Source organism: Protopterus annectens, chromosome 7.part0, assembly GCF_019279795.1.
Source record: "Protopterus annectens isolate FY-2018-M chromosome 7.part0, PAN1.0, whole genome shotgun sequence".
NCBI lineage: Eukaryota > Metazoa > Chordata > Ceratodontiformes > Protopteridae > Protopterus > Protopterus annectens.
The window spans coordinates 1,080,351,229-1,080,423,317 of NC_056739.1; positions in this window are offsets into that span (position 1 = coordinate 1,080,351,229).

The following is a 72,089-nucleotide window of genomic DNA, read 5'->3' on the forward strand; positions in this document are numbered from 1 at the left end:
AGTGAAAGTTGCTGAAAATGTAGTTGAAATGGTAGAATCGCTATCAGAAGTTTTTTGATGATGTGGGTGCAAAAAAAAACAGTTACATTGGAGGAAAAGGAGATTGCAGCTGAAACAGAAATGGATTCAGAGGAAAACTTTCAGAGGAGATTGTTTGAGGGAGGGACAGTTGCCTCAGAAAATTGCATAATTACAACCCTAAAATGGGGGGGGGGGTTGCAAAATGATTATTTGGAAGAAATTGTAAACCAAAGTAAGCCAGAAAATGGAGCAGCAGTTTCATGGAGGAACATCATGGAAGAAAATAGAAGAAGAAAAAGGAGAAGATGAGATTGTGCCAGAAAAAGTTCCAGAGACAAAAACTTATGCACAAGCTTTGAGAGAAGGAACAAAAAAGAAAGAAGAAATAAAAGAAACAAAAAAGAAGCATACAGTACATTTGAGCAGAAAAAAAAGAAGAAAGTTTGGGCAGGTATGAGGTTTTGGACTCGTCATAGCACCTCTGGGTGTCAAAGCAAAAGAGGTAAGAGCATTTATTTTAATTAATAAAGAGACTTTTTGTGACTTGATATTTGAGATTGGGCAGGCCAAGGAAAAAGTTTGGGTGCATATGAACAAAAGAAAAATATTTATCCATGGTCAGAATATGTGGTGCAAGCTTTTTACAGACAAACAAACAAAAAAAAAGAATAACGATACAGTTTAAAACTGAAGTTGAAGCAAAAGAACTGAAAGAACATTTCTTAACTATATGTAAAGAAGTAATGGACATTACAAAAATATATAATGAAAGAGGACTATGGAATGGGGGATGGGGATGTGGAGTAATACTGAAAATGGAAAATGATGAAGTTATGCATGTACCTAGTATCATTAATGTTCATGGTAATAGTGGTTTTGTGAAATACAGGGGTCAACCAAAGACTTATTTTTGTGGGAAAAATGATCATTTAATCAATGAATGTGGTAAATAGGGTTGCCATTCCTCCATTTTATTTCCAAACTATCTGGAAATCAAACTGACTCTCCGGTAGTCCAGAAAACACTGTACAAACTCTGGTATTCTGTTTCAAAAAAGGAAACAGACTATCAGAGTTTGTAAATCGCCTAATTTACTATGCTATTTTTACAGAAAAGCATAGTAAATCAGCTGAAAACAGGCAGCAGGAACAGAAAAAGAGGGCATTCCCTGTCATGTGATGCAATCATGACATCACAAAATGGGCATAGTTACTGGTGATATGAGAGGGGTAGCTTTACTCCAGTTTTAGCCACAATGAAAGGTGGCAACCCTAGTGATAAAAAAAAATATTTATGTGGTAAAACAGGGCATAATGCAAAAAAATGTGATTTAAAGTGCAAAAAATATTAAAATAAAAGTAAAATAAAGTACTACACATACACACACACACACACACACACATATATATATATATATATATATATATATATATATATATATAAATAAAGTAGTATAAAGTAAAATAGGTACTCTTTACAGATGTAAAAACTTCCTAACCAGCAACAGTACAGTTACTCTAGCTCATACCCATCTTCTCTCTACCTTACTGTATGCTTCTCCTGTCCTAATTAATCTAAACAAGAGTGATTTAAACAAGCTATCAGTATGCTACAACAAAATAGCAAAAATTTGCCACAAACTCCCCCTTCCGCACCCACTACTATCAAGCCCTAAAACAGCATTCCTGGCTGGAACTCCCTAACACCTTAGCTCTAAACCAACTTCTTCTGGCTCAGCAAATACTGTACCAGCCTGATAAAACTCCAGCCTTACAAGACCAGATCACCCTATAATAGGGTTGCCACCTTTCATCTTGGCTAAAACCAGAGTAAAGCCACACCCCTCGTGTCATCAGTAACCCCGCCCACCCCACCCACTCCCTGCCCACATTCTGCCCATTGTGTGATGTCACAATGACATCACTCGAAGAGGAACGCCCTCTTTTTCCATTTCTGCTGCCTGCTTTAGGCTGATTTACTATGCTTTTCTGTAAAAAAAGCATAGTAAATCAGCTGATTTACAAACTCTGATAGTTTGTTTCCTTTTTGAAACGGAATAACGGAGTTTGTACAGTGTTTTCTGGACTACCAGAGAATCAGTTTGATTTCTGGAAAGTCCGGAAAAAAATGGAGGGGTGGCAACCCTACCCTCCCCTCTACGCCAATAGCCATGAACTTAGATCCACTAGCAAGGCACTAATCGCAATCTCCAAAAGCCATTACAGCTCTGGTGACTCCCTGTATTTTAGCAACATTGCCAAGACTTGGAACTCCCTACGACTACAAATCAGGGTACAACCTAACAAAACCATCTTCAAAAAACAGCTTTTTTCCCACCTAAACAACTTCTGGACATGCAACTGCCTAGCACCTGGCTGACATATTTTAACACCTTTCCCCTACCCACTAACCCACCTGTTCTTTAAAACTCCTACAGATTTTATTATCACACATTACTTACCAACTCACTGCCACTTATTCCTCACTGTCCCATCTATGCTCACTAACTCTCCCCTAGAGTAAGTTAAAAAGCTTTTGCATAAAATGTCAATTAACCTCATATAAACCTGTCTATATTCTCCCCCTTTAACAAACTGGCTAGTATTTTTAGTTTTTTTCTTTCTTCTCTTATCTTTATTACATCTTCAGTATTATCTCTGCTAAACATACTGTATGAACAATAATCACATGTTTACTACCTGATGTACTTTTAATTGTATGTCTAAACCACTATGCTTAGATAAATATCTTATGCAGTCATATGTTATCTGCTATATTTTATAACTGTATGTGTAAACCACAATGCTCATGTAAATATCTTATGTATAGTATGTTAGTAATTGTTTCTGGAGCTTTTCTCATTGGGCCGCCACTGAAAACAGACAGCTCTGTCCAGTCAGACCTCCCCGGTAAACAGATGTAAAATAAATAAATAAAATAAATTTAAAAATCTGGCAATACTGGTCAATCATCACCAGAATGTGAAATGAATGTGCAAGAAAATGAAGTTATACAGGAGGAAGAGATAGAAAAATGTGTTCTACAAGAAAATGTACAAAAAGATATAACTGATAAAGAGGTAGTACATGAAGTTAAAGAAAGTAACAAGGAAAAAGAAACAGAGGAGACAAGTGAGGAAGACCCTGACTGACATACAGTAAGAAATAAAAATAATTTGATATGGAAAAGAGTTAAAGAAAGGAAAAGAAAATTCAAAAATATAATGCATAGAGAAAATAAAGGAAAGGGATAAAACTTTTATTATACTGCTCTTAAAAGCTGAAAATATTAGCTTTAAATGTGAACAGTATGAAAAATCTTAAGAGGAGAATAGGTATATTACAAAGGTGTGCTGCAGTAGATGCACATATTATTGTTTTAGAAGATATCAGATTATTAACAGAAGCAGAAAGAACACAAACTGAAAAACTTTGGAATGTGTGGTAGTTTGGAACATGGAAAAAGAAATGTGCTTGGGTGTATATATATATATATATATATATATATATATATATATATATATATATATATCATCAACAAAGCCTGAAAATATTAGATGTAACCATAGTGGAACTGGGACAAATTACAGCAATAGACTTGAGATGGAAAAAATATGTATATAGGACTATAGATTTATATTGCATATGTAACAAAAAAGAGAGAGAAATGATGGTTAAAAATATTCTTGAATAAGTTTGTGTAAATACGGACATTATAGTGGTGGGTGATTTAAATTTTAATTTAAGAAAAAATAGGAAGAAAAGAAGAAAAGAAAAAGAGAGATATAAGATATTAAGTCAAGAAACATTCAAAGATTTATTAGAGAAGAAAAATAACTTTTATGGAAAAGAAGAGAAAAAAATGAATCAAATTAAAATTAACTACATGTTATATAAACAAAAATATTGTTTACAAGGAAAGACAGAAGAGGTAGCACCATATTTGAGTAAAATAATAAAAGAAGGAAAATTAATGAGTTTTAAAAATAAGGAAGGTAAGCAAATAAGACAACAAGAAGGAATATACAAAATAATTAAAGAATATGTACTGGAGTTATTTGTTAAAAGAGAAGAAACATAGAACAAATTTATAAAGGAGAAAAATTAAATAACTAAGATAATGAGTATTTAGAACAAAAAAACTATGAAAGAATTGAATGAAATTCTAAAAGATATTAACATGAATTCTGCAACAAGACTGTATAAAGAAATGAAAGAGTAGCAAAAGATAATTTTTATAGAAATTATGAATGAATGATTGAAAACTGGAATTAAAGAGAAAGAGATATGTACAGGAGGGGTCTATAGTACATTCTCGAAAGCCAACAATGTCAAATCCAACATTGTTGACACGAGAATAGCGAAACTGCAGAACATCGAACAAATAAATGGAAATCTCCATAAGGGGAGATTTCCGTTTACTTCAATGTAGTGTGGTTTCGGAGTTGGTATATTTAAGTAGTGGGGGGTGGGGGGTGCAGCCCCCCATGTAGTGGGTGCAGGGGGGCTTGTCCCCCTGCCTACACCATTTAGTTTTTTTGTTGTTTTTTCTTTTCTGAACATTCAATGTTTTAACAGTTCAATCACTAAAGGTCGACCTTTAGTGATTCAAACTGTCAAATATTTGATGATCTAATATAGACCCATACAGGAGTTATAAAATGTATATTTAAAAAAGGAAATAAAGAGGAGATAAAAAATTGGAGACCTATAACATTGAATAATACGGATTATAAATTGTTTATGAAAATAATAACAAAATGGTTACAAAAATGGATAGAATATTTGACCAAAACATATTCAGAAGAAAATGAAAAGGAAATTAAGAGTTATTATGGATAATAAAATAAATAATTGATGATATCATAAATAAAAACACAGAAGCGAAGGTTATGATGGGTGATATAAGTGAAACCTATGATAATATTCAATATAAATCATTATGGAGAATTTTGCAGACATACAATGTAAGCAAAAAAATATTACAAGTAATAAAATCTGTCTATGGAAGGAAGTATCTGAAACGAAATGTAAATGGCTGGATTGGGGAAGAAATAAAAATAAAATGAGGAATAAAGCAGGACTGCCCAGCTAGTAGTATAATTTTAGTATTAGTTATGAATGTAATCGTGAAGGAAATTAATAAAATGTCAAGTGCAGTGGATACAAAATGATGAAGAAAGTACAATTGCCATTGAATAAGTATGCAGATAATATTGTACTAATTGTTAAAAATAAAATATGGATGGAAGAAGTAAATAAAAATTAAGTATGAATTAAAAATGTTTTAAGTATAAATAAAGAGATTAGTAAAGGATTTGGTTTTGAGGGTATAATAGGTGGTATCGAGTTCAATGAAAGATATATAGATATATTAGGAATAATCTTTGGAAGAAATTAATACAGACAACAACAATGGGATAATGTACTCAAAGAAGTAAAGGATATGACTATTTTTTGGAAATCATATAGATTTTCATATAGAAAAAAAGCACACTTGTTGAACACCTTGGTAAGAGGAAAACTTGCTTATGTTGCTGACATCTATATGATTCCTATTAAGTATGAAAAGGAACTAATGATGATTATATTTTCTTTGATATGAGGCTCTAGACTGAATCCAGTCAAGAGAGGGAGTCTATATATGAAAGAAGAGCAAGGAGGCTTGGGTTTAATAAACTCAATAGTACATGCAGCATCTTTAATTTTATATAAGATATTAAAAGGAATTATGAAGGAAAATAAGAACTTGATAGAAATTATACTATATTATAAATACAAAGAATGGTGGGAAGGAATGCAAGTTAAAAAAGAAGTAAAAACATTGTGAATGAAAAAATGAAAGACTACCAAAACAAAATTTTGTTATGGAAAATAAAAAAGAATATATGTGGAAAAAATAGAAAAGAATGGTACTTAGATATTATGAAAGCATGATATTGCATTGATCAATGGAAATATTTAGAAATAGAAAAGAAAAAAGTCATAATGATGAGATATAATAACTATAAAAATATTAAATAATTAATGATTTTTTATGGAGATTGTCTGTTAGAAATTGCTGGTTAAGATAAATATGCCATGCAAGGTGTCAAAAAAGGAGATACTGCCAGTCCAGTTATCTGGAATTTTATAAATAATTATGTCATTTCTGAATTTTAATAAGATTTATAAAGTAAAAGGAGCACATAATCACATGTTTTAAATACAAAGCTCGAAATACAATGTGAGTGCATGTGGAAATAAACCAATATTGTACTATATGCTTTTAGCAAGTTTTAAGTGCATGTTTTATAGTACTTGTGAGTTAGATCAGTATGCATATTGGGTTTGTAATTAATCAAGAAATTTGATTTGTTAAAGTGTATTTTGAACTTTGTATTTAAAACCTGTGATTATGTGCTCCTTTTACTCTGAAGAAGCCATCAGTTGACGGTGAAAGCACTTAGTATTTGGGAGCCTTCAGTTCTTCATTAAACAGTGTGGTGCAGTTCATGAATTTTGTGTTTTTATTTTTAACAGTTTTTACCCTGTTGGGTATAGTTTGTTGTACCCACAGTGTACCCTACTGGAACAGAACATAAATGTATATACACTATTGTAACTGTTTAACTGTGTATATTTTAACAAGGGAAACTGGAATACAGAAGGTTAACTTGCAAAAATTCAGAAAAATAGTTGAATTTAATTACTTTATGGCTGTAAAAAAAAGATGTTATCTTTCAGTTTCAGTGCAGTTACAGACACAATGTCTAAAACTAGAAGTTTTCTGTATTGCTTTAAACGTGGAGGAATGTAAATTGTTTTATGACTTCCACCATTTGCCAAAAGATCTGAGGTCTATGTATTTTCACAGGTGGATGCTAAATATTGCTAGCTTTCAGCAGTGGGGGGTTTACCTGGGACAGAGTCAGATGACAAGAAATTATGTCATTCTGCAAGCTATCCCAGCAGTAATATTTGAGATATTAATTTGGGAAATCTATTAGTGACAGACTGTATTCTGTATTTTGTGTTTGAACTAACAAGATCCACTCACCACACATCTGCCTTGCTTGCTCTGAAGTAAGTGCATTAGGGTACAGTATATTTCTCTTAGATACAGTCAGCAATATAGCAAAGCTTAGCTTAGATGTTTTTTCTTTAGTTATTTCACACTGTCCTGCAATGTTATTTTATATATTTCCTGTGATTTTGAATATACTGAGTATTTTCTTGTTCTTTTAATATATATTATTAACTATGTTTAAACCTTTCATTGTGACTAATCTATCTAAATATATTTATGTTCTGAGAGTACTTGCATATTTATTTGGTGACACTGTGTAGGCCACTCCTAATAGCTTTGTTCTTGGTCAAACTACCATTTGTATTGATAGTAACATTACACAGTAAGATTGGACACCCTTTGTTAAGGTCCTTAAAGTAGCTGATAAAGAGTTGGCTGGTGGCAGTAATAACTACCTTATAGTCTGAACAGAAGGCAGCATAGATAGTAAACCTGTGCCAGCCTTTCCCAGGTGTGTGTGTGTGTGTGTGTGTGTGTGTGTGTGTGTGTGTGTGTGTGTGTGTGTGTGTGTGTGTGTGTGTGTGTGTGTGTGTGTTTGTGTGCGTTTGTATAAATCAAACCTCAAAGAGTGTGTGTGTCAGCTACTTGGGCAGGGACATGAAGCACGGACAGAAAGGGTGCTGGAGGGCTTGGCTTGGCCACTCTGCTGAGATCACAACCCTATAGCTGTGCTAGTGGGGAGTCTTACTGGGGATCTGGAGAAGGAGGGAGAAACCAGCCCCAAACTGACTGTGATCTCTGTGTACCCTTAAAGGAAATTGCACTGGATGCAGAGATCTGCATCTGGAAATACTGTGCATGTACCTGTCATCCTCCCAATGTACATCCTCCACTGGTGCTAGTGGTGAGGATTGAGGCTCTTTTATTACTGGGTCAGTGGTGGAGTGTCACATATATTGGTGGCAGTGGTGGGACATCCACATACTGGGATTCAGTGGTTTGGATATTGAACTCCTGTAGCCTGTAAACAGTGGCTGAGATGTGCAAAGACAAAGAATGTTGACCAAGGGCTCTGAGTATGGTTCCTGACCACCTTACTCAATGGTAAAGCTGTAACTACTATTTCTAAATTGCCTGATACTGATTTCTTAAATTATAATGCTGTTAAAAATTGTTTATTAGAGTGTTTTGAGTTAATACCTGAAGCTTATAGAAAAAAGTTTTGTCAGCATAGACGCAAGGCAGATGAAAGTTGGTGTGAATATATTGCTGAGTTAAGCACTTATTTTCATAGATGGGTGAGTGGGTGTCAGGTCACCACTTTTGAAGAGCTGACAGACCTTTTGTTGAGGGAACAAGCCCTTAGCACTTTGCCTGAGGACATGAGAATCTGGTTAGTGGATAGAGAATGTAACACAGCAGATGAGTTGGGGAAAAAGGGAGACCTTTACCTAGCAAACAGAGCATCACTGCACAGGAAATGGACACCCAGTGTTGCTCATGGGTCTAAGAGAACCCATGTGCGGCATCCTAAACCATCCTAACAGAGCTTGCCAGTAGCAGGGGAGGACACTAGTTCATTTACATGGCCAGGACCAAGGCTTAAATGTCTTAAATGCGACCAGTGGAGCAATGTAGCATATAGATGTCCATGGAGGCAATGTGGGGAACAAAAGGTGGGAGAGTCAGTAAGTGGGAATAACACAATGCCAGCAGTAAGTTGTCTGGAGACAACAAGGGTGCCAAACTACCACACGAGATTATATCCTACCTTTGTAGATGGGAAACAGGCTGCTAAGAGAGAGACAGCCTCTGACCTAACCATTGTGAAGCCTGCAATGGTTAAAGAGGAGCACTACTTGCTTGGACAGTCTACTCCAGTCAGAACTTTAGAAGGGACCCCATTCCAAATACCTTTGGCTAGGGTTCACTTTGACTGGGAGGGTGGAAATGGAAGCAAGCAGGTAGGTGTTTTGAGGATATCCCTGCAGATGTCCTGATATGGAATGATTTTGATAATGCAGTACCTTGTGTGCATGCAGTGACATGCAGTCAGGCTTGGAGACAAGCATGTGGGTCTGGTAGCATGGGGCAGACCCAGACAGACTGCAGACTTGAAGACAGGACTGGTGTGGTGGTTACGTCAGGAAGGGAGCTACCCTGTAGCAGTGATACTGAAGTTGACCACAGCTGCTTGTAAGAACTGATGTTCCCTTGGACAGAGTGACTGCAAGGGCAGGGGTGAATGTTAGTACCCAGGCTGACAGTGAGGCACGACTGTGAGAGAATACTAGACTTCCTGTGGAAAGGGAGCTGGGAAGGGTTACAAAGAGAGAGTTGAGATAGGCTCAGCTCTCAGACCCTAATTACAAGGCCTGAAGGAGGTAGCCAGTGAGGTACCTGATTCTCAAGGAAAGAGAGAATATGTATACTAGGACAAAGGGTTACTGTATAGAGAGTGGACCCTTGAGGGAGGGCTAGAGGGTGAGAGAAAACAGCAGTTGGTAGTGCTCAGAAACTACCATCTGGTACTTCTAGCCATAGCCCATAACATTCTCTTTGCAGGTCATATGGGCATAACGTGTATAAAGAGATGTATTATTCAGAACTTTTATTGTCCTGGGATTTCCAGGGATGTAACAGAGTACTGCAGGACCTGTGAGCAGTGCCAAAAGGTAGGCAAGGCAGGAGACAAGATGAAGGCTTTGTGATTGAGGAGTCATTTCAGGGGGTAACTATGGATATTGTGGCAACTTTGAGTACTCCAATTTCCACAGGGAAAAAGTATATTCTAGTGGTAGTAGATTACACTACCAGATACCCTGAGGCAGTGACTCTGTTCTCCATTGAGGCAGAAAAGGTGGAAAATGCTTTCTTGGTGATTTTCAGCAGAGTAGGTTTCTTAAAAGAAATACTGACTAACAGAGGAGCCAATTTCATGTCAGACCTGCTGGCTTGTCTGTGGAAGCACTGCGGAGTTAAGCACTACCATCCCAGACTAACGGTTTGGTTGGGAAGTTAAACTCTATACTAAAGATCATGCTACAGGCATTTGAACACCAGTTTAAGAGGGAGTGGGGCAAATATTTGCCACATCTATTGTTTGCTTACAAGGAGATGCCCCAGGAATCCAAAGGCTTTTTTCCCTTTGAGTTGCTGTATGGGCATAGGGTGAGGGGACCTCTAGATTTGATTCATGATGAGTGTGAATCCCACAAGGAGTCTGTTGTGGTATATATCCTAAACCTCAGGACAAGGCTCAGAGAACTCATGGGCTTGGCCCAGGAGAACCTGGCAGAAGCCCAACAGCAGAGAAAGGTCTGGTATAACAGGAATGCTCGAGCTACAGAGTATGCTGTGGGACAGCAGGTTATGGTTCTCATTCCTGTCAGACACAAAAAGCTGCAGGCAGCCTGGGAGGGACTCTTCAAAGTGGTAAGGATTGTCATTGCTGTTAACTACATGGTACAACTGCTAGGCAAGAGACAGGGGCACAAAATGTACCGTGTTAACACAATGAAACCTTACCATGATAGGAAGGCCCTGGTGCTAAGTATTTGTAGTAAGAGGCAGGAGGAGTCTGAGGGGGATCTATGGCTACAGCAAGCCAGCCAACAAAATCCCAAATTACTATGGTGGAGCCTAGGATTGCAGGCATATGATAGGACAATGCAGCATTGTACTGGGGTCAGCAATGCCAAGGCAGCTGGAATCTCAAAACAGGGAATGGGGTAATGTATTCCCAGATATGGTCATCCCTCTCAAGCAGTGGTTCTCAAGGGTCACTTGAAACACTAGCTTGAGTCTTCGGGGGGGGGGGATGTCATGAAAGGAGATACTGCCAGCCCAGCTATCTGGCAATTTGTAAATAACTATATGTAATTTGTGAATATTAACATGATTTATATAGAAGTGTAACAAAGAGAGATACTACCAGCACAGCTGTCTGGAATTTTGTAAATGTGTCATTTGTGAATGTCACTCATATTAGAATTGTATGTTATGTGCATATCAAACTAGATTTGCACAGACATGTGTGCTGAAGAGGTATTTTACAAAGTACTGAGCTTAAAAATGTATCCATAGTGTACCCTACTGAAACAGAACATAAATGTATATACACTATTGTAACTGTTTAAATGTATATATTTTAACAAGGAGAACTGGAATACAGAAGGTTAACTTGCAAAACTTCAGAAAAATACTTGAAATTATAATACTTTATGGCTGGGCCATAAAAAAAAGATGTTATCTTTCAGCTGGGATTTTATGAGAAGGTCAGTGGAAAGATTTGCATTGCCTTTTAAAAATAATAAGGTTAATTAGATGGTTATATGAGGGATAGGTGGCAAAAATTAAAGTGGGAGTGCTCTTCTCTGACAACTTGTGTCTGAGGAGAGGAACATAGTTATTGGGCTTATATTTAGAGCCATTGGCAAAGAAAATAAGGAAATCAGAAATTTAAGGATATAATTGATATGTTAATCAAGAAAAGTTGGCTGTATTTGCCGAGGACAGGGATGGGGCTTCAACTTGTGGGTGTCTGAAGTGTCCCATACCTGTGCTGGCTGTCCACTCAGACTGCTGGTAGCAGCAATGACTCCCGATTGCATGCAATGCCAGCACTCTGCCTGTCTGCCTTTTCCATTTACATGTGTCCTTTCGGCAATGGCCATAAGGAGTCAAAGGAGGGAGCTAATGTAAAGCCTCTTGCCTTGACCTACATACATTTACTACACTAGAAGGGAGGGAGACTGAGTGGAGAGCTAAACCAAGACAACATGTGAAAAGACTAAGACTGACTCCGGCTTTGTCTTTTTGCATGTGTCCTTTCCAGAAGGGAAACATTGCATCACAGTGGCACCCCTGAGGCCATGCTTACCTAGGAAAGCAGCACTATGGGACTGAGCTAAAGAGTCTCCAAGTTCCCAACTGCCATCCAGGTGGTTGGGTATGACACCCAGTGATGCACCTAGCAGTACAAGGACAGTTGGCACAAATGTCTGAAGAGAAACCTTCCTGGCCTTGGTGTATAAGCGCTTGACCAGTTACTGACAAGGGGGTAGGCAGGAATTGATTGATTTATGTCATGTTTGATTGATGATCGTCATACAAAAAATATATGTGATGTACAATGTTTGTAACTAGGAGCATGTTGCTGTGGTTTGTTTTGTTTTATATAAATGTATGTTTGCCTATGCCTTAAGTAATAAATCAGTAAAGGTGTTTAAAATATATGGAATTGTTTTATACATTTACCATATTAATTTTCATGAAGCACTCAAAACACTCACATGCACAAAGAATGAAGCTTTACACTTTTTTATAAAAGACACTGATGTGTTAGCTGTGAAATGGAAATGTACACAAGTCTGTGTGAATTGTGTCATTTCCATCCTTATCGGCATCTTTTTTAATTATGGTTTACATCCAATTCATTTATATGGTACACATCCTCATACATCATGCAGTATGTGTCAGCAAACATATGCAAATCCAATATGTTTGCTTTCCAAATGTTTATAAAATGACAGCTGGCTGACTGCTTTTGTTCTATGATATGTGAAAGAAATCTGAATTTTTAAAAGGTAACAATGCTTATGCATTTAGTTGCAAGTTTCAGTGATTCATTAGTAAGTCTACACAAATGTGTTAATTAACCAACACAACCACTGCCAGGTTACAATGTTACACAATTTATAGTGCATTGTTTATGCTGTTCTCAATGACAGAGGTCAGCTACAGTACATCTCAATGTGCCACAGCTATAGAAGTATTATGCAATAAAACAGACTAACTACAGGAATGAGACTCTATCGGCCTTTTCAGAGATTTACAGTCTTAAAATGGCATGCATCATCCAATTCCAGCTACGGTAACTGGGTGGGGTCAGAAAATTAGCCACATTGTATGCTGTTCCACTAAAGTGTTTATTGTTCCACTTTAAATACATTCCAGCTTAGCAGGTTCTCTATCTTATCAGGAGACTAAGAATTTAAATGAAGGGAGGGCAAAGTAATGACATATCCAAGCTTTTTTGCTGTTATGAGAATACACAAAAGAACAGACTCACTTCTGATTATTTAAGTAATTTATAAGCTTTAACTGACTAGACAGATACTTAGGAGAAAACAGCTTGTGTTTGAAATGTAGGTGGTTGGTCAATTCTGACCCCTTACACACACACACACACACACACACACACACACACACACACACACACACACACACACACACACACACACACACACACACACACACACACCACCAGCCATAAAACCAGTAGTTAGACAAATTAGTGAAAACATCTCTTGGAATGCAGACAGTGAGTGGCACTTTGAGTTCAATAAACCATCCCAGACTGATATAAAGGCATCCTCACACATGCGATATGAACAAAAGTATAGTTTTAGAAATCATTATTGACATAACTCTTTCTAACTGATTTTGAGACATAACCAGGTAACCAACACGAGAGGTAAGATTGAATAGCAGGACCTGGCATTGCTGGAGCAAGGGTGGCCTAATGGTTAAAGTGTTTGCCTTCCAAACACAAAGTGCAGGGTTTGAGTCTCACAAAGGACAACTGGCTAGGCTTAAAATGGCTCGCAAGGGCAGTCAGTCTAGTACTAATCTATGAAATTATTATGATGTACCTGCAAGGAAGAATAAAGTTCTGAATATGATGAAATCTTGCATTTAGAAAGAGAATCTGACTCAAATGACAGTCAGGTGCCATATTTATAATATTCTCAGTTTGCACAACCTGCCTCTTACCTTGTATCTCAGTTGTTTTGCCCAGGAATGAAAAATTATGATTAGTTTCCCTTACTCTAAACAGTTGCAGAGACTCAAGAGAGGTTTTCTTAGAAATATTCCTTGCCTTGATGCTCATAAACCTATATAGGCTTCAAGTAAGGTGCAGTATGATTTATCCAGACATAAGCAGCAAAGTCTGAATGGTTACTTAATTAGAAAAAAAGTGTTCTGAATAAAATGTTCATATGAATCTGAAGGAAAATAATCACAGCTGTCTGGGGTATCTCAAAGATGTAAGACATAACATAAAAGAGGCACTTCACTGTGTAAATAGTTTGAGTAGGTGTTGACATTTAAAAATGTAAACAGATTTATCAATGAAGCAACACTCTTCTGAATAGCACCATTGTCACACCTTGGACCAACCTAATTTGTTATTTTGAAAGGTGCATGCAAGACGTCACAAGATAGAAGTGATTTCATACATTGCTGTGTGGGACTTTGTTTCTAACAGCCATATGTCCGGCATCTCATTTTTCATTAGAGTCCCATGATGCCTGTTGAAAATTATATGAAAGTTAAATACTATGTAAAGGAAAACAGTCACAAAGGAAAACTAGTTTATTCTAGTTGGAAGCTGGCATGATGCTACAATGGAAATTGTTAAGGGTACAAGAGAAACTAAACAGCACAAAACAGAGATACACATCCTTGAATAAAACAGAAGTCTTCAGAAGCCATAGACGAGGGTAAGATCTCGCCAAGACTTTTGACACCATCCCCCACTATGGAATTATAGATAAACTCACTAAACTAGGTATAGATCCCTATATCACAAGATGGGTTGCCAACTGGTTCACTGACAGAACCCACACTGTGAAAGTAGCAGACTCTAAATCCGACTTCAGACCAGTGACAAGTGGAGTACCACAGGGTTCAGTCCTGCGTCCTCTCCTGTTTGGTATCTACTTTTCTGAAGTACAGGCTAACACAGAAGGTCTTTGGCTAACGAAGTTCGCAGATGACTGCAAACTAGGAGCCATAACTGAAACTCCTAACGATGTGGACATCCTACAAAAGGGCCTAACTGAGACAGATGCCTGGTGTCAAAGCCATAGCCTCAAGCTCAATGCCAAAAAGTGCATTGTCATCCCCTTTGGTAAAAACTCTGTACCCATGAGCTACCACATAGGTGGTAGTCTACTTAACACCGAAAGTGTGATAAGAGACCTTAGGACACAGGTGGACAGTAGTCTCTCCCTTGATAATCACATCACCATAGTAGTCAGGAAATCCTTCTACGTGGCACACCTCATCACAAAAGGTTTCTCATCCAGGAAAAAAGAGGTAATTGTTCACCTCTTCTCATCACTCATTAGACCCATTATAGAGTACAACACCCCTTTTGGTATGTACCTCACAAGACATCTACAACAACTGGAAAGGCTGCAGAAATACCTCACAAAGAGGATTACTGGCCTCAAACAGATGCCCTATGCAAACCGTCTCAAAAAACTCCAGCTTTACTCAGTCGCATATCGCCTACTCAGAGGTGATCTCTGCCTAACATACAAAGCTATATCAAACCCAGAGCTGTTGGACATGCTACACGCTCTAGGGACCTACACCTTGCCACCACAATAAACAGAACATGCTGGGGGGATAGATTCCTGTCCCAGAGACTTCCCATACTCTGGAAAAAACTACTTATCTTTATCAAACAAAGCTCTTCATTAGCACTCTTCAAGAAAAATCTTGATGATTGGATGGGAAATAGGAAATTCACCCCAGGATCACCTCTGTGGCTCTGCTCGACAGGGGCACAGGAAAAAAATTGTCTTGGGTGACGCAAGCCAGGGTACCTTTTTGGCTAGGCTTGTACAGGCCCTAGGGCTGATAGCCTAGTACCTACCTAAGAACCTATGAACCTATATTAAATTTTCTTATAGTAAGTCAGGTTGCATAGGCAGAAACTCACAGAAGCAAATAGTTTCCTGCTAAAACGAGCCAGAAACAGATCCATTAAAAAAGAAAAAGCAGCAAGGTATTAAAGCACTAATACTAACATGTTACCACAACAAGAAGCCTTTCTGTATTTGAAATTAAGAGGGAACAGGTTGTACTAGGTCCAGGTGCACAAATACGTGCAATACTTTCAAAACTATGCAAAGGCAAAAACAATACTGGTGACGAGAGGTTTAAAACCATGAAATAATACATTCATCCATACACAATCCCTTTTTTACATTTTTTACACATGGGGTTGGGGTGTCACTTTAACAGTGACAATCATCTACAGTCCAAGGTTCACACCACCAGGTAGCTAGCATCTCAGCTGATTAAATACACAATACTTAGCACAGCTCAACTGCTGAGATATCTCTCAAGTGTGCCTCATTATGAGGAATGTTCCTCATTTGGGGTCTTAAAACATTCATGTTCCTCAAAGTTCCACATTGAAAGGATCTGTCACACATTCAGTGTTAGCAATTCTTTTACTGATATCCATGATAAATAGAACTGGATCATACTCAGTAATTAAAAGAACTATTATATAATTAATAATATCACATTTTAACCATCCTATGAGCTTCCTAGATGAAGTTGTTAGTAAACTGTTAGTGAGTGTTCCACATTTTGCCCATTTGTTCCACATTTTGAAAGGTAGTGTTCCTCATTTTGGAAATGGGAGGTTGAGAGCTAGATCATATTCATAACACCAGGCTGAGAATGATAGCTAAAAACTGGAGGTTCACTTATATTGATAGTAATTTTAAAGCATAGATAATGTGGCACCTAACAGCTACTAAAGTAAAACTCCGTACTCATTTTCACAGATGATACTACACTAAAACATTTGTCATACTATGGTAGATCACTTGAGATTTGTGAAGAACAAGACAAGAGTACTGCAAGGGCATGTACACAAATTACCCTTCAATGACATAAAACACACACACACACACACACACACACACACACACATATATATATATATATATATATATATATATATATATATATATATATATATATATGGATCTACTTTCAGTGAATGAAAGTACAATCCACCAAATTTCACTCACCCGATATTCATCCACTGAAACTCCATTAAAACAAACCAACAAACTGCCGAATTCCTTTCACAGGTAAAGAAACCACTTGACCACCATGCAAACAAAACACAACAGAAAGTAACTCAGCCCACCCACCCCCCCCCTCACTTAACTATAAACTCTGAGATTGCACTACACGAGGAGAGGGCGCAGTTCACCATGGTGGTCAAGTGGTTCCTTTTCCTGTGAAAGGAATTCAGCAGTTTGTTGCTTCATTTACAGGGGCGGCCCATGCTATTGGACTGCCGGACTGTAGCCCCCCCAGGTGTAAAACATAAAGAAATTACAAAATAAAAGAAAGAAAAAAAAATTCAAATTCGCAGACTTCGCGCATGCGCACTAGTCCGGACTGCTGCTGAGACAGTCTGGAGCATGCGCAGACTGTTTCAGCAGCAGTCTGGACTGGGAAACATGTTAGAGCAAGATCACAGAAGTCTATGCAGTACAACTGCAATAGACTGACCTGGAAACTCGCTGGGAAACCTCATCGGAGGCGGACTGCAACATCAGCAGTCTGGTCGGGAAGATCTCACGATTCGGAGCTGGACAGGCAGGGCCTTGTGTGGATTTATGTGTTTGCAGCTACAGCGGAGACATGGATTTATGTGAACAGAGGAATTTATTTGCTTGCAGCTACGAGATTGGCCTACTACAGGTAAGGGAGGGTGTGTGTGTGTGTGTGTGTGTGTGTGTGTGTGTGTGTGTGTGTGTGTGTGTGTGTGTGTGTGTGTGTAATTGCCCCAGTTGCTATATACTGGTGGCTAGACTCATGGTGGTGTGGTAGGGAATACCTCAGGTTTGAACCCTGTACCTTGCATGCAGGTGTTAAAGACCTGAATTCCCTACCCACCACCATTTGTAAAAAAAATTGCAGATTTTTGTCTCATATTTGATCTGATCTGTTCCTCATAATATCTGTGGTTTCTAAATGATGCAATGCTTGATATTTGATGGTGCAGTGGTAGAATTGTTGTCTCACAGCTGCAGGTTTGATTCTTGGCTGGGGTGCCTTCTTTGTGGGGTCTGCATCTTCTCCCTGTGTTTGTGTGGGTTTGCTTTTGTGTCCTCCCATGTTACAAAGACATGTCTGCATTATTTCTTCCTGGGCCTCTGCTGAAAATTGTTTTTTTGTTGTTAAATAAAATTGACAGGCATTTGAATTTCAGACTTCAGGTTTCTGAATGTTTAATTCCTTACATATTTGATGGTACAGTGGTAGCATTGTTGCTTCACAGCTATAGGTTTTCTGGTTTGATTCTTGGCTGGGGTGCCTTCTATGTGGAGTCTATATCTTATCCCTGTGTTTGTGTGGATTTGCTCTGGTGTCCTGCAATTTTACAAAGACATGTGTCTGCAGTATTTCTCCCTGGGCCTCTGCTGAAAATTGTTTTTGTTCCATCAGAAGTAAAATTGACAGGCATTTGAATTTCAGACTTCATATTCTTCAGAAAATACATAGTAACACAACCTAAGTTTATAAGATGAATATTTGAAATTTGTCCTTATTTTTGGGACTGTATTACCCCATTATTGGCTTTGTCCAGTTTTTTGTGCTAAGGTTGGCAGCTATGGCAAGAACTGAATTCACTGAATATGTTTGAGGGCTGTATTCCCTCATTACTGGGTTTGTCCAGGTGTTTTGTGCTAAGAGGTTGACAGCTATGGTGAGAACTGAATTCATTAAATGATAGCCATTTAAGTTTCAGTCTTCCGCTCTTTCACAAAGTAGCTGATTTGGCGTAGTGGTAGGTTGCTCTGATTGTTTTGCACAGGGACCTTGGCAGTAAAATGTATGGTGGTAACACAGCATTTTTCTTTCACAAAGCAGCTGATTTGGCATAGTGGTATGTTGCTCTGACTCTTTTGCACAGGGACCTTGGCAGTAAAATGTATGGTGGTAACACAGCATTTTATTCTAGCAACTTTCCAAGATTATACAAACAATATTTAATGTGTCCCTGGTTTTTGAGCTTTTGACCACCCCCCCAATAAATTTGGCTTTTTCCAGATTTCTTGTGCTGCGAAGTTGAGATGCAGTTGAGTATTGAGTAGATTTTACAAGGAGCTGAGAGCTGCAGGGGAAGAGAAGTTTAGTGCTGCTTATGCTAAGTCAGCTTGCATGGTTAATAGCACAACAGGTTGCGTACTTGCTTTTGATGCAGAAGGTTGTTGGTTCTACTCCCATAAGGGGTGAATGCTGCCGTTCTGAAAAAGTTAAGATACTAACTATGAGCCTGTTATCAGTTTGCCATCCATTTCCTATTGCAATATTACTAGTTTATCATTTTTAATATAATATAGGCAATTTATTCCTCAGGGGCATCAGACAATTTATTTTTCGATGAAACCATTAAATATAAAGGTGTTTGCTAGCAGCAACCTCTTCATTAGTTACAGATTTATTTAATGTGGAATTATTTAGATTACTCTTTTACTTCTTCAGAGACTGTGCATATTTACTGATAATGGTGGACTGTAGAATTGTGCATATTTACTGATAATGGTGGACTGTAGAATTGTGCATATTTACTGATAATGGTGGACTGTAGAATTGTGCATATTTACTGATAATGGTGGACTGTAGAAGTTTGAGTAGACTTTTATGATGGAAATGTTCTGAACTGGGCAGTTTTGTCATTATGGGTGTATGCATTTTGTTTCTTTGTTTACTGGAAAGATGTTCTGAATTGGGCAGTTTTGTCATTATTGGTGCATGCGTTTTGTTTCATAGTTTACTAGAAAAATTTTCAAAACAATAGGAAGGTGTATCAAAGAGCACATGTATGTTTCATATGCAAGGGGCCTATGATTTGAAAACAGCCCAGAATTAACCTTTATCTGCCACTGGTAAAATGTATTTTCTTTGAATGTGGGTTTCAATGCTGTTTCAATGAATGTGAGTTTCAAGGGCAGAGAAGTTTTAATGCTAAGTTTGTTTAGCAGATGTCTTAGTGTTTGTGCTGTAAAATGCAAAATAAAACTTTCAAATGAAGCCCAAATCATCATAGAAGTAAATCAGTATGCACATTAGTGTTTATGGTAAATGGAGTGAAATAGCCAAGTAATGGATCATTGGAATGGCTGCAGGGGGAGGCTCCATTCGACCATGATTTTGTGAGGGGCAAGGGCGGCAAACTTAAAGACAGCTCCAGCTGAACTATACCTCCCAACTGTCCAGATTTTCAAAGAATTAATAGATTTTTGCTTCTTATTTTTGGTTTGTTCCTCATAAAATTTGTGGTTTTCTGGCAAATCATTTAGGAATTAAGTCACTAAATAATGACACTAGTTTCAGACTTCATAACCTTCAGAAAAATGCATGCTAAAGTAAGACCTGTTGTTCTATCAACTGTGTCAGTTTATACAAGAGCAATTTTTAGTACTGTTTATATGTTCCCCAAATATATTTGGCCTTGTCCAGGTTTATTGCATTAACAGGTTGAGAGGTACATGCAAATACATTGCTTTATAGAATTAGGCATAGCCAAACCTCTCAACTGTCCCTGATTTTGGCTCAAAATGTTGCTCTTCCCCCTAATAATCCCTCCGCAATATAGCAATTTTGGAAGAAAACATGGAGGGTTTACAATTAAGAAATAACTGTAATAATCAGAGTTCTAGATTACTTTTATTTCAGAAATGCATGTAGATTATTTTATTTTGTCAGCTGCTCAAGTTAGCAGTACTAACATTAAAGTGTCCCTTCTTTGACAGGTTCCCAGATGTATTGTGTGGCTATTTTATATTTTTACATCACATTTTTGGTCCATTTTTCATAAAATTGTGGGTTTTTTGGCAAATTAGTGACAAATCATTAAAGACTGAAGTTAGAAAATAATGACAGACATTTGAGTTTCAGATTTCATACCATTCAGAAAATTCATACTAATGCAAAACCTATTCTATTATCTTTCTAAGTTTATAAGAGCAATATTTAAAATTTGTTCTTATTTTTGGGCCTTTATCCCACTTCTTTGTATGGCTTTGTCCAGATTTCTTACTCTGAGGTTGAGAGGTATGACAAATGTGTCAGGGCCATCACAGTCAGCTGGAGACATTTCAAATTGTGACATTGTTAGGAAAATATGTAATAACATATGTGTGTAATGATTATTTTAAATAAGGGAAGATTAACAAGTTTTTATTCTATATGCAGCATTAGTTCTATTTGAAACTGAAAACATGCTTTTCTGAAATTGTGCTTTCTGACACTGCAAGATGCACTCTGACCTAGTTTGCTAGCACAGCAAAATACATGTTTATGCTTTGGAAATGTACTGGAAAGCAGGTGATTTTCTGCTAGTCAGGAAATTAAATAGAGAATAATAATAATTTCTGTAGATCCATTCATTATGAACAATAAGCTCTGTTCGTGCTAGTGAAAAAGTGCACAAGCTGCGAGAAAGTTAGATACTATAAACAATGAACTGCTTCAGAAATCTGTACTTGCATTGTGCTTGAATTAGCCGTAGTACCTAGACTTGTAACATCACATAGCAAGAAAGTTATAACTGACCGGTGGTCATCAAGGCCATCCTGTTTACTGAAAAATCATTTTTAAACTTTGAAGAGTCAGCTAGAAATGTGAGAAACATCTGTAAAGTAACAGAATTGTGAACTGGTGGTCTGCTATGTCAGCCGTAGTGGGCAATGCCTTGAAAGAAAGGTATAATAATTGTGACACTTCCTGATTTTAGTCAGACAAACTCTGTAACTGCATTTTTTGTCTCCTTGCGCAAGAATAAAGATACCTGAACTGAACCTTATGCTTTTGGTCTTTTGAAGTATTTTCTTTGACATTTTTTTTTGGTCCTTTGGAGCCAGAAACCCTCGTTTAGCCTGGGATCACATGAGGCCAGGTGGCATGAAACTGCGCAGGGAAGATACACATCGAATCTTCTTCATTGAAAGACCTCCGACTGAATTGTCATGCAAAAGAGGCCAGCCACTTTTCTGATCTACGACTGAAGGCGGGTTTCGTTTGAACAGTGAGTGATCAATCGCTGAAGCTCAGGTAGGGTGAATCTACTTTTTTCTGTTTTAGATCAGGGACTTGATTGTATTTGTTCTGTGAGAATTTTGTTAAAATTCAGGGACAGAAACATTGCTATCTTGTCATAGATCAGTGAAACAGAATAAGTAGGCAGGTAGTCTGAAGGGACTATAAACACTTGGTGGTACCACATTAAAAATAAAAGGGTTACGTAACATTTAAAAGGTTAGAACAAAATGGGTAATATGTGCACAAAAACAAAAGACCCCAAAGCCCACCGTTAATCGAAGACACAAAATATATGCAATCACAAAGCGCCAACAACGTTAGATATTATACTAAATGGGTTAATAAATATGAGTTTGATGGGAAACTAGAAAGATCCTCGCTTATCAAACTTATTAGACAGCTAAAAACCGATTCTAATGGTCGGGTTAAAAAACAGCGTAAATTAGGAGTTCCTCAGGCACACAGGTGGATTGAGGAAGTAAACCAAAGAGAACAAAAGAATAAAAATTCAAAAGCAATGTTTCTAGACAAAGAGGATAATAACTTAGTTATAGCTTCGGCCCCTCCGCCCCTTCCAGTTTTGGTTCCCTTACCAGTTCCCTTACTGGAATATGAAGCAAAAGAACAAACTGGCCCACCTCCATGATATCCAGTTATTCCTATAAAACCACTATAGTTTGTTAGAGATCCTATTGAGACTAGGTCTCGAACACGTAATTTAAAAGGGGATATTGAATTATATCAAATGAATGGAAATTCACGGGCTATGAGTGAAGAAGACATATGCCCACTCATAGAAGTACCAAATCCACAGGTAGGACAAGAAGGGCAGGATCCAACTCTCTTAGTATATAGACCGTGGACACCAGAAGACATCCGGAAAGCCACAGAGGGAATTCCCCATCCAAAAGTTAATTTTAGAAAGTTCTTAGAAGACTTACAGGGCATGAGATTAAGTTATCACTTAAATGGAGAGGAAGTAGAAAAAGTAGTCAGACAAATAGTAGGTCCAGATTGGCACATGATCAGTGGCAACTGGAATCCCCATGACGCTGCACTTAGGCCCCTCCCACATAGCAGCGCAGAACTAGATAACAGAGTGAAAGGTCTGACAGACCAAATTTCTGAGAAATGGAAGCCTAGGGCAGACTGGACTTGCATTAATCAATGCATCCAACAAGAAAGTGAAACTGTTGATAGATATTTTGCCAGATTATTAGAATGTTTTAACAATCACTGTGGAATGCAGGTGCCTGAAGACCAGACACAAGATTCCCCATATGAGCAGCAGTTAAAGAATGCATTTTTGAAAGGCTGTATTGCACCCATAAGTAGTTTCATTACTAAACATATGCTAGACCATCGTACAAGCAGATTACAATCACTGCTTGAATATGCTAGACATGCCGAAAGGCATTTTAATAACAAAAAGTAAAAGAAAGCCCAAGTATTTGCTGTAGAAGATGGGGAAGTTTATTTAGTATAGTCCGGACAAAAGGGCAAAAAGAATGCCCAGGGAAACAAACAATCTGATCAGTGATCAGAGGACTTTGAAGGGAGAAAGAAAAGAGGTGAGTGCTTCAAATGCGGGAAAAAGGGACGCTTGGCAAGAGATTGCAAGAAAAATAAGAAGGCAGCAATGGAAGACAAAAACGATGAGGGTGAGGACTGACTATATGAAAGTCAGGAATCACTATATAGGAATAATAGAGAAAGGACAAACGAGAATGTGATAGAAGGAGCAGAGAATGTGATAATAGAGGAAGTGCAGGAAGCTACCGATAGTGAAGAAAACAAAATATTAGACCTAGCCTTACTGAGCTTAGAGCTCTATCTAGCTGACACAAAACCAGAAGTGACACTCCTGGTAGAAGGGAGGGAAGTCAAATTTTTGTGTGATTCAGGGGCATCACGAACCCTGGTACACCTCTCCAAACTACCAGAAAATTCAGAATCACATGACTTTATACTAGTAAAAGCAGCTAATGGACAGCTGTATCGGGAGCCTCTCTCCCATAACATTACAATAACAGATCCTGTTTCAGGATTAACCCAGAAAAGCAAAATTGTTGTTTCTGCAAAATGCCCAGTGAACCTTTTGGGCAGAGATGTTATGCAACTATTAGGCATAGCAGTAATTCCAACCATGCAGGGTATGGAAGCACAGTGACAAACTAATACTTTTGCAGCGCAAACGGAAGGAGAGACATTTTACTGGCACAGCCAGGACTTAGTTACGACTGGCCCTGGAGCAATAACTGAAGAGTTAATGAATGTAGCTATCAGTAAGTTCCCCTCCCTTTGTATTGACATACAACACCTGTTGCACTTTACTCTGTATTATTGTAATACACCAGGACCTGACAAAGAATATGAACAAGAATTGTTTAGAAATCATTCAAACATATTAGTACTGTGTAATTTGTACTGGGACATGAAAGGGAACAGTGTTGTTAGCTGTTCATTACCCCAGGAGTTCTTTTCACTTTACAAATCGAATCTAATACCACATGTTAGTTTAACTAAAGAGAAAGATTTAAAATGGGTAAACCTAGGAGAAAAAATGACAAAATGGGAAAAACAGACAGAATCAGAACTGTCAGAACAGGGAATAGAAAGACAGAAACTGAACTGGATAACACAAACACATCCAGCTGTACACTTGCAGTCCAGCAAAGACAGCTGAGAAGCCCTCTTATTAGAAGAGGAAGAAAAAGCTTTGTTAGACATACCAGAAACTCTCTGATCAACAGGAAAGTCAGACGTAGGACTTATTTGCACAGCAGGACCAGTTACTATCACGCCAAAGTCAGCATTTAGGCCACAAAAGAGACAGTACCCCTTAAGAAAAGATGCAGAGGCAGGTATTAAACCAATCATAGCAGCTTTACTTAAGAAGGGAATACTGGTGGAATCTCCTGATTCGCCATGTAACACACCCTTATTCCCAGTTAAAAAAGCAAACGGAAAATGGCGTATGGTCCAAGATTTACAAGCTGTAAATGACGCAGTAATACCAAGAGCACCTACAGTGCCAGATCCACATACCTTGTTGAATGATTTAAAACCTCAACAGAAGTATTCTTCTGTGGTAGATATCAGCAACGCGTTCTTTTCAATACCGATACACCCTGACAGTCAGTATTGGTTTGCATTTACATTTCAAGCAAGGGAATACAAGCAAGGGAATACATATACGCGACTACCACAGGGTTATAGTGAAAGCCCAATGATATTCTCACAAGAGATGGCAAGTAATTTAGCGGGATTTATCCCACCGAGAGGTAGTCAAATTTTACTTTATGTTAATGACATCCTGCTGGCCGCCCCTACCCAGCGAGATTGTAAGGAAGATATTATAGCATTATTAAAATTCCTAGCAGTTGAAGGACACAAAATAAGCAAAAATAAATTGCAGCTTTGGAGAAAACAAGTGAAATACCTTGGATATGTAATATTCAAAGATGGCAGAACATTCAATGAGGACAGAAAAGTAGCGATCTTACAAGCACCAAAACCCGTAACCAAGAAGGGTACGACTAATTTTTGTCGAAGCTGGATCCCAAACTATGCTTTGGAATCTGCACCTTTAACTGACCTGATTTTTAAGAAGCCAATGGCAGCACAAGATTTAATACAGTGGACACCAGAAGCAGAATTAACTTTCTGCAAACTGAAACAATTGATAGCATCATCATTAGTTTTAGGATTACCAAATTATCACAAACGTTTTTTTCAAACTGTAGATTGCAAGCAAGGTTATATGACATCAGTATTGACTCAACAGCATGGGGACAAACAACGCCCCATTGCTTATTATTCATCACAACTGGACCCAGTGGTGCGGTCTCTACCCCACTGTGTACAAGCAGTAGTTGCAGCTGCAATGGCAGTGCAGGCTTCAGCCTCAGTAGTGTTACTCCACCCTCTCACATTGAGAGTGCCTCATGCAGTCGCAATCATTTTACTGCAAGAAAAAGTAGCATATCTTTCCCCTGCTAGGCATCTTTCTTGTATGACTATATTGCTGAGCCAACCTCACATGACAATTGAACGATGTACTACTTTGAATCCATCTACCTTGCTCCCAACTCCTGTGGATGGCACACCCCACAACTGCCTGCAGGTAATTGAGCAAAAGACACTGCCTAGAAAAGACCTCACGGATGTTCCCTTGGATGATGCTGAGGTGACATATTACGTGGATGGCTCATGCAAAAGGAGTCCTACAGGACAGAACCTAACAGGTTATGCAGTAGTTTCTGATACTGAGATTGTAGAAGCGAAACCTCTACCACATAGCTTATCTACGCAAGCAGCATAGTTGATTGCCTTGACACGGGCATGTACCTTAGCAAAGGGTAAAAGCGTAAACATTTTTACAGACAGTCAGTATGCTTTTTCTACTGTACATGTTTTTGCACAATAGTGGAAGAATCGAGGAATGGTGACATCTACTGGCAAACCGATTAACCATGCACAGTTTATTTTAGATTTGTTAGATTCTATTCAGTTGCCTCAGAAAGTAGCTATTTGTAAATGCATAGCTCATACAAAACAACAAGATAGGATTTCAAAAGGCAATGCTAGAGCTGACACAGCTGCAAAGCAAGCAGCATCAGAAGCATTTCTTTTGAATGAGGAATTACAACCTTCTGAGATTTTAGACTTAGAAATGTTGAAAACAATGCAGACACTTACTACACAGGCTGAAAAACAAAAATGGAAAAAATGAGGAGCAATTCTCAAGGAAGGGCTGTACATCTCCAAAGAGGGAAAACCGATATTACCGTCTAATTTATTTAGATATGCAGCTTTGTTGAGCCATGGGCAGAGCCATGTCTCAACAGGGGGGATGGTACAGTTAGTGAATCGGGTATTCGCTACGTACGGGTTTACAAACTACACTAAAAAATTTTGCCTGTCATGTCACACTTGTAATAAACATCATGCACAAGGGGCATTAAAGCCCAAGCAAGGGAGTTTTCCTACACCACCTTATCCGTTTCATACTATCTGTATGGATTTCATAGAATTGAGCAAATGTGAAAATAAAAAGTACTGCCTTGTCATTGTGGATATGTTCTCCAAATGGGTGGAGGCCTTTCCGACTAGTAAACCAGATGCAACCACTGTTGCAAAGACCCTAGTTAAAGAAATTATTCCTAGATTTGGCATACTGGAAAGGATCTACAGTGACAATGGTACACATTTCGTTAACCAAACTATACAACAGCTGAGCCGGTATTTTGGGATTTCTTTAAAACATCACGGTGCATATCACCCTCAATCTGCAGGGTTAGTAGAGAGGCACAATGGAGTTTTAAAGAATAAGCTTAAAAAACTCATGGCTGATACACAGAAGAACTGAGTGTACTGTTTGCCCCTGGCTCTGCTGAGCATGAGAACTGTTCCGAATGCAAAAGGATTGACACCTTTCGAAAAGATTTTCGGAAGAGCTTATTATATACCTCAGTGGAAACCTCTCATGTTTGCAGACCAGGAAGCAGATTGGACACTTGCAGAGTATATGAGGAGTATGCTGAATAACAAACATCTTTTACAGTTTAATTCTGTTTCAGATAAAGACCAAACCACACCATCTGAAGTGGCAGTAGCCCCAGGCACTTGGGTCTTGGTGAAGACAATCAAAAAGAAGAATTGGACGACACCAAAGTGGGAAGGTCTATATCAAGTACTGCTGAGCATGCCCACAGCAGTCAAAATTGCAGGACGTTCATCTTGGATTCATTTGACACACTGTAAACTAGTCAAAAACTTTGAACTTGATAAAACTCTTGCTAACACACAGCAGCAGTAGAATGACAAGACCCAGAGACAATAGAAATGCTGAACGACTTCAGCAGTGTTGCATAATCATCTTAATAACTGCATTAGTGACAATGTTCTTTTTGCTGTGGCCTTTCTTTTCTTCAGCCACACCAGCTAGACTGAACAAACGTGATTCAACACTCATAGACTGGCATCCGAACTTTAACACTTACCAAGCAATCAAATATGTGTATGCTGAGACTTTTAATATTTCAAATTGTTGGATTTGCACAGCTATACCAACAGCATACAGGGGATTATTGATGGCTGCTGTCCCCCTAGGGGTCAATGAGACCTGGGAAAACTTGATTTTTGAGACTACACCTGTAAAATCTAGAGACAAAATTGCATTATTCCTACCTGTTACACAAACAGGAATTGTATGTTTTTTTTAAGAATGACACGATTCAAGTAGGTTGGAGCAAATGTTATGTAACAGTTTCTTATAAATGTTATATTAAACCTAAAAATGCTACAAATACAGAAACAATTTGTGATGCAGATTATGACTCATACTTTGAGTTCTTGCATAAAACTGTCAGTGATATACAACATAATCCTGTTCTTTTAAAGCAACTGTCTATTATAGATAAGAAAATGTTTCATGCAGGGAAGGTGTATATCAATACTAAGGTAGAAAACTGTTATTTCATATGTGGGAAAAAGGCATACAAATGGTTGCCAGAGAATTGGTCTGACAGTTGTTTTTTGGGTTACCTGGTCCCGGCCATACAGCTTTGCCTCATGGGAGAATTCGAAACGTCAAAGATGTCACAAGGAAACCTGAAAATCCAATCAAGAAACCTGAAAATCTGATGGTACAGATCGTAGCAGGCTGGAGAAACCATAACTCCGTGAAAGACAAAAGTAAACTAGCACACATGGACTTGAGTGACACTATCATATCCTGGGCTGGCATAGCCCCTGCATATGGTACAGTTAAATCAATTTGGGAACTGAGAAAGCTATCCAAACTTCTCAAGGTCATGAGCAATGCAACTTTTTCCACTCTTGAATTAATGACTGATGAACTAAATGCAATGAGAACTGTGGTGCTTCAAAACCACATGGCTCTTGACTTCACCCTAGCGGCGAGAGGTGGTACGTGCACTTTAATCACAGATGAGTGTTGTTCGTTCATTCCTGACAATAAACACAAGATCAACGATCATTTGGAAGTGATTCAGCAAGTGTCAGACATGACCAGGCCAGGCCCGAACCCACTGACGGACTTTTTCCAGAATTTGTTTGGGGGGTGGGGTTCCATCCTAATGAACGTCCTGATTGCCATTTGTGTGGGATTACTTTTGTTAGGAGCATGTATTTGCTGAGGTATTCCCTGCATGAAAAAATTAATCAAAGATTTTGTAGACATGTCAGTTTCTGAGACTTTGTATCAAAGTACTGAAATTGAAGAACTGTTGAAAAAGGAAACACTTTCATAAGTTTAAACTGAATGACTCTCTTAGCTGCAAATCCTCAAAGGAAGAGGTTAGGAGAAGAAACAAACTGTTTATGCTTTTGAAATAGAATAAAAAGTATTAACAGGGGGGAAATGTTAGAAAAATATGTAATAACATATGTGTGTAATGCTTATTTTAAATAAGGGAAGATTAACACGTTTTTATTCTATATGCAGCATTAGTTCTATTTGAAACTGAAAACATGCTTTTCTGAAATTGTGCTTTCTGACACTGCAAGATGCACTCTGACCTAGTTTGCTAGCACAGCAAAATACATATTTATGCTTTGGAAATTTACTGGAAAGCAGGTGATTTTCTGCTAGGTCAGGAAATTAAATAGAGAATAATAATAATTTCTGTAGATCCATTCATTATGAACAATAAGCTCTGTTCGTGCTAATGAAAAAGTGCACAAGCTGCAAGAAGGTTAGATACTATAAACAATGAACTGCTTCAGAAATCTGTACTTGCATTGTGCTCGAATTAGCCATAGTACCTAGACTTGTAACATCACATAGCAAGAAAGTTATAACTGACCGGTGGTCATCAAGGCCATCCTGTTTACTGAAAAATCTTTTTTAAACTTTGAAGAGTCAGCTAGAAATGTGAGAAACATCTGTAAAGTAACAGAATTGTGAACTGGTGGTCTGCTACGTCAGCCGTAGTGGGCAATGCCTTGAAAGAAATGTATAATAATTATGACACTTCCTGATTTTAGTCAGACAAACTCTGTAACTGCATTTTTTGTCTCCTTGGGCAAGAATAAAGATACCTGAACTGAACCTTATGCTTTTGGTCTTTTGAAGTATTTTCTTTGACAGACATACTTGTTGCACCCCACTTCCCCATGTAGTGACTCTGGATGTGTCGAAGCAAGGCAAGGAGTAGTTATGCAGTGTAAATGTGCAGAGTATCCCCCCCCCATCCAAGGTAGACACAAGTACTAGAGTGGCTTTTCATCTGTCCTTGATTTTTGCAGAATGGTCTGGTTTCTGTCATATTTTTTGTACTGTTGATTTATGCTTATTACTCAAAGTGCCTGTTGCTCTGTGTTTAAGTAGCAATATTTTAATGACCATCAGGTAAGCTTGGCTGAGATCGTAAAATGCATGTAAGCTTTAATAAGCATACTGTTAAAGAATTGCCAACATTGAAAGCCTTTCTGTTGTTGCCATGTAGAGAATACTTAACTAGATAATGTATAAGCCTTGGGTATTGAAATGCATATAACAGTATTTGTAATAAAGGACAGGATTACATTATTTTAAGAAGCTCATTACACTTGGAGACTTCCAGTCATCTCTGCAGGCTTTACCCATAAACTAAACAGAATGCCAGTCGTGTGGTCCATAACCTGTACAGTAATCCTTTTAAGCAATGTATCTTGAGCTTATTTATTGTTTGCTTTTCATTTTTTACTTTGATCATGATTTCCCCATGAAACAAGTAGATAGTTGTCAGGCAGCAGGTCTTTTTTTGGATAAGAAACATTTTTACAAGTGGGGGCATCAGAGATTTCTACTTTCAGCATGTCACTTGGTACTTTAATAAAGCTGAATATAAATTATAATTAGAACTGCAGTGCAAGAAGTGGTTTGAGTTGAGTGCTGCTTGTTTTTCTTATACTTGATTTTGACTGGCATTCCATTAATGTATTTAAAAAGTAATTTATTTTTTTCATGCCTCACAACCTTTTTGTTTCCATCTAGATATTAAGTAAGCTGTCATGCAGCCAATGCATTGAAATATTGTTATTCGTCTACACTTCATTTTGTCTTGATTGGACTCTCATAATGATGGTTTGGCACCCAGGGCAGTGTATTTAGTTAGTGTTTGTGGTTTTGAGTATAGCTCCTCCCCTTTCCAGATGGCCACACCCCTTCCCATTGACCCCACCCATTCAGCTGTCTCCTGCAGCCCCCTTTGATTTGAAGTCACCAGCTGCCACTGTTCATTTAAGTGGAGTTTTCGTGGATGAAGATTGGGTGAGTGAAATTCAATAGATCGTACTTTCGTTCATTGAAAGTATATCCACACACACACACACACACACACACACACACACACACATATATATATATATATATATATATATATATATATATATATATGGTTCTTCTTGAAAAGGTCGATATGGCAAGACCACAACATCAAAGATTTACAACAGCGAACTCAAGGAACAGCTAATTTTGCCTCCGGGAAACTAACCACTTGGCCAACACTGACTACCGCCCTTTCCTCCACTATAAGTTGGTATATTTAGGCAGGCGGCATGTGGGGGCACAGCCCCCACATGGAGTGATGGGGGGGTGAAGTACCCTCTTCAGTGGGTTTTATTTATGTATTATTTTATTTTTTCCAATATGGTGGGTTTAATTTACAAATTATGTTATTTTCCAGGAAACTAAACACTTGGCCACTGCTAAGGGATATAACATAATTTGTAAATTAAAGTCACTGTATTGGAAAAAATAAAACAATAGATGAATAAAACCCACTGCGCCCCCCCCCCACACCCCCATCTAAATATACCAACTCCAAGATCTCACTATAGTGGAGGAAAGGGCAAAGTTCATCAGTGGTGACCAAGTGGTTAGTTTCCTGTAGGTGAAATTTGCCTTTCCGGGAGTTCGCTGTTGTAAATCATCAATGTTGTGGTCTCACTGTTACAAGAGTCGGCATTCTGGTATGTCAACCTTTTTAAGGGGAACCATATATGTATGTGTACATACATATGTATGTATGTATGTATGTGTGTATACATTTACATGTACTATCATTCACACACTATGGGAAGGCCTGCCTGAAATAATTTTTTACATACAGAACACTCCAATCTTATCTCTGATATACCGACTATCAGCAGGTAACATTCTGAGTAAGTTTCATCCTGCCTTGATTGCTAATTGCAACAGTATGGCAACTTCTACCAATCAACAGAAAATTAAGTAAAAGTTAATGGGAGAGCAAGTAAAATGTGATAACGGGTAGTTTGCAAGAAATATATTCTAAAATAAACAGTCCAGAAAAGTTCACATATGAACCTTGCAAGCAGGCACTTTATGAGACAAAAGGGAAAGAAGAAAAAGAAATGTTAATACCTAGAAAGACCATAAAGTAGGTCCTTATCTTACAATATATGTGACTTACAACCATGTAAAGTTTCATAATGTATTGCAGCTATCCTTTCACAACCCCTTTTTTCCCGTTTTTTGCACATAGGTTTGTGGTATCACTTCAACAGTGACAGTCATATATAGCCAATGTTCACACTGCCAGGTGGCCAGCCCCGCTGTGGTTGTTCTCTCAAACACACACACCTATGGGCACTTTAGACTGTCCAATCAACCTACTGCATGTCTTTGGAATGTGGAAGGAAACTCGAGCACCTGGAAGAAAAACACCACAAACACAGGGAGGACATGCAAACTCCATTCAGAAGGCACCCTAGCCAAGAATCAAATTAAGGAACCTCTTGTTGCACCACTGTGCCGGCCTCATAATGTGGCATTTAGAACCTCTTGTTGCACCACCATGCTGTCCTCATAATGTGGCATTTATGCATGTTAATTATGTATACATTGTTAACAGTTGTGTACTATAGTACAGTACTGATACCAAAACACATACATGACACTGAGATGTTTGACATATGTCAAATTGTACTTAACCCAGAACAAAGCCCCACTGGTATGTCAAAGCAATGTGATACTACCAGAACAGGTACATGACACTGAGATGTTTGACATATGTCAAATTGTACTTAACCCAGAACAAAGCCCATTGGTATTGTCAAAGCAATGTGTAGAACAGATATGCAAATAGTCTAAAATAACTGAAAAATGCATTAATATCAATGTCACATTTTAAATCCAAAACCTCAAACTTTACAAAAGAGACAGGAACAGTAATACTTCACTGCTTCAACAGGTTAAGGAACTGGATATGTTCTGGTACTCATTGTTTTAATTTTCAGCTGATATTTTGTGATCACACTTAAGCGTGTCATCTTGCACCATTACTTTTCTGTCATGGAGTCATGAGTATCTTTTAATCATTACTGATGATTATAACAGATATTCTGTCAGTGAGATGGTATTTTCTATATCACTATGTGTTGTAATCCTAGTCATAGACAAAGTTTAGCATACAGCCTTCACTATCTGAAACAGTAAAAACTGGTAACATTTCACAATTTAAGAAAGGGGTCTATTTCATGTGCTCTACATAGAACTTCTTAAGACAAATATATAAACCACATTGCCCACCACCCCATCTGAATGACATGAACTAAAGACAATAAAATATAAATTATAAAACATTTTTTGCAGTGGGCCCCACTTTACACCCCCACCTCCACTCCATCCCAGAAACAAAAGGGGTCTTCTCTACTATATCCTGCTTCCAAGATTATATAGCTCTGAAGAAAACAGAAATATTTTCCCTTGCCTTTGAGATAGTGTGAACACAGAGGTGTGCATAGGGGTAAAGCTCTCTGCCAAAAACATTTATATTTTACTTACATTTAAATTACTTTATTGTACCACCATGGCCTACCAGATGATGGTTAGATCATGTGTAATAGATGGTGAGTAGCACATTAAAATCTGGTTTGCTGAAATGGACCACTTATGCTTGTCTGTTCAGCTACTGGTCTAAAAGTGTGGAAGGCATTGAAACCTTGCAGTGCTGGGATACTCTCTGCAGCTTTAAACCATGTCTTGGTAACTGCACAGATGTCTATATTCTCTAGGGTGAGGAGGGCTTGGAGAGAGTGTAGCTTTTTGTTTAGGCTCCTGGCATTGAGTAGTAACACATCCTGAGGTTCAGCTGAGTTGATTTTGCTAGGTTGGTAGGTTTGTCAATTTTGCATTGCCTAAAAAGGCTCTTTGGGGGAGAATAAAGTTTTAGCCAGTATTCAAAAACCTAGAGGGCACAGGTACAGACCATCCTTGGCAAAGTAACATGGTTTGTTAACCATATGCCAACAAATATTGGATCTCCTTAGAATGGCACCAGAAAGTCAGCCAATTGTTAAAATCAGTCATCTGTTGTTGGTATTGTGACATCATCCTTGGTGAAGGTAATATGTTTCTCCATGCTAGGCTCATACCAGCCTGAGACACAATCAGAAATATCTATAATGTCTGTCTTCATATATTCTAGGGAGATACCTGTCAGGTAATTTAAACCTACATGGACTATGATGGAATCAGACTGGTAACTGTGGTATAGTGACTTGAGTGCATGTATAATTTGGCAGATCCTGGCTTCAAATAGGCAGCTAACCGTTATCTTCTCCTTGTTCAGCCTGGTTAGAGGGGCATCCATATGTTTTACAATGGAGTCCTCTATGATTAGAGTCTTAGGAAGTATGTTTGCTTTGTATTTGGGGTTCCACTGTTTGAAGCTGTATGAATGTTGTTAGATGTTGCTTTTGTTGAGTGCTTTGGGTTTTGCTAAGGATAATCTTTGTTGATGGCTGTTCTAAGAGATATTTTTTTGTTTAGGAAGATTGCATTTAAGTGCCTCAGCATATAACGGTCTATGTGTGCGTATTGTGTGCTGTATGTGGATAATATGTGCATGGTTTTGAAAACCTGATGTGTGCTTCTATGTGAAAGTGTATCCTCCAGTGACATTATGTATAAACACCTCTTGCATACTGTATCCATTACTTTAAATATTAAGTGGTTATCAGTAAACATGAGACAATTGCTACATTGTCTCCAAATACCCATATTCACCAGGCTGGCTGCAGAGAAATTAGGAAATTGCATATCCATGTTGTCCCGGACCCTAATTTGTGAGCTACAAGGATGTAGAATACAGGAGTTAACAGAAGGCTGTTAGAGGTGTCTTTTTGGAAGTGGGTTGGTGGCAAACTAGGCTATAAAATACTAAATTTAACAGTTTTGCCCCTTGATGTACAACTAGCTGCTTTAAGCTTGTTAGTGTGCAAGGTATTTGTTCTATACTTAATTGTTATTTATTAATCAGAGTACTGCTTTATGGGTAGTTTTAAAGGGAAAATTTGCTTCTAGTTGTTTGCATCTATACAGGGCACTGGCAGGACAAGCAGATCCATGCAAACATGCAGAATGTATACCAGCACAGGAACTACAGTCAATTGACTACTTACTGTGCCTTCTGGCCAATAAATTGACTACACGTAGAGCCCTTTTGTGTGCTTCCCAACTCAGATAGACCAGCCAAATACCTCCTGCCACTAGATGAATAATCAAAGTCCTCCTAATGTAAAACCACCATAAAAGAGTGCCCAAAGTGCAATGCTACCACAAATAAACTTAAAAAGGAAAGGCACAAAGAGAGGTATTCAAGATATCAAAAACAGTGTACTTAAAACAGCTTATAAAAGTGTGATTATTCACTAAAAGCACTTTGCTTTGCTTTGTGAAAATTAGCCAGGAGCCACTCAATTATGCAGAATTTATAAAAAATGCTTGAAACAAGGTAAGCTGATCAATAAGCCCTCTGGCCAATAAAACAACTACATGCAGGAATCTCTATGTTTCTACAACCCATACTGACCAAGCTGCCACCTATTGCCACTATATAGAAAATCCTCAGTCCTTGTGATTTAAAAACACAGAAAAGAGCTTGCTAGAGTGTAAACATACACTAGTTTATCCAACAGCTAGCTAACTAATGAATTCAGAGCAAGTAACTCAGTAGAATAGACAACGAGAGGCAAAATGCACTTCATTTTTCAAAATAAGCACAAGGAAAGGCAAATAAATAATTCAAGGTATCAACATCAATCTAGAAAGTGAGGTGCTTACAAAGCACAATATATAATAAGAGTGGGTAGATTAAATCACCAAATTTAAAAAGTAAATCAAGGAGTGGGAGGGTGGATGAGAGACTTCACAAGCAGGAAATCACCAACAGTGCTTGTAGTTTTTGCAGGCCTTGAGTCTTAACAGAAAAGACAAGGCCATAGATATACTGTATATATTTAAGTATCACCCAAGAGAAAAAAAAGCAGTGGGGAAAATAAAGCCTGTGTAATTTTAAGTGTCTATCTGCCACATAGAACAAAAACAGTAGGCCAAACAGAATTTCCAAAACAAAAAACAAACTGGAACAGGTAAAACAGAAAGCAGCTCTATCAGTTTAAGCAACTACACAGATACAAAAAGAGATTACTTTCCCTGCCTGCATAACAGCAGATGTTCAAATGATCCCTGCTGCAGTATCCTAAGCTAATGGTGTTAACCCCAGCCAAGGACATAATGGCCAGACAGCTTCCAAAGCTTCAGGGCACCTTCCAAGCACCCAAACTGAAACTGTTAGCTCAAGCTGAGCTGACTAAAAGTTAGGTATGGGCACCAAGATCTTTAGAGCTTTCATAATCAAAAAGAAAAGGAGAGTAAAGCCCTTGAGAAGGATAAAGCTAGAAAATGAATAATAATAAAAAATGTCCATACAATGGCATAAAATATACAAAAATCAAAGAGGATGGAGGGAGTGGCTACTACAACACAGGTCATTAGAACATCTATTGTTATGGTACATTTACTTACACAGCTGTACTGTGTTATTCATTTCATCATTGCTGCAGTAGCCTAAGCTATATGGGTAAATTACCATAGCTTAGATAAACTGGAATGAGGACACAGAAGCCCCTGGAGAATGGTCCCAGTAAAGTCTGTTTTAGCCTTGGAAAATAATCTATTTTTTAATGCTTTTTAAAAGGTTACACAGAGGACTGAGTTGCTGCTTCTAGAATACTTCTAAAATCCAACCCTTTCCAAAAAGCCACAGAAGAAGCCAAAGCCCTGGCAGAATGAGCATTGACTCTGGAATAGTTTTGTTATGGTGGGAGTAACAGAAAGTAGTAGCACAAGGCAAACATTTGGAAATAGCATGTTTTGACACTGATTGTTCTTTCTTCTTCGCTTCAGAAAAAATGAACAGCTGATTAAAACTTCTGAAAGATTTTCTTCTGTTTACAGATATCCAATTCATGAAGTAACCTTTCTACCTCATTTTTAGATTCTGGAAAGACGACGAGTTTATTGATAGCTTGGCTTAATGTAAACTTGGATACTATTTTAGCCATAAAAGAAACTCTATCTTTGTGAGAAATAAGATAAGGCTGACCCACTGTAAGAGCTGGCAACTCAGATACTCTTTTAGAAGTCAGAGTCACGAGCAAGACTGCTTTTCATGTCAACAAACTCGAGTCAGCCTGATGAGCTGGTTCAAATGGAGCCACAGTTAGTTTTTCTAACAGATTGTTAAGATCCCAAGGAGGAGACACCTGTTTTCTTTGAGGCTTTTTGTGCAAAACCCCTTTCAAAAACATTTTTACATGAGACTGTATTGAATGATAGGGAACTGTGGGCAGACATGCTATAATGGCCTACAAATTAACATTGATTGAGGTGTTGGGCCATAGGACAGCAATTCACACAGATAATGTAAAACAAGAGAAACAGTAGCCCTGAATAGGTGCTAGTCCTTTTGTTGGCACCAACCAGAAAGCCTTTTCCGTTTGATAATATATGGTTGTCTAGTACAGATTTTATTGACTCCATTAATACCTGCTGCATGTCCTTAGAAAATGTACCTAAAACGTAATAAGATCCTGTCATCCAGTCAGCTGCAGTTGTTTTGGGTCGGGATGTATCAAACTGCCCTGGTTTTCTGTGAGTAAATCCAGTCTGTGAGGAACCTCACAGTAATTGCCTTGGTCATTTCCAGAAGAAGGGAGAACTACAGCTGCCTAGGCAAGATAGGAGTCAACACAATGACCACAATAATATTTGGGGAGTCCTTCTGAAACTTCAGAAGCTCCCTGGATATTCATAGAAATGGTGGAGAAGCATACATAAACCTTTCTGTTCAAGAAAAAGAAAAGATATCTGTCTTCCAGGCTTCCTTGGAGACCCGTAGCAGAATTTTGCCAATCAGTTGTTTAGAGTGGAGGCACATAGATCTCTTAGTAGTGCTTTCCACGGATGGATCAAATCTTGAAGAACCCCTTGATTCAACTTACATTTGTCAGGGTCTGTCCTGCTCATCTTGTCTGCCACATAATTTTGCTCTGATGGAATGTAAGATGCCTGTAGAGTGAGATTGTGCTGAAACACTATATCCCAGGCTACCAGACCCCACTTGCGTATGTACTACATCAGTGTGGTGTTGTCTGTAAATCCTTGTAGAGATCCTAGGGACTACAGATGATTTAGAGAGTTGAGAGAATTTATGAGAGCTTTTATGTTGATGTGTTTTGGTCTGTCTTTTTGTTCCAAAGACCCTGCACTTTGATTCCCAAAGGCAGCACTCCCCATGCAAAGTCTAAGATGTCTGTTGTAACTGTGCTGGAACAGAAGAGACAATGGAAGACCTGGATTCTGAGAGGTCTGATTTCTCCACCACATAATCTCCCTTTTCACAGTGTGGCATTGGGACCACAGAGATGTCAGATATCATTGTAACTTTCTCATGTGGAGTCTTCCAAGAGGTATCATGGGAATCATGGATGCCATGAGACCCAGAAGCCTGAGGAATTCCGTTCCTGAGACAGAAGTCTGAATGGAAAAAAAATACAAAACAGATCCAAATACAGATCTATTTCTTTCCTAGTGAAGAAAACCTCTTTAAACCAATGTGTCTAGCAGACACCCCTGAAAAATAATCCGGTGAGAAGGAATCAGAAAAAGACTTCTGAATGTTTGTTTTGAAATCCCATCTTGTGTAGGAAATCTCTTACCCAAGTGAGAGATTCCTGATACATTGAAAAAGACTCTGCAAAGTTAAGTAAGTCATCTAAAGTAGGAAAAATGTAATTACCTTGCAGTCTGCAGTAGGTAGTAGATAGTAGTACATCTCGTGAGAAACAAAATTGATCTACTAAAGTCAGGAAAGACCTATCTTAATTTGTCACATTTAGAGGGCAGGACATATTCCTTCAGACTTAGCTTCTTCAGGTCATTTGGAAATGAACAGTAGATATTTAATTAGTTAGTTTTGGTAATGGTGCTGTTCACTGGCTATACTCTCAGTCTCAGTAGTGTGGCAAAAAGGCACATAATAAGTTACCACAGCTATGCTGAGCACTTTTTCCAACCTCAATTGAGACTTTGGCAACACTAGTGACCTGCCAGCCAAACCAACTGGACTAAGCAAACTAGGTTGATATGGCCAAAAAAAACCCCACAAAAATAACAAAAAAAAAAAAATATTAGTAGCAGGGGCAATCAACTGTTGATAGTGTACATAATGCTGTTTCCAGTTATGTTTTAAATAATTTAGTTTTTATGCATTGTAAACTAGGCACATTTTATTTAACAGCTTGCTCTTTTGCAATTTCCCACATTTCTGTTTTACTTATTTATTTTAATTGTTTTGTTTTTTACTACTGTGTAACTCCAGTCATGTTGGAAAATGGACCTTGTGGGTCACCACTCTACTCCAGTCAACACATTTAAATATGCAAGTAAATAAATAAAGTTAGGTGTTGCAGAGCTGGGTCAAGTACCAGCAGTGCTGGATCTGAGGCTTCTTCTGGACACAGAGCTGACAATAGTGAACCAAATATCTCCAGGATACTCATTTCTATGAACTCAGAAATGTCTTGCGAATCAAGCAAGTCCTGCTGAATAGTAACACTGGTATACCGAGCCACGCATTCACTTCTTCTAGACTTGACTAGTGTAACTGGTTGTTGTTTTTTTTTTTTAATCTTGGGCTGCCTGCAAGTAATTTGCACTTAATTCAGTTGATCAAAATATTAGAAGTTTTGATATAAACAATATATCTAGAAGAGAAAATATTTATTTCTTCCCTGCTCTTTTTGGCTTTCGATGAGATAAATGATATTTATAACATGTTTTATATATGTACAATGTCTACATGGCCTCTGCCTTCAACCACCTGGTAGAAATCTGCACTAAACTGTCAGTGGGGCTGCTAGAGGTTCCTAGGTGTCATTTAGTATCTATAATTTTAAGGACCTTTTTTAGTCGGCCTGGTGATGATGATTCTGTCCCCATGACTCAGAAAATTAAAGCCCCAACCCCGTACTCTAGAATACTTGAAAGGACCTTTCTGTTTAAGAAGGCTTGTTATAAAGATCACTATTTAATGTGAGTTTTTTTCCTCAGTCTTCTTTATTCTTTGTATCATTCTTGAGATTTTTATATTCATTCCATTATTGTAATTTTCTACACCAGCTAGAGATGGAAATTAGCTATATAAATACAATTTTAATTACATAATCATCACTTCAGTTGAAAAGTAACAGTACTTGCATTTTTCCTGATGTGAACTTTGTAGTTTGCTCCGTCTGTTTTATATGTTTAATGTTTATATCATTATTGATCCCTGTATGTTCAATCCACTGTTTTGTTTTCTACAGCACCTTGAGCTAGAAAGGAATTTTATAAATAAAAGTTTAATTGACTGTGGAATTCATTAATTCCCTACAAAAACAAAAATAGTTGTATTTTTTGGATGGAAGGATGTAAGCTGTTTCTTAAAACAAGAAATGGATATTTTTTATTGCAGAAAACTGCATATATCGTTAAGATGAAAATGTATAGTGCTTGTTAACATGACTTTAATAGCTCCTTCCTGCAGATACCACATGAACTCATAAAAAATTGTGTTTAATGCCAAGGACAACAGTAAGGTAAACTTTTAACAAGAAATCTTCCATCATTTAGGAAGCTACATTTTGCACTTGTTACAATCAATATACAAAGACTCTGAACAAATGGAAATCACGGTGGCACAGATGTAGATAACCAGAGCCAAAAAGCAGAAAAACAGTCAGAAAGGAGTGATGTGAGAATGAGGACATTCGGGAGCAGACAATAAAAGATGCCTACTGGTAAAGATTAAGTCATCCTATATGATTTTAATTTGCTTCAGGGACCACATAGCCAGTCCTTCTGCATACCTGTTTTTCCTGCCGACCTTTCTCCATGACTTGTACAACTCTGATATCATTACCTGTGAGTATGCTTCTCTTCTTTTTGTTATTTGCCTGGAAAAGGGGGACTTGCATGTAAGGCCATCATCTCCTAATTTCTCATGGCGTGCAATGACAGCAATCTGAGTATATGTGCTCTGTACTTTGATAGACCTGTTGGACTGCGGTGGTGGTGCTGCGGTAGCATTGTCGCCTCACAGTAAGACGTTGTCCTGTTCAATTCTCAGCTAGAGCGTCTTCTGTGTGGAGACATGCGTGAATGGGCATACCTTCATTGAAGGTTGTGTATCAGGGCTGTCAACTCGGCACATAAAGATCTACTGCCAATCATTAGCAGACCGGAGTTCTGCTGTGGCGACCCCTAACCAGGAAAAGCCGAAAGACACAACAACAACAACTTTGATAGACCTGTTGTGGTAACCTTCTACAAGCATTACCAATGGACATGAGATGACTCCATCCCAAATTCTACTAAGAGAAGCCATGTTGTAGTATGACTTTCCTTAATTCCTCTAAGTAGAACAGCAGGTGATTGCATACTCAGTCCTTTCCTCCCCCAGTATAACCTCTGAAATACCTAAGTCCATTTCCCAGAGCTGGGCCACTAGTTTAGACAGATGTGTCACTATGTCATTGTGCTGGCTCATCCAATATAATCTCTAAAACAATAATGACACAGAATTGCTATCCTAGTACTTAAAAAGGTTATATCTCTATTGTAGCATAAACTCTGCCATTCAGAGACAATATAAGTAGGTTTGGTCTTTTCTCTGTGTGGAGGTGCACATAATATGCAACCACCCCGTGATTTATCTCAATGAAATGGAGGGGCAGCACTGAAAACACACAGTTTCATCGGACACCCTGGGCATAGTCCGCTGTGATACTGTCACCTATATGGTGAAGCCCAACTATTTATCACATTATGATTGCACCAAGTAGCAGAAAATAATGAGATGGCAAACCAGGAGCAAATATCTATCCTTAAAGGATGTCACAGGATTCACAACTCAACTTGTTAAAAACCTACCAAGAACAAAAATTGCAGCCATTAAATTGAATATAGGCCTGGCCAATGAAAAAATGCACTATTTTAATGCCTACATAGCTCCAAAACTGCAGCCCACATTACAGTTTGTTAAATGCTAAAGAAAAGCCCAGAAGAACCACCAGCGCAGGTTGACCACAGAGACTTGCTCCTAGTGCTGAAACAAGGCAGAAATCCTTGCCCAAGTGGTTCAAAGGCATGAGACTTCCTCAGCAATCTCGCATCCAGTAAAGAACACTCAAGTTTCAAACCTTGATTTCTTCACCATGTTTTCATACAATTTCTAAGATACATTAAAAAGAAACAAATGCAACATTACTCTTTAATGCTATATAACAAAGAAGAGCTTTAAAAACATAACAAAACTGTTACAAATAAGCACATTTGTAACTACCAACCTGTGTTTTCACGTGTACAAATTCTTGAAAAAAAACAGGAAGGCTTTTTAAGGCTGATTTAAATCTAGGGCATAATTTACAATTGCATCAGGTTTCAAATATATTTATTTTTAACAGACTATTTATTGCTTCCTCTTTCCTTTCGGAAGTTTTAACTACCTCAGTAATTTCCATCTCCAAGAACCTAATATAGCCATATATGGCAACAATCCATTTCTCATTTAAAAGCATGTACATTGAGAACTACTTTGCAGGCACTGGTTTCTAAAAGCAGCAGAGTGTATTCTGGCATTTATCCTATGTCATCATAGCAAAGCATTATTGGCTTGGTTACTCCCAGCAACAATCAAGCCTAAACAAGAAATACTGGTTTTATTGATATATCTTTCATGTGTAAAGAAATAGCCAGAGTTCTTACAGTTCTGTGAAGAAATCTGTCACAAGTGTAAACAAAAGAGAATAAACTACACTAATGAGAAATGACACAAATTAATATTACTTTAAGACAGCAAATGACAGGGCTAAAATGTTATTCTTTAAAGTTGCTCAATAACATAACACTTCATTAGCAACCTGACTTACAGCATATTAAAATTTACCCCAGAAACTGTGCACATGTCTTTAAAATAGCTATTAGCTACTGTTGGAATACAAACCACCTGTTCAGAGCCTGGTAGGTGAAAATGCCTTTGATTTTAAGAATGTGACATAGTAATGTCATACTAAAATGCTTCAAACTTTCTTCCTGAAAGAACAGCAAGTCCTGGGACCGATACAAATTAAATTAGCAGAAGGAACAACCAGTAGCTGTACAGGGCCAGTACCCAGACTGGTTTCTATGATAAAAAGAAATTCCTTTGTAGATCTGATATTGTTCTGTATTGCTATACTTGTTTTCCCAGTGCCCCTCCAAATAGACTAGTGGACATAAACAGCACAGAAAACATAGAACACTCACAAGCATAAATGTGCATGTGAAGGCACACAGATACCAACACATGCACACCATTCATAACCAAGTTACACCTTGTAGCTTAAAACTTAAACTTTCCCTAAGGGTCTGTAGGTTGGTGGCATAAAAGTTCAAATAGTAGGTACATGGCCTACTGGCACCATGTTCCCAAATGTTTCCTTGTTTTCTCACTTGTTTATTTAACTTCAGTTGAAAACAGAACTAAACATTCAAAAACCTCTTATGTACACATACCTTCAGATGGCTTCCCAATGTATCAGGAAAAATGTAACTAGAGAAACTCCAACTTATCAAAATACAGCTCATCAGTTTTATAAGTTATATAGTTCAGTGTCTATAGGTCCTAAGAACATCAAAAACTCTGAGTCCTTAAATTGTAGATTGTAAATTTCACAACCCATCCAGGTATCTAGCTTGTTCTCAAAAGTTACTAAATTATCAGATACCCATACATCCAATGGGAATCTAGTCCATATTCTTGGAATGAACTGAGTAACATATTTCTCCCTCATTGCTGATCTTGAGCTTGTACACAGATGGTAATGTCATTGTGTTCATGAGTCAGTGAGTCTGAGTATAGATTAAGATTTAAGAGAACTTGAAGCGACTCATTATTATTATTATTATTATTATTATTATTATTATTATTACCATATACTCATCTTTGAAGGCTTTATACTCTGAAATTGCCTTCCCTCTGAAGTATCTGTAATGAAGTGTAAATACATTTAGTTTCTTATGTCTATTCATATAATTTAAGTCTTTAACAGCAGGAATATAGCTGGTAAATATCCTTTGCACAGATTCCAGGTTTTGTAATTGTTTACTGGTAGATATACTATTTATTTATTTATTTATTTATTTATTTATTTATTTATTTATTTATTTCACATTTGTTGACTGGGATAGTCTGACTGGATATATGTCCATTTTCCGTGGAGGCCCGGGGAGAAAAGCTCCAGATAACACAGATGGAACATAACAGATATTAGTCAAACATATTTACAAAGCCCTCTAGTAGTATAGACAGTGTGTAATAGTATACAAAAACAACAGGTTGCAGCAAGCTATTATGAGCAAGAGATGTGTACAATATTAATTTAAATAAGGCATTGAATAAGTAGTGATTAATCAGGGTTAGTACAGGGACAAAGCCAGTGCTCTTTAAAATACTGTTTGAGGCCTTTTTTGAACAGACTTAAAGAAGGTTCGAGGGTAAGGTTAGATGGAAGTGAATTCCAAGTTTTGCCAATGACTTTGGCAAACAGGGAGTCACCGGCTGAGTTAATGGCTTTGTGGGTTTGGACCAACAGTTTATTGGATGATCGTAGTTGCCTTGAATTACTTTATGGCTTTATGATATTTTTGAGTGCCGGAGTATTTTCTGGGTGGTACAGAATTTTGTGTGCTACTATAAACTGATCGAACAGAAGTAGGCTAGGCAGTTCTAGCCACCCGAGAAGACTGAGGTTTTGACAGTGATGTGTCCTGTATGTTGAGCCTATGGCAAATCTACAATATGGTTGTAACAGTGAGAGAGCTTACTAAGTTCAGGTTTTGCTCAAATTGGAGAGTGTGGGGGAGGCATATAGAAGGGTAGAGAGTAGGTGTGAGTGGGCAATTGCAGTCCTAGCTAATGGAGTTAGAAGAGGTTTGCTTATATATAATGAGCCAAGCTTCTTATTAATGGTTTTTATAGTTTTAGTGATATGCAGATCAAATTTGAGATTACTGTCCACTATTACTCCTAAAAGCTTAGTATGGTCATCTGGAGAGATAGAGGTACTGTTGTTGGATGTTATGGAGAAGGAAAATGGAGTGGATCTACTGGTGGGGGTAAAGAGGAGCAGTTTAGTTTTGTTGGGATTTAATAACAGACGGTGATTAGAGAGCCAATTTTCAACTGTCTTAAATGTGTTTTGTGTTAAGGTTTGCAGGTCTAAAGGGGAGGAGGCCATACAGATCAGGGTAGAATCGTCTGCATATTGAATGCAGGTTGGATCAGGGATGGCACTATAAAGATTGTTGTTGAAGATAGAAAAGAGTAGAGGACCTAGAATAGAGCCCTGAGAGTTAGCAGGGTGGACAGTTTGCCCTGCATTAATACAGCCTGTTGTCTGCCATTCAGATAGGATAGGAACCACTGAATAGCCTGGTTATCTAGGGAGATGGATTTTAGGGAATGGCTGAGTAATTTGTGTTTGACCATATCAAAGGCCTTCGACAGATCGAGAAATAGGGCTGAAGACAGCCTGTTGTTGCTCCTAATTTGGAATATGGTATTTGTAAAAGAAAGGAGGGCAGAGGTGGTGCTGTGATGTGGTCTAAAGTTATGCTGAGAGCTAGCAAACAGACCGTTCTGAATGAGATAGTCTATACGCTACTTATGAATGGACGTCTCCATTAATTTGGCTAGTGGTGAGAGAATGGCAATGGGTCTGTAGCAGGACAGTTCTGTTGAACTTCCACCTTTGAGGAGTGGGATAATGTGGGATATTTTCCAGATTAAGGGGATAGTTCCATCAGTTAGTGTTCTATTGATTAGGATAGAGATGGGGAATGGTATGGCATTGGCAGCTTTTTGTAGGTACTCTGCAGGAAGGAGGTCAGCAGAAAGGGTGGTTGGTTTTAGCTTTTTGATAGGAGATCAGATAAAAGTGGTAGAGACAGGTTGGAGGTTAAAGGGGGGATGGGAAGTGGGTGTGTTAGTGGTAGAGTTAGAGTGGGTGGAAGTAAGTTGGTTAGCTAAGGACTGAATAGTTTCAGTGAAAAAGTTATTAAAGGCAGTGGCAACAGTTTTTGAGGATTTATGGGTGTAGTTTGATGGGGTTGGGGTAGTAGATTGTCCTGGATAAAGAAGCCTGTTAATACCTGCCCAAAACTTTTGGGGATTGTATTGGTGTTTAAATTGGAGGTTCTGGCAGTAGTTTTTTTTTTTATCTAGCAAAATAAGTTTTTTTGTATCATTTCTAAGTTGACAATATCTCACTTGGTTGAGGGGGGCTTTAGTTGTTCGCCATTTGGTCCAGGCTATATTTCTAAGTTTGATTTTTATCTTAGTTTCCATTATGAGCCATGGAGCAGTATTAGATTTAATCTTTATAGCACATGCAGGAGCATGGGAGTCAAGGATGCTCAGGAATTTATTGTTAAAGAATGTTACAGCTTCAACTAGTGGTAGATTTTTTTAGGATTGACCAGATGACTGATTTAAGTTCATTTAGAAAATTAGTAAGATTGAAGTTTTTATTATTTCTGATTGTTTTGTACATAGTCTTGTGGTGGGTTTCTGCCTTATGCTTAATAATATGTTAGTGAATGATCACTTAGGTCATCGGGTAGAGTCCCAGCTGTATACAAGCTTGGGTGGCTATCGATAATTATCCAATCTAAGATACTTTTTCTGTTGGTGGGTTTACTAATCCTAGTGGGAGAGGTTATTTGTGTGAACCTAAACAGATTTATATGGGTGACAGGGGATTCAGCTGAGCAGGTGCACCAGTCGGTGTTAAAGTCATCAAGAACAATGGTTTCTTGGGGTAGGTAGTAGATAACCATTGGAGGATATCTTCCAGAGTGCTTATTTTATTGCCTAGGGGAATGTAGACACAGACAATATTTACACTCTTATTATTGTTAATTTGCACTTTGGTAATGAGGATTTCTGTGTTATTAAATGGGGGTGGTTGAACTGGATCTCTATTAACACAATGTATTTTTGTAAAGAACTGCTATCCCACCTCCCTTCTTAGCTGTTCGGTCTTATCGGTGTATGTTGTAGCCCAGGGGTAATACCTCATTATCGGCAGTAGTAGGTTTATGCCATTTACTAAATGAGTTGTTAAATTCCAAGACTGATCTTACGTTGGTTATAACTAATGGAACAGTATATCTTTTATACCTTAATAAAACAGATTTCAATAACAGTCCCAAATTTCTCATTGTCCTTGAACTAATATTACTTATGTGATTCTGAAAGGATAGCTAGTTAGTAATAGTGACATCAAGGTCTCTATGCTGATAAACCACTTTAAGGTTTACACCAGCTAATGTTAGTGGTTTAATTATATGTTTGCCAAAGGAGAGCAATTGACATTTGTTGGTAATAAGTAAAAGACCATTAAAATGTGTTCAACTTATAAATTCAGATAAGAAACCATTTACTACAGCAGTTCAACTGTTTGAAACAGCAATAAAAACAGTCTTGCAATCATTTGCATATTTATTAATCCAACATGATTTATTCAAAGGTGCAGTGGAAAACAACTAAGTAAAATAAGAAAGGCCCCATGACTGATCCTTGGGGAACATTTTTAGTGACTACTAAATAATCAGATTTTATATTCTGAATTTTATGATACTGAGTAAAATGCATAAGTCAATTAATAATCCAATTAGAAAACTAGGAATTAAAGTTATATTTTAGTAAAGCTTTGTATATAAACAAGGTATCATATGCTTTTGCAAGATCCATAAATACAACACCAGCAGTTTGACCCATATCCATAGCAAGGTTACCGGGTCATAGAACGCAATTAAATTTGTAAAAGTTGATCTCCCACAGGCAAAACATCTGTTGACCAAGTTTAATATAATTAGAATTATAAGCAGGATATTGAAGAAGATAGATTAAGCATATTTCAATACACTTACTTAATAGTGATATCAAACTAATTGGCTTAAATTGTTTTAATATAAAGTGTATTACCTTTTCTAATATTGGAGGTATGCATAATTATTTCTGAAATTCAAGTACAAAATGTTTAAGTAATAGTCTGTTGAAGATATTATACAGAATCAGTGTTATTGCCCTTCAATTATTGTAAATTAAGGTTCCCGGGTTAGTGTTTGATCTTATTGAGTTTTTTTACCTGTTGTACTCAATGACATAAAAATTAGGTCTACTTGAAACAATGGACAAACTTCAGAATTAGGTGCCATAACATTTGTTTTACTTGGCATCAAATCAGACTGATTACTTATAAGACTAACTACTGATTAAACATATTAGCTATTTTGTAAAGTTCAACAACTAAGTTATCATTATGAATTATCTAAATTATTAAGTTTCATGACTTTGTTTTATAGTTGACATATTTATAATATATTTTTATCTCAATCCATATCCAGTTTTCTTTCAAAATTAGTTATTGCCACTATTAATGTTTATTTAAATTGTTTGCAGATTTTTTAAGATTGATGGACAATTTCTGAACCTCCTAAATGACAGACCTTATTATATAATTTAATCAACTTTAAGTGCGACAAATTTAGAAGCCTACTTCAATTCTCAGTAGATCTGGAAATTAAGAAGTTTATTTTCCTGTTTAGCACAACCCATTTCCTTGTCATGATGAGAAACTTCAAGCCATTGTTGATGTGTTAAAAATGTATTAATCTAATCATAATCAAGCAAGTTACATATTTTATATGTAAGTTTAGATTTAATACTGATGGTGTATATTTCAAATGTTAATGAACTGTGATCTGATGCTTCCAGAGTGGGGCAAAGATCTGTGGTATTTATTAAGTTTTAACAGTTTATAACAATTAAGTCCAAAATATTTTTATCCCTGATTGGTTATCTGACAAATTATTATCTTGAGATAATTCAGATATTCAAAAAAAAATTTGATTTCATTTAATATAAACTTCCAAGTTCTGAAGATATGCAATATTGTTTTCTATGAGTTAGATTAATCTATAGGTCATCCCTGCCAAGCTAAACTTTTAGATCTACTACTACATTTTCCAAGTTAGTGTTCATAGATATTAATTTGGCTCTTGTTGTTTTATGTAGTAACATTACCCTATCACCACCACTGGAGTTATGCCTCAAATACTCATACTTGATCTATCCCTGAAAAATGAATTCATTCAAATCCTAAACTTCTGTAATAGTTATTAATGGAATATTATCAGTCTTCAGGGTGCATAGCAGGTCATGAATATTATTTGTAAGACTAGAGGCATTGAAAAATAGATTTTCAAAGCTGAATTAAATCTACCATGTGTAATTGCAGATCATTTACTCTTGTGCTTAATATCAAACACACTTGATATGTTCCTTGATTTTGCTACCAACACAATCTACACCATAATAGCTAAGATGGAAGTTATCATTAGCAAACATTCAATAATCATCTCTTAGTTCTGCCCAAAAGGTTATCATTTTGTTCAAATAAGTAGTCAATAACTGTTTTTACCAGGTATTAACCAAGAATGCTTTAGTGCAATTGTAATTATTCAAGCTATGTGATGAAAAAGTTTCATTAAGGCTATGTCTACTGTGGCAGATTCAAGGAGTTCTATTATTTCAAGTAGAACTTTTCTCACGTGTTTTTAAGGGGGTATGCTGACCAACATGAATTAATATACATTTATAATAGTACCCATTCAAGATAAGCTTGCAAATAAGATTGGGGATATTGCTTAATTTTAATCCAGGCAATGCTGAAATGGCAACCCTCAATTTATCTTTCTCACATAATTTTCTGCGCACAGTTTTGAACACAGAGTCAATCAAAACTAAAATTTCATTGAAGTTATTGTTTAATATCTGAGATTTTATTCCATGAGTGTCTCTCACAGAAATATTAGAACTAATGAAGACATTAAAAGTGCTGTTTGCCTTCATTTGAAAGGAATCGCAATCTGATTTTTGTGCTAAGCCACCAGGAGCACTCCTCTTCATTTTTTTTAATTGTAAGGTAGGACAAAATCCGGGTCCTTATCTTTACTTGAACATAGTTGTCTCATTTTACTTGCTTTGGTTATAATGATAACTTCAAGATATAAAAATAACATTATGTCAATGTGTATGTATGTTAAAATACTGACATATTTTCGTAGATTTTCAAATTATGTACAGATGTATGGGTCAGTAGGAACATCAAGTTAGTTCATTCAATATTGATAATAACTTCATATGTTTGTTTCCTACCTATAACCCTTAAAATATCCCACCTGTAAAACTATTTATTTATTCATCTCTATCCAAAAGAGGTTATATTTGGGAAAGTCTCTCTTAATATAACATGAAGGAAATACTCCCAATGCCATCTTCCTTTATCTGTACTGACTTAGCCAACTCCTCCAGAGACATGCGTGTGAGTCTGAATTAGACTGCATTGAGCAGAGAAGATAATGAACCTTTCCCCAGTCACCCAATTTCCTTTCTTAGTGCATAACCTTTACATTTTAAAGTATCACAAATATTGTAAAGAACCCATGTACCCCCTTCGCTTGCACTTGTTTGAATGACTTTGCCTGTCCTCTTGGCACCAGATGTTCATGAACCCCAAACCTTGGCACTCTCTTAGATCATGTCCCCTAACATCTTCTCTTGGTATTTTAAAGTCATGGATTATCTAGACTTAGATGAGTTTGCCAAGCCCTTGATGATGTTTTAAAGTGTTTTCCCTATACATCTTATATGAAGTAAAAATCATCAAAAGAAGAAAAGCAAAGTTATAACCTTATTAGATCAGCAAACATTTTCTAAATGTACTATATCCTGATACTAAGCAAGGATATTCCTTAAAGTGTAATTCCAAGGAAGAGGTAATCATAGTACAGCAAAACAGTATTAGCACCTGACTGACCAGAATATATTGGACAGCTTTTACTAAAATACTGGATTTTATTGTATCTGCATAGAAAAACAACTGACAATAGATAAAATGCATCTATATTGGTCTGTGTTCCTCCTTTATGCAGTGGATTTCAGCTGCATTTATTTAAACAGTATAAATATTGTTTGAAAGAATCAAGGACATGTTATAACCATTCATTACAGTCACTGTAGTCAAGCTACTCTGCATAGCTATGCATCTGAAACTATACACAATTCAAAATGAATTCTTCCTCTTATGGGGCAAGAGAAGCTGCAAGAACAGCTTCCTGGTTAGACCTATCAGACACACACATTTTTCTGTACAGTAGTGTTTCAGTGGTATTAGTTTAAACAAACTTAAAATTAACATGAGAGAAGCATTTCCTTTTTAAACCACAAAATGAAAACAAATGACACAGTCTGGAAGCTTCTAAACCGCTACTTCTGTCACATGTTTCTGTTTAAGAAATTCATTTCTATAGTATTGTAATCTAAGGCAGGGAGGAGATGCTTCACTTTGACAAACCATGATAGACGTGTAATGGTAAAGACAGGAAGAAGAAACATACTAAAACTTAAACCAAAGTAATTCTCTTTCTTGTTGTCTTTTTCCTCAGCTGTTAGGTCATGTGGTATTATAATACAGACAAACAATGCTGGTCACGTCAGTATAGCATATTCACAGATTATATGAAAGCCACAGCTGAAAATAAATAAGTTAAAAAAAAAAGGATGTTAAAACAAAACTTGAATTGCACTCAACTCACAGCTACAAACATTAATACTAATGTAAAGAGTCTAACTGGAGCAGCCTTGCCTTTTCTCAGCTGATCCCTCTGGAGTGCCCCAGTAATGGATACTGTTCTATCGAGAGCACTCCAAAGCCTTACCTTTTCTGTACAAATAATTCCTCGCATTGCTTTTAAAACTCCCAAGTTGTAGCCATCATTTATTCCATGCCCCCCACCATTATTCTTCTTCTTGTACTATAACATGCCCAGATACACTTCCCTGTATTACCCTTTAAACTCTCATCTGCAATCCACCATTCATCTTCACTCGCCCTGACACTTTTCTTTCCTCTTAACTATACTACGCTCTTACATTTGTGACATAAAATGTCATGTTGCCACTGTTCCTCATTTTAATCAGTAAATATATAACTAAATTATATATTTTTCTTCATAAACACACACTCACTTTTTTATTTTTTTTCAAACCATTCAACAAATTTCTCTCTTTATGCATTGCATCCAGATTTCACACATTAGTCTAACCATGGCCTCTACAAAGTCCAATCGCAAGACAATAAACTGTCTTTACCCGGTGACTCTGTTCCCTCACAGCAATGCAACCCAAGACCCTATTAGCTTTAGCCACCAATCTAACAAAATAACTGGCATGGGTAAACCTAGGAGTCACTCAGACCATCAAATAGTTTTCCTGAGTATATTCATCAAAAACCACAACAACAAATATCTTCTACTTAGATTACTATTTTGTTACAAAGAGTCACCTTCTTTAACTTAACAGCAAGATTATTGAATTATTAGGGCATCTCATAAAGAACAACAAAAGCTCTTTTAAATAAAGATCATCCACTTCAACTGCATAAAGACTGAAACAACACACAGATATTACTGTCATGCCAGAAAGATGGAGACACCAACCAGTACTGAATTTTGACCTGCAGACCCCCTGGCTTACATATACTAACTCCATGGACATACAACCATCTGAAGTGTGAAATTGCAGAAACAGTGTTTTTTACAGGTAGCACAGTCTGTTTTAACACAGACATCTGTTCTGTACTTCAGCAAAGAATCAGTTTGTGAGACTGGTCTTCTGATGCAAAAAAAGTTGCATAAAAACAACCAATCTACATTGCAGCATTCAAAACAATAACAGGCTCCTGAATTATACTTCCTGTTTTATCTTCTTCCAAATCTGCTGACTTTGAACCCAGCCCCTTCCCCTAGCCATTTCAGTCATTCTCACATATATTATTTTCCTCTGAGACAAGAACAGCAAGCTTTGGGGGCCAAGAACCATAATACCGAGAGCAGTAGAAGGATATATATTCTGATTTATGACCTAGTCATTCTAGATCCTAGAATGTGAAGTACATCAAAGTCAATATACACAAACACACACAGACATACCCAAACACACACACACTACCACCTGTGCATCTGGAACTTCTGTAAACAATGTAGCATCTTCTTGCACTAAACTGTTTGGGGCCCAGAAAGAAGTCTAATGAATTCCGGGAATGACAATATAGTATGTATAACATATATTTTACATTTGCACACACCCTGGCTAAATGATTGCAGTGTCACTCAGTCTGTGAAGTATAGTTTCTCTCAGTGTTCTGATGACTATTGATTGTACTGCGGTATTTTCCCTGTAATGTTCTGAATGTTAAAGTACTGCTAAAATTGTTCAGATCACAATTAAATATCCTGTGACTTCCCTGGATTTCTGATGAATACAGATTGTAATTTTACACTAATTATCCTGCAACACCTTTTACTTGGACTTGGATGATTTTAAATGCCATTTTGCTGTTCTGAAGACAATTGAATGTATTATACTACTGATTGTGCAGCAACATTTTTATTGTACTTTAGGTCATTCCGGCCCATTCTGGCCCAGGTCATAACTGAAAAGGGTCTATGGAACAGTTCATTTACCTGGTAACAAACGTTATATAAATAAATAGATGGACTTCTATATGGCTCTATTTAAAATTATTTATTTTTTCCCAGGAAGCACATCTCTTGGTCTTTCTGTGCTAATCAGTTCTTTTACATCAAATATATGCCTACAGGAAAGGAAGCAATTCTTGTGGCTTTTCAGAAAACATATCCTCACTCATCTGAGACACCACAGTCTTGCCTGTTTGGACTCCCTGCATCAGACTTAATGTCTTGTATGCTGTTTAAATTTTGCCCTGCTTTTTATACTTCAGGTATTGGGTTTCTACTGAAATAGTACAACCTGTGAGGTAACTCTTTCAGCAAAACAGGATTATTTATTTGCTTTTGTTTTACTTTATTTGCAACTTAAAAGCAAGCAGATATTCTTAAAAGCTAGATGATACATATCTGATACTCATTGACATGTTCCACACCAAATCCATAAATAAATGCCTGAACAAGTTAGCCAGAAAGTCAGCTATTTAATACAAACATCAGTCACTATACTTGCTGTCTTTTATAGTCCTGCCTTCTTACTAGGTTATCATCCTTAAGTTTAATTACACTTGACAACTGAGTAAGACTGAGATATGGCTATATTATCACACCTTACTTTGTGTCTGTATTCTAAGCCTTTGCCATAAACCCTTTCAGTTTTTCTCTAAACATCACACCAGTCCTCTTCAACAGCACCCCATAACATGGTTATCTTTATTTATTCATTTATTTGTTAATTGAGAAGTGACCCAGTCCTTCTTTGTCTGTTTCCACCCATGACACAAGTTGCAAGGGCAAGAGTAAATATAACATATAATATATATCTATAATGGGTCTATATGACTTGGTCGACAGTTCATATGATCGACTGTTTATTTGGTCGACAGTTCATTTGATCGACAAGCATTTGCCCCCTTCCCCAATGTTGTGTGACCCTGGAGTTGATATATATATAGTTGGGGGGGGTGTGGGGGGCAAAGCCCCCCACCTAAAATGCTTGTCGATCAAATGAACTGTCGACCAAATAAACAGTCGATCATATGAACTGTCGACCAAGTCATATAGACCCATCTATAATATATGTCTATCTACATACAGGAAGTCGTAGAACATCTTTGGGAGTGAATGAACTCTCCCTCATTGAGACTCCTTAGGAGGACTATTTCCTTTTGTTTCTGGTTGTCTAAATTGTCAAAAGCTGAAAATCTCTAGTTAGAAATCTCAGCTGGGTCAAAAATGTAAACAATTCAGTTCTTTATTCAAGGCAGATAAGCGCTGCAGTGTGTTACAGCTCATTGACAATAGAGGGAAGGTCTGTGCCTAGGGTTTCCTCCCTATTGGTTGTTCTGGGGATCCTCCCCCCACTGTAGTGAGTGGATCCAAGGAGGAGTTGTATCCTGGAGATCACACCCAATGGGTGGATGGTCCCCAGAGACTTGTCCCCCTATATGTATTAAATATTAACAGACTAGCTAAAAGGAATACAAAAAATAAATGGAATTCAAAAGATAAATGGACATAAGATGTACTTCAGCATCATGATTTTGATGAGTCCAAGTAGTTTTCTCAGTTAGCAAGTCAAAAATGAACATATAAACTCTCAACAGCACTTTTGCTGTACCAGTTTCATCAGATCTGCCCCATATATGAAGGGATGTACCTTATTTAACATTATAATTTTGATATTTAACTTACAAACACATTGTCGCTGTAGAAAAACTTTTTTTTTTTAATTCTCAGTACATAAGTTAAAGGAGAATAAAAGGATACGTTTAAATATCTAAGCTATTAGGTATTAGACCAAATATGAAGTGATGCCCTTCGGCTCACTTTTATTGGGCCTTTACAAATCTTAGCTCACAAAAATGTATGAAATGATCCCTTACAGACCGCTTTTATGGATCCTTAGCTCTTTTGGTAGTATGTCTATGAAAGTCTGCACTAGAATACTCACACTTCCAAGGTTAAACACCAGCAATGGAAAAGTTATATTCACGTGCCCTTAAATCTCCAGCCTTTGCATTCTTGATGTGGATGGGCTGATAGGAGTCCACTTTTACTGGGTACTGAGATCTTTTTTTCATTATCCATTCCATGTCCTTCAGAGTACCAGAGGTGGGTTCTTCTCTGTATATAACATGTTCAGGAAACTTGGGAAGGAAATATAGATCAAAAATATAACCTTAAAAGAAAAATTACAACATGTGCTAATAACTAACTTGTTTTTATGAGGCTTTGGAAATGCTGACTGAAATACCCAAAATCTTCATACATGGGATAGAATCCAAGTCTGGCATAATTCAGGAATTGAAATTAGTTTCCCCTCTGTTAACTGAGGATATCTTCTTCTTGTATTAAGCTAGCATATGGGGGACAGTATGTATCCCAATGTAGTTTGAACTCAGAACTTATGCTAAACAACATGGGAATGGGAAGTGCAGCAGTAAGTTGAACCAAAATACATACAACTAGTATTAGAACCCATAACAGAACAATGGCTAATGAAAACACATTGACTACTAAAAAGTAACAATAAATAACATAGCAATGTAGCAATTGCCTCATGTACACAGACAACCCTCTCCTCCTACTACCCAACAATACAACTTGTGAGAGATGCACTTATATAGCCAAAGTGGAAGCAAAGCTCTCTTCACCCAAGACTGGACTAGACAGTCAAGGGGAGAGGGTAAACACTTGCACCACACCACACTCATCACATAGTCCCTCAAAACCTACACCACCAAAACACACACATAGAAACACAAAGCACACACCGACATTCACGGAGGTTCTCAATAAAAATCTGCTCAAGCAACAGAGACCTCCAAAGCAGAAACGCAAGCAACCTCCACCCCCCCAACACAACCCAAATGACACATAGCCAATAAACTCAGTGTGCCACCCAACCACAGCCCATAAGGCATACCAACATACCCAACACTCTAGTCATAGGTGACTCTATAGTCAGGCACACTGATGTTCCACTCACCAGGCTAAACAAGGAGAAAGTTACTGTCAGCTGCCTGTCAGGTGCCAGGATCCACCACATAATGCACGCACTCAGGTCACTCCACAACAAGTACAAATATTACTCTGTCATTGTCCATGTTGGTGTGAATGACCTGAGGCACTCCCTGGACTACATGAAAAGAGACATGGAGGAGCTCTCCAATCTTGTAGCCCAGGCAGGTATGACCCTAGCCTTGAGTAGCATCCTGACATCACCCAAAATGATACCACAGTACAAGGACAAAATGATTGACTTCAACAATTGGCAAAGCTTCTGGTGTCATTCTAAGGGGATCCAGTATCTGTCTGCCTGAGATGACATGATCGACAAACCACGATGCTTTGCCAGAGATGGCCTGCACCTGTCGTCCCTGGGATTCCAGATATTGGCTAAGGCTCTTGCCACCCCAATAGTGCCTTTTTTAGACAAGATTCAAATGACAAATTCACCTACAAGCAAGCAAAATCTGAGGGTAATGCTACTTAGTGCTCGAAGTCTAAACCTCAACATGCACTCACTCGAGGCACTCCTTAAAATGGAGAACATCGACATCTGTGCAGTGACAGAGACCTGGTTCAAGGCTCCAGAAAGTACCCCTGCATTACCAGGCTATAATTCATACCACACCTTTCGGTCACCTAACCTGGACCGAAACACTAAAGGCAGAGGCGTGTCCATATTCATTAAGGATATCCACACCTCAAGGCTAGTTGCTCAGCATAATGCATCTGAGATTATCCAAGTGCAACTAACTCTGGGCAAGACCACAATCCAAACTGTAGTTTGCTACAGATCCCCTACCATGCCCCAGGATTCCCACTCCTCATTTCTTGATACACTGGAAAATATTAGGGTACAACCTAACACCCTAATAATGGGCAATTTCAGCTACCCCACCATTAACTGGGAAAACTACTCCTGTACCAACTCTTTTGCTCAACGTTTTCTGGAATTCATGAATTCCATTGCCTTGGCTCAACTTATCTACAACCCCACCAGGGGCAACAATATCCTAGAACTGGCCATTACCAACATGGGTGACCAGCATTCCACACCAGAGGTCAATTCCTCGTTGGTCAGATCTGACCACAAGCAAATCACCCTAGACATCCATATCTGGCCCCCACCCCCTATTAGGGAATCCATCGTAAAAATAAATTCTCCAAAGTCAACTTCACGCTTCTTAAGACAGAAGTTGAAAACTTCACGACACCCATGCAGACAGACAATAGAGGTACGACTGCTGATTCCTACACAAATGCACTTTATAAGCACTTACACAAGTGCATGGATCGTGCTAGCCCTAACAGAACCAATATGCTCTCTTCCAAAAAAAGGAAGCCAATCTGGTGGTCCCCTTCCATAAACAAACTCTACAACAGAATAAAGAAACTGCTTCAAAAAAGAGTAAAATCCTATGATTGGAGAAACTCCCTGGTCAGCCTCAGTAAGAAGATGAGATCCCTCATAAAATCCTCCAAAGCTAGTTACGAAAACAAAATGCCACTGTTTCTAAAGACAACCAAAAAGCATTCTATAGCTATGTCAAGAATCTCAAAGGCAACACTCAGATCTGCTCTGAGTTACAGCACAATGGCACTAAATATACAGAACCAACTGATATTGCCAACATCCTGGCAGATAGGTTCAGTGCTAACTTTACCCCCCTCTCACCCCCTAAATGGCTCATCTCTATACTGGAAGAATGCAAAGTTCCTGTAATCACGGCTGCACAAGTAAAAACCACACTCTCTGAAGCCAGGAACACAGTATCCATGGGACCTGACAACATCCCAGGCTGCGTTCTACATGAACTACAGAACAAACTGGCACCCCACCTAAGTACCATGTTCAATCATAGCCTCACCTCAGGCTTTGTGGTCACTGAATGGTGCACAGTGACAGTTAGTCCACTCCACAAAGGGTGATCCACCATGAACCCCGGGAACTACTGCCCCATTAGCCTGATGAGTCTGGTCTGCAAGGCCATGTAATGTATCATCATGGAACTTATAAACAAAGACATTGGTAATCTCCAAACTCTGGACCCCACCCAGTTCAGGTTTGTAAAAGGCAGATCATGTCTCCTAAACCTGATAGACTTCTTTGAAGCAGTCACCAAAGCCATAGATGAGGGTAAGGTGGTTCACACAGCCTATCTAGATCTCACCAAGGCTTTTGACACCATCCCCCACTCTGGAATTATAGATAAACTCACTCAACTTGGTATAAATCCCTATGTCATAAGATGGTTTGCCAACTGGCTCACTGACAGAACCCACACTGTGAAAGTAGCAAACTCCAAATCCAACTTCAGACCAGTGACAAGTGGAGTACCACAGGGTTCAGTCCTGGGTCCTCTCCTGTTTGGTATCTACTTCTTTGAAGTACAGGCTAACACAGAAGGTCTTTGGCTAATGAAGTTCGCAGATGACTGCAAACTAGGAGCCATAATCAAAACTCCTAACGATGTGGACATCCTACAAAAGGGCCTCACTGAGACAGATGCCTGGTGTCAAAGCCATGGCCTCAAGCTCAATGCCAAAAAGTGCATTGTCATCCCTTTTGGTAAAAACTCTGTACCTATGAATTACCACATAGGCGGTAGTCTACTTAACACCGAAAGTGTGATAAGAGACCTTGGGGCACAGGTGGACAGTAGTCTTTCCTTTGATAATCCCATTGCCAGAGTAGTCAGGAAATCCTGCATGGCACACCTCATCACCAAAAGTTTCTCATCCAGGAAAAAAGAGGTAATTATTCCCCTCTACTCATCACTCATTAGACCCATTATAGAGTACAATGCCCCTTTTGGTATGTACCTCACAAGACATCTACAACAACTGGAAAGGCCGCAGAAATACCTCACAAAGAGGATTACCAGCCTCAAACAGATGCCCTACACATACCGTCTCAAAAAACTCCAGCTTTACTCCGTCGCATATTGCCTACTCAGAGGTGATCTCTGCCTAACATACAAAGCTATGTCAAACCCACAACTGTTGGACATGCTCCACTTAAAGAAATCCCAATCCCTCCAAGCTACATGCTCTAGGGACCTAAACTTTGTCCCCACAGTAAACAGAACATGCTGGAGGGATAGATTCCTGTCCCAGAGACTTCCCATACTCTGGAACAAATTACCTGTCTATATCAAACAAAGCTCCTCATTAGCACTCTTCAAGAAAAATCTTGATGATTGGATAGGAAATTCACCCCGGGGATCACTTCTGTGGCTCTACTCGACAGGGGCACAGGAAAATATTTTTTTTGGGTGGTGAAAGTCAGGGTACCTTTTTGGCTAGGCTTGTCTAGGCCCTAGTGCCAATAGCCTGGTACCTACCTATGAACCTATGAACCTATGAATAATATTAAAACAGTGAAAAAAAATCCATAAAACATAAAAGCATCTTATTTTGCAGGTTTAAGAAGTTATGTTACAAAAGTCCTAGTACCGCTAAAGGTCCATAGTAAAAATCTGAGTTGGACTGACCTGCGAATTTCAACATGGTGGTGATAGGAACTGAGTATCTTGAATCTTGGCTGTGTTCTTTATACTTGCTTGCAGCTTTCTGTGTGGTGTGCTTTGGCTGTGTTTTTTCCATAGTTTGGAGGATGGCTATGGAGTTCAGCAGTGTCAGTAGTGACAACATAATGGCATTCCTAATGGTCCTGCTTAGGTCTAACAAGAGGGGACAGAAGGGGGAAGTAAACACAGTGGCAACCTTTAAATGTGTTCTTGCAAAGAGGACTAATTAAGGTGTGTCTGAAGTGTGGCAGTTCCATTAGTTGAAAGGGGCTGTGGGCTTGTCAAAATTGGATGGGACTGGTTAAACACATTCCTGAATCCTGAGTTGATGACTGAGTTTTCAAGGCCACAGTAGGGACCAGATTTGTATTTAAAATATGAAATCATTCCTGACCAAAGGTTATGTGCATGATCCCATGGCACTTAATAGTAACTATGGTCAGGGGGATATCTTAATGTTGTATTAATTACTTAGGTAGTGCTGGTGCCTGCCATGCTGACTGGTCTCAGTTATAAAATGAGGCTTCTGAGGAAGTTGGACCAGTAACTAAATAACAATTTTGGCTATGTGAAAAGGTCACTTAGCAGAAGCTGGATGTAAGATCCCCAGACAGAAGCCATACGTTTGAACAGGGAACCTCTTGATGTGCCGTAATGATCCTATTCTCTTATTTCTGGTGGTGATGGTGTTCATGGAGACTAGGATGATTGGGATACTAGCCCATAATGTATCAAGGTTGTCACTGTGGACCTCTAGACTAATGCTTAATCTAGTCTTAAATGGAGAATCCCTAACTGCCATAGAGATAGGAGACATAAAATGACCAAGAAATCCGGGCAGGATAGCATCATGTCTTGAGGGCTGGCAGTTTCCTTGAGGGAGGGGTTATTGATAGCAGTGTAGAAGGTGGAACAAATAAATCATATTAAGGGTCCCCAGTGGTTTGAGATTTAAGATCACCTTATATAATTTTGTGGTCTTGGATGCTTTAATTAAAACTTTTTTTAAGTAAAAAGCATTTCATTGTTTGCTTTTGGTGGGTAAAATAGGAGCAAAATGTGGATGGTGGTCAGAACCAGGGTGGAAAGTAGTGTAAGACAATAGCATATGAAGGGATATGTGCTCCTTAGTGGCACATATGGTGGTCCAGTTTCCTCATGTTTACGATGGTATTGATGGAAGAGGTGCTGATGAGCCCTCGTGTTTTTCTAGCTCTTAACCTGATCTGTCATTCTAGATCTTTTTTTTCTCAAGCCTGTAATTTTTGTTGCCATCCAATGGTTTGTGAAAAGTTTTGTCAAGAATATGAAATTTGAATCAGTGGTAACCAAGATTCTCCTCAGCATGTTTAGCTAGGGTGTTATTAAGAATACCACTTCTGATTTCTGAGTTGTGTTGGGCCATTCTTTGTTTTAGTTTTATATTAGTCTTTCCCACATTAAAAAAAAAAACATCACAGAGGTTGCACTCAGCCTTGTGCACCATGGTATCAGAGTTGCAGTGGCTGTGACTTTTGCTGAAAAATGTTTTCATAGTGTTGGGATACTTAAAGTTGGAGGAATTGCCCATAAATACACAGTAGTTACATCCAGGTGGGCTACATGGGAAAGTTCCTTTAAGACTGATGTTATTACGACTTGGTGTGCTTTCTGTGTAGTCCCTGATGATCTTTCCCCTTTTAAAAATACATTTCGGGTATCCTGGGAGAACCTTCCCTAGCTGTTTATTCTTCCCTATGATGGTCCAGTTGTCTGTGATGGAATTCAATTAGTCCATATAGGACATGTTGCTTAGGCCTTGTATTCTTTTAATAAGATAAATATATTTTTTATACATGTGTGTGTGTGTGTATATATATATATATATATATATATATATATATATATATATATATATATATATATATATATATATATATATATATATATATATATATATATATATTTACAAGTCCATTCATTTAGAGAGCTTGATATGATGTATTAGCTCTCTTCACCACACCATGCATCTCCCACAAACATGTAAACACTGTTATGCTTGAATGAAGAAAACATTTTGGTAAATGATAACCTCCTGAAGGAAGTCAGATCATGAGACAATCCATATTTAGGCATCTGCTGATTTATCTACCCTGAGGGAGGACAGCACCACTGCATCCAAATACCAGCTGGCACTGAAAACCACAGTTCAAATAAATCTTTTGCCAGAGAAGAAATGGAAATTTAATTTCTCATGCAACACTCAGCCCTATACCATGAGCTAGTTTTGTGGTATGAGTGGTGATGGATCAAACGTCCTGATCATGGGCTGGTTTAACCCATGTATGGCTCCACTGCAGTCCACAGACTCTCCCAGCATAGAAGGTCACAGATACCACAGCTGGCCACAGACAACTGGGAGTTAGTTGTCCCTATCTTACTGATAGACTGTTTTCTTCCTTGTAAAGGATACTCTGCACTGGACTGGTTCTCCACAAATATGAAATCAGAGATTATGTTTTTAGGATAACACCAATAACCTCTGCTATAAACTGAACAGTGTTAGCTATTGATAAAAACACTAGCTCCTCTGTGCTTTCTACTGGGTCATCTCCTTTTTATGTACAGATGACAAGATATGAGAAGTACTGGATACACACCAACTGCAGAAAAGTCTCATTGTTGAATTGTCAAACTACCAACTCAAATGAAAAAAACAGTAAAGCAGCATTCAGTTTATTCACAGAATACAAGATAAAGCTTTCAGGAAACATACCGATGAAGGGTGTTACCCAAAAACTTTATCTTATATTCTGTGAATAAACTGAGTGCTGCTTACTGTTTGCTTCAAGATATTAGAAGTCTCACCCCTGGATTTACTAATCTTCCATGTAAGACTAGATTAGTCTTGCACGGAAGTGGCAGGGTAAGAGTATGACGGCAGTGCACCATGTATATTAATGAGTACGCGCTGCCTCAACTCCAAAGCTTACATGGATCGTGGACGAGTTTAGGGGGCGTGTCGGACTGCCGAGCAGTCCAAATATCCACGCCCCTGCAATGAAGAAATGCCGCAACTTCACATTTAAATGAGTGAGTCCTCTCACATGTGCGCAATGTAACACTACACTCCCACATATGTTCAACAACTAACAGAATAAAAAATAAAAATAATCTTTTTTTTTTCTTCCGATATAGCCGTCCGTAGTTGCACGGGTTTACCTGGGTTTGCCCATTGCTTAGCTACAGTTACAGCAGCTTAGACACCAGAAGAGGATAATAAGAAAAATATATGCAAACTAAGTAACATAGTGATGGTGTAGTGGTTACAGGCTTTGCACAAAGAGGAGGCATTCCCGGTTCAAGTCCCACTATTGCACATTCCATTTTCTGTGTGAAATCAGTATACAAAAACATTTCCTGACATTTTTTTTATGTATAAGTTTTGTAAAAAGCACTGAAATGTTAAATTTAGTAGTGCATGAATTATATATATGAAGGTGAAATGTTTATGCATTCTGAGGCATGAGTACCTTATTTTAAGCAATATAAAGCACTGCTAACCACATTTTACCAGTATTGAGCATATTTAAATACATTTGCGCGTAGCTGCGCTATGCTAAGGAGGAGTAACACTGGTTCACTGCACGTTACTGCTGATTTCCTTTGTGCAACTCCGCGCTAACCAGTGCAACATCTGGCAAACTCGGGCAAAGTCGGGTAAACACGCTCACACCTGCTTTACTGTTCCTTAACCAGTCAGTTCTGCCCAGCAGGAAAATAAAAAGCAGTGACAGGGCTCAAACTCAGGATACTGTGCACTATAATCACAGTACTTAACCACTAAGCCATGATAGCATTTCACAAATATGCACTTTCAACAGAGACATATCTATCAAAGGGATTTTAAACACTGCCAACATCAGCTAAGCAGGCGTACCCATAGCTGAACTTTTCCAAAACTGGCCAATCACAAATAAGTGCGGAAAATGAGGCATATTTAATCTCCACAGGCGGGAATACTTGCTATAACTGGTTGTAGCTTCCTTCTGCAGTCAGGATGGCTGGTGTAGGTGAGAGCACTTGATTTAGAGTACAACGCTGGGGCATCCGGGAGTCCAAAATTATGGTTTGGCTCGTCGTTCACAAACATGAGCAAAGACTCCTGCAGGGCCAGTACCAGGGTACCCAATATAAAACAGAAGCCTGGAACAGTCTTGCCCATGATCTCACCAGTGCCACTGGTGAGCAGGTCAGGCACCATTATTCTGACCTGAAGTGGCGTGGGGGGATGAACTGGACCGGTGGATCTAGGAATCCCATAGGATGCCTAATGCTCCAGTACTGAGTAAGTAGCCATTGTATTAAGTAGTTAAGAATTGCCATGCTTGTCTATACTATGGATAGGTATGTCTCAGTATCACTGCATTTACTTTACAGCTGCAGGTGACTGGGCTATGAACCTGCAAGCCCATGAAGATAGGCTGCAAAGGCTGCATCATGAGGCAGGTTAGTAATTATTCTGCATGTACTATTATATAAAATAAATGAGAGAGCCTTCAAAAGGTATTTTAACCCAATAAATAAAGGTGTAATAATCCTTTAATAAATGTATGATTCATGGAGTGCGTCTGTGTCATTTTCTTTGATATGTTGTTGTACTGTTGCATTCTACAAATAGTAGTGTTGTATTCAACAGTGTCAACTCACACTTGGGTAGGCCCATATAACGTGGATGAAGGGAGTCCCAGTAGCTTGTATGCATACTTACAGCCCTCAACTGTTGGTTTATGCCCAGCATGTACAGGTTAATCTGGCACATGAGTAGCTTGGTATTGTGTTCCCCAGAAATGTCAGTGTGCTGCCAGAAATGTAGGGAGCTGTCAACATATAACTGATACTGTCACCTGAACATATGTAGATAATTGTATGAAAGTAGAGCTGTCAGTGTACCATCTTAGCAGTAGTGTGTGTGAGCAATTCTCAAAATATGTTGCAGTAACTGCTGCATCTTGGACAGTTTGTATGTAAGATACAGCTCATGTATATAATGATCTAGCAAAATCCAATTGCACAATATAAGGACATTGGGTAATGTAATAATACATGTAAGGGACATATAACTGCAGTTAATAGGAATGTAGTGAAAGCTAGAAGGATATATAAGTTGTTAATTGAGCTATCTTTTTCCACCCTACTGTATGTGCATAAAAATGCAATTCCACACCTCAATTGGTGTGTCTAATCTCAAAACATGTGTTGGGACATATGTCCTATTGGTTTATAAATATTTGCATTTATTTCTATGCATGTGCCCTGTTAAAATACCACAATATTGGTGGCCTGTTGCCATCAATTAAACCTGCATGCTGTTGTAATGTCCACTATTGTTCTATATATGCATGTGTTATGCTTGCTTTTCAACTGTTGAAAATCTGGAGTGTTGGGTTAATGGTAATATTTCTGCATGCTGTTATAACTAATTGGGAATGCTGTTGACTGTTACTAACCCATATCTTTATTAAACTCACCAAAATATAGTACGTATGGGAAGGCCGGTCCCAGCGGACCCACCTGTCCCACCTCAGCTGGCCATGGCACCTGGCACCAGTAGATTCGGTGGCCAGTCTGGGACCTCCTCCTCCATTGGCCCTGTGCCACCTTCAGGTGGAAGCACTGCAGGGGGTGGGGCTCGGCCCCCTCGTGCAAGCATGGGCGGAGAGGCACCTATCACCCTTTGTATGGTCCGGGCTGTGGTGCGTAGAGAGCTTGAACGTTCTGTTGCAGAAACTCTACGCCAGCTTGAGGCCCAAGTGGCACAACTCACAGGTCAGCCTGCCCCTCCTACACAGCCCCCAGCACAGCCACCTTCTGGGCTGTGAAGGTGCAGTGGTGACTGCCCATGGGTGGGGACCTCAGTCCCACTGTTTCCATCTGTGGGCTCTTGGGCTTGCGATTTCCAAACATCCCTCCCCCGTCAAAGGTGTTCATCCACCATGTGTGTCATATACTGCCCCTGTATGCATCTTGTTTGTCTTGCCTGTTTACCTCCCCAACCTACCTCCCCAAATATACCTACTTCCCCTACCCCACATTCCACTCTCACCTGAAAAAAAAAGGGCAATCTGTTCACAAAAACAAATTACGCCCCATACATAGCTGCCCATTTTGCACACATGTCCACTGGACACATGAAATGTTATTTAATTGGCATTACAACATACTTTGTTGTCCTCACCCCTCTCTCAGAGGTTGAAGGGTTCATATCTACCTCCAAATTTATTGCATATGCACAGCTGTTGCTGTTGAAGAAATGGGCAGCTATGGACCTTCCCTACACCCATCCTGCACATCCTGAGCTATTTTCCATACTGTCTTTCCCTCTTTGTGCCCCTTTTTCACCACTTTCCTATCTCCCCATTTTTCTTTTCTTTCAAAGAAATTACCGCAGGGGTGAGTGAGAGTAAGAACAATTAAGCAGTAGTGAGCGGGTTTGCGTGGGTTTGCGCTTGGCTAAGCAATGTGAGACATTGCGCAAACCCGCTTACAACTGCTTAAAAGTGCCTTAGTCACTCTATATGTGAGGGCCCTTGTTCTGCTCAGGAACAAAATAAAACACTTCTGTAAGTCTCGAACCCTGGACATTGCACACACTACACAACATGAAGTACCACTAAGCCACGGTAGAAATACATTAAGTTGGTGCTTAAATAATTATATCATGCATCAGAATGAGTGAATGTAAAGGAAAATTAGGAATACCATACCACACAACTTGTTCTGTGGATGTTGACCAACAGTTGTTGTGGGATTACATTACATGACTGTGATAAGAGAAGCAGCCATTCTAGCAGGAAATAATGTTACACCATCACCTTAAAGCCCCACACAGTATCACAGCAGGACAAACACTGGCATATCTGTTTAGGGCAGAGAGGCAGAGAAGCAGAAACACAGAGGCATATTAGCCTTTCTGCTGTTACACACTGTGCAAATAGCTTTGGAAGGAGTTTTGGAAACATACCCTTATGTAGGAATAAAACACTGAAATACAAATGGATGTAGCCATGTACTGGTAGCAACCAACTGTAAGAATGCCATTGCTCTAATGCTGAAAAGACCTGTGTGGTGCACAGACAAAAATAACAGGCTATTCTCTGGCTATCATGTGGATAGGTCCACAGTTGGGAGTTACACAGACAGACTGCATTCCTTGATAAAGTAACATGCACACAGCAACCCTGTACATCCAGTAAGGTAAAATGCACACAATACTACTTATGCTCTCTGTACTTCTGCAACCCTACCCAAATGTAAAATTTACCTGTGTGTGCAGGGTCTACCAAGGATGTAGGTAAGCATACTCACTGTACTGAAATGAGTCCAGTTTTTATGAGAAGCTTGTGCTAATGTCAACACTAAAAAAGCACAAAATGCTTAGAACTGTGTAAATGAATATTCACAGTATAGCAGTTCACAAACAATTCTTGTGCCAAAGGAATACATCTCTATAACTAGCTTTGTATGGCAATTAATTGTAACAGTTGAAAAGAAAGTACAGCTTTCCATGTTTCTTGGGGTAACATTTTGAGGGGTGAGTACATTTTTACACTGACAAGTGGGTACTGAAAGCAGCAACATTAGCTCCGAGTACAAAATGTAAATCTCTGGCTACATACCTGGCTTCTGATATAAGAACTATTCCAATCTTCTGTCTTAAACAACGATGTCCATACCAAACAAGGATGATCTCCATCTTGGAAAGCTGAAAGGGCCATGCCGACATGAGTCAGCAATTTATACTACTGGGTAAATATGACAGTGATTACTTCAATTAATACACAGCAGGCTGCATGCAATTAGCAAATCGTGGGCACTAATTGGCGCAGAGGCCATCACATGCTCATGTGCGATTCCTACAAAAGCAGGCTGCAATCTATGCCACCAAACTCAATCACTCTATTGCAGAGACTGACAGAGAGAGACAGACAGAGAGAGAGAGAGAGAGAGGAAAGGAAAAAGAAATATTACCAAATTATACAAAGGAAAAGTATGTGACACATATGTATCTACTGGCATGTAGTATATGTTATTGAAGAATAGTCTACATAATGTGAAACATTCATATGTGGCAGCAGTACTTCTTTCTGCACAGATGTTCTGCTTAACTACTGCTATGGACAATACTGTGTGTACCAGTGTTTGTGAAATGTGTAGCTCAGCATTAAATGTCAATGATCTGATCCATGTTATCTGTGTTCTGTACAGCAGTGTGGTCAATGGCTGTTGGGGGGATTAGTGCTGACATTATATAAACATGGGTGTGACAGAACAACACATGCATGATAGTCATATTAAAATGTAGCTTAGCATTGGCAAGTGCTGTAGCAGTCTAGTATGCTTATCTAGCATCTGTTGCCATATATACCCCCCTAATGTTAGTCTGTGTTCATATGTGACACCTGTTTGTGTTGCAGCAAGGCCCAACAGTTCAGCTGTGAGGTCCAGGGACTTACAACAGTGTGGACCATGTGTGTGTATGCCACACACATATAGAGAAATATATATGTGTCATATATATTCACATCTGTATATGTGCATAGAGCAGGGGACATATTGCAACTGTTTGCGAAGGGGGGATATATATGTTTGTGAAGGTTAGTATGCACATATTTGTATGTAGGTTTTAGTGTGTGACAAACAAGACAGCATACAGTGCTGGTATATGACATGTGGTGGTTAAACACTGTAAGTGGTTCGTTCAATTTGTAATGTTGAAGCCAGTAAGGCCTGCTAAAGCTACCTGGGCTGTGAACACCTTCAATGCATTTATCCCAAGACTGTGCGATGTCATTACACCACTGTACACCTTACATCTTTTGTATAATTGATATTCTCACTATGAAAGGTGAATTGTATATGTGCCTATATATATATATATATATATATATATATATATATATATGTGTGTGTGTGTGTGTGTGTGTGTGTGTATATATATATATATATATATATATATATATATATATATATATATATATATATATACATATACTCATATACACCTACATCTACTTGTTGCAATAGATTCTCTGTACTGTTGACTGACTGTGATGGTCAATATGTTTGTGAATACATCAAAGATATGTATCTGTGGGATAGATTACTGGGAAACTGTTTATTTTATGGTATTCTGGGTCCTTGCTTTGATCCTAGCAAAAGCTGTGTATTCTGTTGCTAGGCAGAACAAGTGCTATTGCATACAGTGTGATTAAGTCCCTTGGTTTTAACTAGGGTTTGTCATTGGAGGCTAAAGCACTACATCTATGATTGTTGATTGGTACCGATGTCAAAACCAAATCCTGTGTGTACTGTAGTACTAATTGAAGCTCTGGGCCTGTACAGCAAAATATGGTGTATGTCCACATTGCTTGCATCTACTGTTTTGTGTGGTCCTTGTATTCATCACAGATTACATTTCTCAAGATTAAGGTTGTATAAGGACTGACACACAGTACTGTATAGTACACACTGAAAGCTTATCTGGGTTGTCATACCTTTGTGCCCTGTAATTATGTCTGATGTGTGTGTGGGTATGTCTGTAACATGTCCTTTGACATATGTGTGGTAATACATATAACTGTGTATCTAGCAACATTCATAGTGTACTACAGCAGTATGTGACCTATATTCCCAATTGTGCACATATTTTGGCCACGGGTTTGGCATTAACAAGTTGTGTGGTATAATAGTAATACATTTACTGGACCTTACACTGATTGTGATGGATGATATATTTCTTTACACATCAGCTTGATGTATATCTGCTGTGGCTAGGTGGTGCATCATGTTGCATACAGTGTGCCAGGTACTCTTTTATAGCCTTATATAGTGATTTTATTTTGTTGCTGTGCAGAATATGGTTCACTGGATAGAGAGTGAGCAAGGCACTTTCAAGCAGTTGTGGGGTGAGCAGTGATAAGTGGCAGTTACAGTGTTTCACTTTCGGTTAGCTTATAGGTTGCTAAACTTTCATAAGCTGTGCTTACCCTTCTGAAAACCCACTTGAAACCGCTGAAATGTGCCTTATTCCATCTGTAGCCCCTGACCTTTGTTTTGGATAGTAACAAAATGAAAAGCATTTACTAGGAAAAAAAACACAACCATTCATATCACAGCATAAGTGATTTGCCACTAAGCCATCTCAGATATACATATCATTTATTTATTCACAAACATAACATCCAGTACAATCATACAGCACTACAGAAAATGTACTCCAACATGTAGATGTATGCATGTGAGTAATTATTGTAATCTGTGCTCAGGTACAACATATTGTATTATGTATGTAAGTATATATATATATATATATATATATATATATATATATATATATATATATATATATATATATATATATGGCAGTTCAGTGATATCTGTACTGTATAATGTTAAATGTGCCATATGACTTGCTCAGACATATTTTTGTATTTATGTCTTCCAGGGATCATGGCCCACCACAGGAACCCAACCTACAGTAGGGCTGAAGATGATATCATCACTAGCATTATGATTCAGCACTACCATTTACTGTTTTCATGAACCAGTCAGGACCAGCAGGAGCGTACTGCAATGTGGCAAGATCTTGTCTGGAGGGTCAATGAGGTAGGCCTGCATAGCCGCACACATGACCAGGTACGCCACCACTGCAGTGATCTTCTCCAACATGTCCATCAGTGTGCCGCTGCTGTGCATACGGAACTGCTTACAAAAGGGCTGGTGTTAGCATCCACCCCCCCTCACCAGAGTGGAGGAGCTTCTCATGAGCCTGGTGGCACCTGCCCGACAACAACAGCAGCAGACATACACCATGATGGAGGCTGGAGCCACCCAGCAAGCACACATGGAGAATGCAGGTAACATGGCATATCTGTAGACTACTGTTATCTGTATTGGTAGATCATGCATATGTGAGATATGGAGTGTGTCGTTCAAGGATGTGGAGCCTATTGTTGTGCAATACTGATCATTTGGAACATAAGCTGTAGCCCTATGAATGTAAACTGTTGTTGTACTGTAAGATTGCAAACACACAGTAGCAATGCCACAGTTCTGGCCACTGACAAACTGTCTCATCTCTATGTAGGTACCTCTGGGGTGATGTCAAGGCAGTGGACAGATGCTGGTGAGTGTGTTCTACATTTATTATTGGAAATAAAAAGTGCATGTCATAGTAAGGTGTAGGCCATGTACACATGTGACACACCTACCCATAATGCATGCTGTGCATGTTTGGTGTAAGAGCACGCACATCTCACTATTGTGATTAGCAGCCTCAAACACATGCAATACCCAGACCATCTCAAACAAATGTGGCTAGACTGTAGTGACCATTGGATAGGCACAGCTGATACTCAACATGCACATAACATACACATCTATGTCATACACAGAGCATTTTAACATGCTACACATAAAGGATTCTGAAACCCTCTGTAATGACACACTCCAGTATCCAAAATCTCATCCACACATTACACAGAATATACCTGAGGGGTAGAGGCCTATCCTGGGGCATTTAAACACTCTGCAACACACTACACATTCATGGCAGGGAATGCTCCTTATTGGCCTCCTTACAAAATCATGTAACAACTGGTTGTGAA